This window comes from Archocentrus centrarchus, chromosome 1 (genome assembly GCF_007364275.1).
Source record: "Archocentrus centrarchus isolate MPI-CPG fArcCen1 chromosome 1, fArcCen1, whole genome shotgun sequence".
In the NCBI taxonomy this organism is placed as follows: domain Eukaryota; kingdom Metazoa; phylum Chordata; class Actinopteri; order Cichliformes; family Cichlidae; genus Archocentrus; species Archocentrus centrarchus.
Window position 1 is genome coordinate 34,154,780 of NC_044346.1, and position 72,089 is coordinate 34,226,868.

Sequence of the window (72,089 nt, forward strand, 5' to 3'; positions counted from 1 at the left end):
TTAGTCATAATGCTATAATAAGAAGGTGTTGTTGACATTTTCAAAACTGCCAACATGTTTGAAATCCAGTTTAACTACAAACTAATTTTAATACAGCTGAAAAAAAAAATGTGATGGACATGAAATCCAAAAAGACCTGTTTGGGTATGAAGTCAGGGTTGTTGATGTGTTTTATTTATTTATTTATTGTATTTTTTTTTTTTTTTTTTTTTTTGTAATTTCAGCAGGATCTGAGGTTTGATATTGTCCTCGTCATATTTTGTCAGATGCCTGAAGAAATTGGTATCTCCCAATAATTGCTTGACAGTAGGCCAGTCTGGTCTGTAAAGACAGAGGAATATTAGTGAGAGGTCAACAAATGAAGACTAAAAAATCCTAATGTTAATGCATGTGCATGTGTGCTGGAATTTATAGTGTTACATAATAAATCTGTTAAAATATTATATAAGCTGATTTTAATTTGTTACAAATTAAATTACAGCTGTCAAGATAATTCACACAGCCATGTGATAGTGTAAAATATATAAATAGTAACAAAGTAATGAGTTAATTAATTGCAAATATAGCAGTTAAATATAGAGCTTCAACTTTGAGATACATATTGTGTAGTGGTTAGAAGACAAATAATGCCGTTGTGGTATATAATCTATTAACAGCCTCAAGAGCCAAACTATTATATTCTTCTTCTTGTGCCACTGAAACAATTGCAGCTCTACAAGACTGTCTGAAAGGCCACTGAAAGTAGACACATTCCACACGTGCTTGAGGCCAGAACAACACACTGGACTTTTCTGAACAATGTGTGCAATGAGAATTATCCTGCTGGAAGTATTCAGTGCCTTCATAGTATTGCATTGAGATGTTCTGGTTTAACAATGTTAAGGCAGGTGACATATTTCAAATTGATATCTGCGTGGGTACATGCCTGTACCCAGAGTATTAAGATGTCCCACCAGCTTTCTTTCCACATCCAGAGGCCATCACTTCACCTGGTAAATGACACGCAAGTAAACTGTTCCATTCTTATGACGTTAAAGAAAGCAGGATGCTATGAAAATGCCGACATTTCTCCAAGGTGCAGTTCTAACCCCTGTTCCCCACTGAAGGCATTTTTACAGGTGGACGGGGTCTGCGTTGGTGAAATAACAGGTGTTGTATTACAGTCCTCACATAACTATCATTACATTTTTTCCCACATTTGTTCCACTGCAGCCTTTCTTTCAATTTCAGTTTGGAGGTTAGCTCTTATTTCTCTTGCACATTGTTACAATCAGCATTGTTTGCTTCACATGTGAGTGGTCACAAGGTTGTAGCTCATCAAGGACTTGATATATTAGACCTCCACATTCATTTAACTTTTCAAAGTACTGGCCTTCAGTGAAAATTTCACAGTGTCCTATGTGCAGAATAGTGGGTGACAAATGCTTCAAGTGGATATGATATATTGGCTAGGATACAGCAATCCAGCAGATTAGTGAAAGATGAAACTTAAGGGTTGACAGAGTGATCAGTGCCAAGTCGTGGGATGTCAGAGTAATCCTTGCTGAATGCTGACTGCAAAACAGGTAGGATTAAAAAAATAGTCCTGTGGAAATGATAAAGTGAATGAGTGAAAAAATGACAACATTATTGTGACTGTAATGATAAGTGAAATTATGATAATAGCAATTATGCAAAAGATATAATCTTTATCAATAATTATCTTTGATGAAGATGGATATGCTAATTGTGATTACAATCAAACATCATTATAATACCAGGGTGCCTGATGAATGGTTTTTGGTACAAAAACATGTCAGTATATTTTCCTGTTTGCTATTCTTGCTATATTTTGTTCATTCATTCTTTCACATAATTGACACTACAGATAACTATGTGCCCTTGCTGTTAAATGAAATAATGAAATCACTTATTAGCTCGCTTCTGATTTTATCACAACCCCCCCCCCCCCCCCCCCCAAAAAAAAACAAAAACAAAACAAAAAAAAACAAACATATAATCAATTTCACTCATTTCTTTATGAAATACACTTGTCATGTACCGCTGTGGCACGCAGGTTGAGGACTCCAATGCAGGACTTAGAACAAGACTGAACTTAAAACATCAGCTTTTAATGCTGGAAACTGAGAGCAAAACAAAACTGGATGGGAGCCAGCAGAGCAAAATACAAATTCCCTTGGAAACAAACACGGACGTACAGCGCACACAGCGAGAGGAAAACTATGACGAGGATGCAACAAGGAACAAAGGGAAATGCAGACAATATATATGCACACAGGGTAATCAAGGAGATTGGACACACCGGGGAAAACAGCTGAACAGAATTACACACTAACAAGACAGAGGAAGCAGACGAGACTGAAGTTAACAAAGAAAAACAGGGAATGACTAAATACAGAGGTGGGACTAAAAACTAAGACACTTGAACCAGACAGACAAAACCAGACAGAAACATCAGGGAGTCAGGCACACAGCGGGAACACAGGGAGACAGGAACTAAGTACAAAAACCAGAACAGAACAGAACTCAGATATAACTAAACTAAGAATCAAAACAGAAGTTGAATGTTCAAAAGAACCCCAAAACACTGGGTCTTAGTCTGGGTCACCTAAACTGATCATATATATTGTAAATAACAAATTATCAATAAGTACCAACTGACTATTTGTGCTTTGTGAGGGACTATCTGTGTAAGTGCACACTTTTAGAAACCTAATGCAATTATATCATATTAGAATGCTAATCATAGACATGGCCAAAAATGAAAATGAATATAGGGAAATAAATTTGGCTGGTTGAGTGTCTGGAACCTTTGTGATTATGGTCTTCTCATTCGCCCAAGCAATATGTCAACGTTCACACTCTGCTGAATGTATCAGGAGCAACTTGTTGCTCAGTATCTTGGCCAAGGATACTTTGGCATTTAGACTGCAGCAGCCAGGGATCGAACCGCCAACCTTCCAATTAGTAGATGACCCCACAGCCACGCCACATTTGAATTAAGCACACACACAAAAAAAGTAGCAATGACAAATACACTGTATTGTCTAAGCTTTTCACTCACCCATACAAGTAATTGAATTCAGGTGTCCCAATCACTTCCATGGTCAGTGTATAAAACCAAGCACCTAGGCATGCAGACTGCTTCTACAAAACTTTGTGAAAGAAAGGGTCGCTGTGAGGAGCTCAGTGATTTCCAGCGTGGTACCGTGATAGGATAGATAGGAGGTAGGTGTGATGAACTACAGGCATCTCAGCTCTAAGCCGAAGTGCTGAGCTGGTTCAGTGACACTCTGTTTGAGCTCCACACTGCCAAAGAAAAAGGCATCAAAGACAGAGACCACATATGCCACGTGGCGGTCCAGACGGCGCAGGTTCGAGTCCTGACCTTGTTGCCATTTACTGCATGTCTTCCCCCATCTCTCCTCACGCTTTCCCGTCTCTCTCCACTGCACGATCAAATAAAGCTGCAAAAGGCCAAAAAAACAAAAAAAATTGGTTCCATAGACAAGGACAGTGATATATATTAAATGATTCATATATATCAGAAAAACAAAGTTATCGCTGTGGTCAGACATTTACACTCATTGTGGGCATAAGTGCTGTGGTAATTTTGGACTTTTAATTATTTATTTGAACTGTTCTTTTTTGGTGGAGTGACTGTACAGCATACATCTTTAATGATTTGAAAAAAACAGGAACTGGGTGCACAAATTTTAGTTTTTTTCTCTAATCCACATATATATATATATATATATATATATATATATATATATATATATATAAAGGATTCTACAATCTCTTTTAACTGAACAATTAACTATTAATTTCTCATCAATTAAATCATATTAGTTTCTTAGCCAGCATACCAAGGATTAGTTTGACAGCACTTCAAATATTTAGAACAATGAGAAAGTCGAAGGAACTCAGTGAAGATCTAAGAAGGAGAACTGTAGATTTACACAAGTTGGGAAGGTCTCTTGGAGCCATTTTTGAGCTACAGACCCCAAGATCGTTAGTTCAAACAATTGCCTATAAGTACAAGTTATTCAGCTGTGTCACCAGTTCACCAAGATCTGGAAGAAGCCCCAAGCTGTCACCATCACATGAGAGAAAACTGGTTAGGATTCTCAGGAACAATTCAGGAACTCAAGCCTGAAAATAGAATACAATTTGGCCCCTTCACTTACTTTTTTTGACATTTTGCTTTATGCTCCAATTGGAGGGGAAAGTGAAATCTAAACAAACTAACTTATAGGGCCAAATTGTATTATATTTTTGACATCAATTTGAGAGCCGGAAGTAGGGGGCGGGGCCGGAAGTGGCCTGCCAGCCGTGAGTTTGACTCTGTGTGGATTAGAGAAAATTCAAAATAAATTCAAACTTGTGTTTCCAATTCTTGTCAGTAAAGATGCGACATATGCTGTACAATCATTCCACCCTGGAAGAACAGCTCACAAAATGACCATGACATTCATGCCCATGATTAGTGTATGTAAACTTCTGATCACAACTGTATATCGGTATACCTGCACAGACCAGCCAATGGTGCAGCAGTTAACCAGTAAAGTAAACATGCGACAGTGGGACCTAAAAGCATCACCCACGGGGCTCATTCACAGCACAATGTGTAGTTTTGTCCGCACACGGGAGATGAAATACTGGAACACCTAAAGGCACCACCACAGACACATAAAACACAAACACACACACACACACACATACACACACACAGAGGATCCCATAATTTCTGGAAGTCTAGTCTCGACAGGCAAATAACATCAAAACCAATGTGTTCTTTCCTTTCGCTTGGGGGCACTGATTTTAACTGACTGCTTTTTGCCCAGAGTCTATGGCTATTTTGGTCCATTGTGGGAAATTCAGATGTTATGCAAAGTCTTAATTATCTTCTTTAAACAATTCACGAAGGTCAGGCTTCATTTTTAATTTGGTTATATTAGAAAGCAATAAAACATTATATTTTATTCTAGATCTAGGCACTGTTAGTATCTTGCTATTAACTAAACACTTTAAGACACAAGGTGATTATATCTGATGGTGTTAACAGCACACGTTTTTTTGGTTTTTACATTTACATAGAGCCCTACATTCTGTTTATGTTGAGCTATGATTTACATGGACCATATAGAAAACTGAGTAGCATACTGACATTATATAACATTTCTTCCCCCACTTTCTCATCAAGAAAGCATATTTCCAAAAATGCCATTAAATGACAAATTCCCTACTTTTAAGAAAACCCATAGCCCATTAGAACATCTCCCAGGATATAGCTAGACATTCATGACTCCATGTTCTTCTCACTGCCTATTTTTACAAGGACACACTGCAAACCATGCTGAGATATGCCAAGTTTTCAGCTAATAGCTCTCTGGGAATCACCTTGTCACTGCAAGCACAATTTAACAAAATGCTAAAAAATACAATTTAAAATTGGTTCTTTGCTAAGCTGTCTGTTATGTGTAGACACAAGGCTGGTTCATCTCTTGAGTTAGGAGCCTTTTTCATGCTTGAAGAAATCAGTGTTAAGTGGCTTAAACAGACTGAAAATGGTCAGATATAAGGACTGGACAGAAAGTGAGTGAAAAAGCCACCAATGTTAAAAGCAAAACTTTGAAAGACCTTTAGAAAGCCTGGAGAACTGCGGCTCAAGACCACTTCAGAAATTACAAGAAAGTCTGGCTCCTTGGCAGAAGAATATAAAGAAATGAGCAGTGACAAAGATGTATTCTTATGTCGCACACAGTTGGAGAAGTTCTGGAGATTAAAAACATCGCGGGAACATAGCAAATCTACGCTCAAACTCAATCTACAGCTGCATCCAACATCTGTCCACCACAGTGGTTCACTGCCTGGGAAAACTCACTGAGGCAACTATTCGGTATAGCCTGGAAGAAGGGTGGGTATGAAAAGAGGTTGTAACAAGCGTGTGAGGGCATAAAGAGTGACATACTGAACGTTATACTGGAGTAGTAGGGTGAAATGGAGAAATTAAAAAGATGTAAAGTAAGAGCAAAATACCACAAAGTGAAGTTCATGTCTGTTTGCATACAGGCTGCATAATATTAATCCTTAACCTGTCATGACTTCTATGAAAAAACCTGAAATAATATTAAATAACAATGGACATGGTATCTAGGGAACTGTAACTGTCTAAAAATCAAATATGACGACTCACTGAAGGAAGTACTACTTTATATATTTTGTGAGTATTTTAAATGACTCCTGACTTTGAAGGTCTGTTTGAGGCTGTTTTCCGAGGGTGTTGGGCGGCACAACATGCTGAAGTGGAGAATCAATCTGGGCATCATAGGGTTGCGTCCCTGGAGCAGCAAATGCTGCTGTAATGGTCATTTCCTGAGAAGAAACAGAAAGATGGAGGGACTGTTGGTGAAACTAATAAAAGGCATCAAAACATAAAGTTCTCTCACATCAGAAAATTCCCAAGTAGTTAGCAGTAATAGTATCTCTGTTGCTTTGGAGCTTGACATTCCATTATCTGGAAAACCACATATAGGCTAGTAACTAGGCATTTCTACCAACTTCACCCCACCAGTGTCTTACTTTCTCCTGATGACTTGTCACCAGTGAAAATAATAAGATGTTCCATTTCAGAAGAGTTTGCTGGTATGGGGCTTCAAAATGTTCTAAGGAAGCATTACTCGTGTGTGTGTGTGTGTGTGTGTGTGTGTGTGTGTGTGTGTGTGTGCGTGCGTGCGTGCGCGTGCGTGCGTGCGCGTGTGTGTGTGTGTGTGTGTTAGTTAGGGCAGCAAACTTGTATTTTAAAAAAAAGCTAACGAGCAGCACACAAGATGAATGAGTTTCCTAAATAAATGGACAGTCTTCATTAAAAACACCAAACAGAACAAATAAGGTTCATGCTGACTGTGTAAAAACAGAAACAAAAGGGCGATATCTACACTTTTTTAAGTGAACAAAAAACAATTTTAAACAAATCTAAAGATGCCGATTGTAGAGAACCTGTGACATTAGGGGAGGACATCGATTTCCATTTCAACTCTCTGAGCTAAGTATAGTTTTTAGACAGCTTAGCCTTGCTCAAAAGTGGAAACAGGGAAGACATCCAGACTAGTTCTCTCTAGAGTGATTTCTTGCAGTTCTGAAATTTGTCTCCTTGTAAGGATTACTTTTTGGAACTATTATAGATATAGAAAATCAAAGGTGGAGATTTATGAGCAATTAATATATAGCTAGTCTAGCCAAGCTTTGTAAGACTTTCAAGGTCCTCTCAAGAATAGAATAGAAGAGAATGCCTTTATTGTCATTATACAGGATGTAGAATGAAATTCATGTAAAATATTTTTTGTTGCAAACAGAAATTTCCAATATTTAATTCTGTACTAATAACAATCCAAAAGATGGGACGATAGAATAATCACATGCAATGAAATTTTATATTCTTGGAACAAAGCTCAGCCTTTCATTTGATATACTTCTTTTTCAGTACATTTCTTGTATCCCACTGAAGGCATCACTAAAACATAGAATGTTGCTGCACTTTCCCAGTGTTTTCATTTTATATGAGTCCCATTATCATCCTCTTGTGGATTAGCTGCACTCCACTCTGGCAAGATGCAACCAGTGTAAAAATGTCTTTGATGTCATGTAACCTTCAGGCCTTTTAACAAATTTCATACTAAAAGCAACCAACACATTGGAAATGGATTTGACTCATTTGACTGGCAATACAGATGAGGGATAAAATATGTTTTAAGTGGCAGCACATTTGTGAAATAATTATTTGATGTTCTAGTGCATCTCAAAAAATACATATTCTACACATAAAGCAAAATATTTCAAGCCTTTTTTTTTTATTGTTGTTTGTTTTTGATGATAACTAGTGAATGAAAACCAGAAATCCAGTACCCATCCATCCATCCATCCATCCATCCATCCATCCATCCATCAAATTCTGAAAAGTTTGTTCATTTATGCTCTCAATAATTAGCCCTTCTTTACCATGAATTACTGCATCGATGTGATGTGGCATGGAGATGAACAACTGGTGACATTAGAGAACCTAGGTTACTTTGATAGCAGCCTTCAACTTGGCTTGGCCCCACTTTGGGTCAGTTGTTTCTTGTCTTCCCTATAGACTCTCTAAGGGGTTCAAGTCAGGTGAGTTGGCTGCCAGTCAAGCACATTAATAACATGGCCAGCAAACCATTTGCTACTAATTGTGGACATGTGGTAAAATCCTGCCATCTTCATAAAGTTTGTCAGGAAATGGAAACATCAAGTGCTCTACAGTCTCTTGGTTTCTGCCTTTTGCCTATCACACTATCCCTTCGGGTCAACATTACTTTAATATACTTCAATGTAGCAACTGTGAACAGTCATCCTTTTCAGCTATGACCTTTAGTGGCTTCTCTTCCTTGTAGAGGATATTGATAGTTGTCATCTTGATAACTGTACATCAGCAGTCTTCCCCAATTATTGTGGTTGCGTGTACTGAACTAGCCCAAGAGATAAATGGTATTTATACCGTTTGAAGAGTAATTTGATCAAACTTGAAATTTAAAATACTGGATTTCTGAAGGTCATGACCTACAATATATAAGCCTGTATAAGCCATAAGCATTAAAACTGAAACAAAAAGAGCTCAAAATATTTAACTTGATATGCAATGAATATATAATACATTAAAGTTTGACTAAAATGACCAACCCCCAACTTACTGTATAGTTACAGTATCTACACACTTACTAATGAAACCTTGTTAGTCTGTCATACTTAGACTACCTGATAGCTGCTTTTTCCCCGTTTCTTTCTTAATGCTTAACTAAGTTAACTGTTGAACTTTGAAGATTACTGAGATCTTCACATCTAACCTCTGCCAAAAAGAGAGAAGCAAATAAGCTTAGTTCATAAAATGCCTAACTATGTCTTAAGTAGATAAACACACTACTAGCTGGTGAAAGTCTGTCAGACAAGAAACAACAAATTAGAATAAATACATCATTATCCTCCAAGATCCAGCAAGAGAGTCCCCCAGTAAAAAACAGCTACAAGAAAATCAATACAAAATTCATTTGAGACGCTAATGAACTCTAACTACTCCACACACCTGATGATCAGTTACGCTACACAAAGCAGAATGCAATACTTAAACAAAGGAAACAAGTCACTCCCCAAAATAGGTTTATCAAAAACTGATTAAAGGGGCTGAAATACAAAGGTTGAGGAGATACACAAAAAACTGGACACCGTAAGAAAGAAAGAGAGAGTGTATGAGAGAGGGTTATTGATACTGATAGGAGAGACGGCCCATTGTTGCCGTGGAGTTAAGTCACAAAAGGCTCAGGGCTAATGCCGCCATAAACTTTGACGCAACGGGCTGTCATCAGAGTTTATGCTGATGCAGAATTTTTACTGCTTGCATTGCTTAACAGCCATATATGAGTCAATACACACAGAACAACACAATCACATCAAAACATCTCCACGTGTTTAGAGATTACCATGCACATAAACATACAGAAGTTAAAAATAAATAAATCTAACCACAAAAAAAAGAGAAAGAAAAGAAAGAAAGCAAGCAGCATACAAACTCTTACTTTTAAGACTTAATCTTTTACATCTTATCATCATGCAGTGTTTTCACTGATATATCTGAAAGTGGAAAACCTTAAGCAAGAAATAAAGAAACTAATTTCCGCTGCTCCCATATTCACAAGGGGTTGCCACAGTGGGTAGTTCCACATGCTTGATTTAGCTGAGTTGTTATGCTGGATGCCCTTCCTGACACAACCCCAAAGGGATTTGTGTCTGCTCTGGGGATTGCACCAGGGATTTTTCGCTTGTTAGATGAATGTGTAAACCACTACACTACGAAGCCACAGCACCCTTACAGTGTCAGACAGGCTTACCTAAACAGCACAGCATTATCAGTGAGGAACTTTGGCAGGTTGGAGTCTCTCTCAGTGCAATAATAAGAACCACATCCTCACTAAGGTGAGGATTAGCTCTCTTCAGTCACTGAAAAACAAACATTACTAATTGTATGTATTTCTTTGTGACCTTGCAATACCTCAACATCTTTTTCAAATTAATATTGCAGTCAATCCAAGTTTCCAAATAATTACTGTATGATGAAAATAGCTCTAAAACTTGTTTTGTTTTGTCTTTTGCTTCATGTTAGTGCAGAAAAAACCGCAATTTCAAATTTACATGTTATTCAATTAATAACTGCTTCACTTAGATGACCATATACACAAAAACTGATAAAAATATGAAAGCAAATCTGGTTATAAACAAAACAAACAAAGCATCTCTTCCAAAGTGGTTGCTGAATACATTTAAATATATTTAAATATAATATGGGGAAACTTAATGTTTTAATATTAAAACAACTTGGTGAAAAATACTCATTACAAATACAACCAATGCCCCCTCACAAATCAATATTGCACAAACTGATTTTTTTTAAACGTGCATAACTGAAATGTAAAAATATTAGCAACATTAGAGTACAAGATAATGAATGTATACTAAGTGTGCGACAAGCAGACTCAGAAGGGTCATCGCTAGGCAAAGACAGACAGACTTTCAAGCCAATGGCAGCTCTGATCATCCACTAATACTGATCAGAAAATACTTATTTTACTTCACATAGCAGTTCTACGTATGTAGTACCCAGGCATATCAGTGACAATGTTTTTGTTTTGTTTTTTTTACATTTTTAAGCATTTCTTCATCTCTTTATGTCTCACCACTCATTCATGGCATGCATCGGACTATGTAAATGAATTTCCCACAGATGCCACACAGTGAAAACCAGAGCTTAAATGAGGAAGTGCTTGGATGCTCTTAGCCTCTAATCTGAGTCATCACCAGTATAATTTCACTGTTCACTCATCCCAAAGTCACAGTGGTCCTGCTGGGACAGTTGCTCTGAGCTTGTACGTCTGGGTCATTCTCATTGCTCGGGTTTTACTGGACTCAAATCCCTCTGTGTGCAAAATCACCCGGATGGAGAATAAAGGAACAGTTACAGTAAGTTGCTAAAACAGAGCAAAGAAAAAAATAATTGCTAAATCATTTTGATGAGAAATATGTGACAATTTATATTAACACACTTAAACACACAAACTGCCAGTTACCAGTTAGTAAAAGGTAAACTTTATTATACTTTATATTCATTACACATGAAGCTTTGTTGTTTTAATTTTGATGATTACAGCATATAGCTTATGTTTCCTTTGATTACACAAACATGTAGGGGTAGGTAATGGATAATAGGTACTGATTTGTAAATAGCTGGGCATGAATAAGTGAGCTTATTATATAATATTATACTACAACATGTTTCTAACTAACTAAGCAGCTCATTCTGTTTCTCCTGATTACACTTTATTTAAAGATAAACGCATTTTGGGGTCAACTTGAAAGAAAGGCAGATGTGAAATGTAAACGTGAGGTCAAAGGTCAAATGTGACATGATATTTGGATGCAAACAATAATCTGATATTTAGAAACCCCATATAACAGTATCATCATTTCCTAAATGCTGCCAATACAAACAAAGGCAGTAGAATTTAAAGCATGGGTTTGGAGATAAAAAGACATTTTATGAACATTTGACCATATTTGACTTTGAAGAAGAGGTCAGAGGTCCAAAGTATGTCTATATGTTGTCAATAGAAGCAATGGCAGTAAGAAACATACACTATATTGCCAAAAATATTCACACATCTGCCTTCACATGCATATGAATTTGAGTGAAATCCCATTTTCAATCTATAGAATTTAATAAGTCATCAACTCACCCTTTGCAGTTAACAGCTTCATCTCTTCTGGGAAGGCTTTCCAAGTTCCATAAGTGCATTTGTGAGGTCAGACACCGACGTGGCTTACAGTCTCCACTCTCATTCATCCCAAAGGTGTTCTGCTGTGTTGAGGTCAGGACTCTATGCAGGCCAGTCAAGTTCTTCCACACCAAACTCGCTCATCCGTGTCTTTACAGTCCTGCTTTGTGCACTGGTGTGCAGTGATGTTGGAACAGGAAGGGGCCATCCCCAAACTGTTCCCACAAAATTGGGAGCATGAAATTATCCAAAATGTCTTGGTATGCTGAAGGATTAGGATCCACATGAAGTTTGGAGGTCTGCAGCGATTGACTCTGATTTCACGACTGGTGGCATCCTATCACAGGACCATGCTGGAATTCTCTGAGGTCCTGAAAGATTGTGAGCAAGGTGTGTGGATCAGCCCAAAACTACACGGGAGGAGCTTCTTAGTGATCTGAAGACAGTTGGGACCACAGTAACCAAGAAGCCAGGACACAATTGGTAACACACGACACTGTAATGGTTTGAAATCTTGCAGTGCCCGTAAGGTCCCCCCCGCTCAAGGAGGCACATGTACAGGCCTGTCTTAAGTTTGCCAGTGAACATGTAAATGATTCAGAGAAGGCCTGGGAGGAAGTTTTGTGGTCAGATGAAAACTGAGCAGTCTGGCATCAACTCGAACTGCCGTGTTTGGAGGAAGAAAAATGATGAGTATGACCAAACAAACACTATCCCCACAATCACGTGTGTGTGTGTGTGTGTGCGCGTGCGTGCACCTCAGCAGATTTGGCATTTCATATGATTACAACCTGCTGAACGACGACAGACAACACTTCAATGTCGATTCAGTTAAATTTGTCAAACCAACAGCAAGCTCGTGACTGAGCCAGCCCACTGAAGAACCGCCCCCATCGTCTGTATGAGATTATGCGATGATTAAAAACAGATCAGTCTGTGGAAAACTTAGACTAGAAAAATAGCAAGATGCTGAATTCTCAATACCCGCAATTCTATTGTTAATTGTAATATTTCAAAGACGATATTGTACATCTTTTATTATTGTACACAGAGCCTCAGTAAATTCCACATAAAACATTGTTCAGTCATTTGTATCTCATAGATTACAGATGGCCCTGTGTGTTGCTAAACCTTACAAGGAAGGTCTGAAGGAAAATGTGATTCCAGTCTGGCTAAATCCAAATGCCTGTTTAACTGTAATGTGCTTCAAGTGTTGTCTAGCAGTAACAAACTACAGAGGTCAGAGAGAATGGTTTCCCAGCTGCCAGGTCAGTTTGTACTTTCAGCTGTGATGACTCCAACCTATCTGAACAGCAAGGCAAAGACCGGAATAACACATGACATGGAAAACACAGTGGGTTTCAAAGGAAAAGTTTTGGAGATTTTAGAATACAAATATATTTGTCAGATATATCGATACACTCAATCAAAATGTTATAACAAACAAACAGGAAGTGGTTTCAAAGATATTTCCCTCACAAGTTTGAATCCCAAGTTTTGAATTTTGATTTCTTTAACCCTTTAACGTTCCGCGGCCCGATCAAGGGCCGTCGCGCAGAATTCTTAAATCTACAGTCAAATTTCTCGCTCCCTATGTTGTCAAAACACACATACGAAACATTAAAAGAAAGCCACGGTTCTCCTCTTTCTAACCATGTATGCCATTGCCATGTACAAAAATCACAGCATAACAGCGCAGGGTATTGTAAGCTGATAGCCGAAACTAGTAATTTGACTTTCCTACCTTCGACCGCTCGTCTGGACTCCAAATCTTCATAATTCTCCACAAATTTGGCATCATTCTGTCCGTAACAGTCCAGTGAATATAATCCAATACATCCATGAGGTCAAAAACACGAGTCGTATCCACAAGGGCACCAAAAACAGAGCCTAAACTTTTCTTGAAAAAACGTAAACACTGTTTGTTGCCTCCTGTTAGCTGTATAGCTGCCGATAGAGCCTCCATTTGCTCCAATCGGAAGTTCCGGGTCTTAGGGCTTTGATTGACACCTAACTTGACCAACTGGGACACTGTGACGGCTGTCTGTAGCAAGGAATAGCCAATGAGTGGTCACAGACTAGCACAAGCTCCTGCCCACATTCTGATGACAACAGATCCAACCTATCAGCTCACAGAATAAAAATAACGCTACAGACGCTTAGCCAATGAAATTCTGAACACGTGGATGTATAGTTTGAGGGGTCTATGTTCTTTCTGTAAAACAGAGCATCCTTCGAATGACAGATTTGTGGTTTCAGGATTTCTGTGCGTCAGTATAAAGAGTTTTATGTGTGCTATTGCTGTTTTGATGGGTTTTTTTTGTCAAAAACATGCCAAAACACAAAGAAAAGATTATAAAAGGCTATAGTGCCATGAAAAAACTCCAGTCAAGTGTGTACCATGCCTTTGTAAACCGTGATGACTGACACAGAGAAAAGAACATGTAAAATAATATGTGCCAGAGTATGTAAAATAGTTTTATTTAATATTTTATTTTAAATATAGTATGTATATAGTATATATAGTAATATTTGTGTGTTTATTAAATGTTTGTTGACTATAGCACTGGTTTGGACTACTGTTTATAATGCACACGTTTAGTGTACTCTTTATTGCTTTTTATGATAAAATATGAATTTCTAAAACAGGGAGAGTGGCTTTGGCTCTATATTCTAATTCCTCTAAGTGTAAGCTTTCATTAGAGCCCTCATGATGTCTGTAGGATGAAGCATTCAGAAGTATTGCATATTTCAGGGTTGTCCAAGTGTCTCCAAAAATGTCACTCTGAAAAACGCACAACCCATACCTTATGGAATATGCTGTAAAATGCTCAATTTTACAGCTATTGCTTTCAAATTTGAAATGGGAATAGCCAAGACCTTATTCTTTGCAATCATGATGTGTTTTTAAGTCCATAAGTACCAAATTCAACTGTCTAATCTCTTGTTTTTTTTGTTTTTTAATCTAGGCGAGAAAAAAATCTTCAAATTTGTCTGTTCAAAAGAGAATAACTTTCTGATAGTTACACTTAGAGGAAATCTTACTTTTGTATTAAAAAATATAGAATGTTACCTTTCCAAAATGCCAAGCTTTTTCACATAGTCCCAAGGGTTTAGGAAACAGCTTTAACTTAAAAATTTGAGTAAATTCTTAGGCGTTTTTGACACAAAACCCCCGGAATGTTAAAGGTGTTAAACAGAATTGCATTTTGGCTCCTGTACTAAATGTATCATGTAATTCATATGTAAATGACATATTTAATAATGTATGATATCTATGATACCTACAGTGGAAATTATACCACATGCAACTGATTTCTGTTACTGAAACAGCTGCTTAATCATGAGGTAAACAGACATTAGAGAACAATTACTTTAGTCAGAAAAGACAAACACTGTAGTTGTACACAGGTGTACAGGCACAAAGCAATAGTGCCATCTAATGGCATCACTTAGTATGTTCAGTCAGATTGTGACAGGAAGCCCTCTGAATGTGCTGTATTGTAAACACGTGCTTTTGACAAAGTTATTAAGAAGAGATACAAAGAAACAAAACAACAAAAAGCAAAAAAAGGGACATAGTTATACAATTCCTTGTAGCTGACCCTATAGTCAAGCCCATCCATCAAGGCTTCTTTGGTCAGATTAATTTTAACCACACAATGAAGAAAGTAGTAAAAGAATTTATACCATGATTTACTTCAAAGTTGGTGTCTTCAAATTGATGCAAGGCAGCAAAATGGTCTCCCTCCAGGTTCATCCACACCCTGACCGCATTGTCTGTGACATGGTCAGCACCACCTGGTGGACACAAAAACAAAATAAAATTCAAAATCTTTCATAAACAAAAACTAAGGATGAAGCATCAAAATGGGAAATAAATAAATAGAGAAACTTATGAAAGCTTTAGATATGACAGTAACACTCTTGGTTTATATAGTGCTCAAAGTTAATATACCTGCAAAGTGTATTTTATTAGTAACTATAAGAAAAAATGTCCTGAAATGATGGCAATGTGTGCCAATCTAATAAATATAAACTATAGACAGGCAGCATGCGCCTCTGTTTCTCAAAAGCTTTTTTTTTTTTTTTCTTTCTCCTCATTTTCTCTCTACCCTTTAGGAAGGACTGGAACAAGAAAAGAGAATAACACAGTCAGAGAATAATGACCCAAATGTGTGAAGGTTCTCAAAACCTGATCTTTTCTCCCTCAGCGGAGACCATATTCAGGAAGTCTTTGCCATATATGGTCTTCTGTTCTCCAGCACCCACCATGTCCAGAGGACCAGAAGGATCTTCAGGCAATAAAGCAAACTCTAGTCGTGTAATGGCATCAAAGCAAGTCCTGAGGTGAGGCTGCACTGCCTAAGGGTTACTTGACTGAGCCAGAATCTTCAGCAGCTCATCGATGGATTTTGCCACACATTTTCCAGATCATCAAACAAACTTTAATAATACACAAAGATAACCCAAATAAATACAATGTCGTTTTTTAATGCTGACTTCATTTATTAAGGGAAAAAAAGGCTATCCAAAGTTACCCGGGCCCTGTGTGAAAAAGTAATCGCCCCCTATTCCCAAAAAGTTCAACTTTTGTCTCGTCAGTCCACAGAATATTTTCCCCCAAATCTTGGGGATCATCAAGATGGTTTTTGGCAAATGTGAGACGAGGCTTTGTGTTCTTTTGGTCAGCAGTGTTTTCAGCAGCTAGGCTTGAATAACGTTTTTCCTTAAATGAATTCATCATTTAAAAAGCTGCATTTGTATTTACATGGGTTATTTTGTCTAATATGGAAATCTGTTTGATGATATCAAACATCTAAGTATCACAAATATGCAAAAAATAAATAAATAAAAATCTAGGAATCAGGAAAAGGGCAAATAGTTTTTCATGGTGCTGTCTACCTTTCAGCATTGATGTTGTCTTTCCAGATGTGCAAGCTGCAAATTCCATGCAGGCTTCTGAATAAGATGGATGGTTCTTCTGCTCTTTACAGTAAAGAGCAGAGGACTCTTACATCCTCTAGATTCTAGAGGGCGTAGAGTCCAATATTTCTGGATCATCTTCACGTATGTTTTTTTCTTTGCATCACAGAACTGTAATCTGCATTTGTAGATGGAACACAAACTGTGTTCACAATGATTTTTGGATATGTTCCTAAGTCCATGCTGTGATTTCCATGACAGAATAATGTCTGTTTGCAATACAGCTGAGGGCCTGATGATCATGGGCATTCGATACAGATATTTGCCCTTAACTCATGCATACAGAGATTTCTCCAGATCATTCAGCGGGTAATGAGATATTTAAAGTCTGCGTAATTTTATGTTGAGAACACTATTTTGAAATTATTCTGCAATTAGTAAATGCAGTATTTTTTAAAGACCAGTCAACCTTTGCCCATCTTTACTTCTGAAAAACTCTAAGATTTGCTTTTTTTTTTTTTTTTTTTTTTACACCGAATCACGTGACCTGTTGCCAATTTACCTAATCAGCTGCAAAATGGTTACACAACATATCAACTGATTGGAACTGGGTTTGTAAAAATTGTTGTAAAAATGTTTCAATGATTTAAAAAAAAAAAAAAAAGATGGGGTACAATATAAAGGTCTGCTTATCTCATATCTAAAAAAAAAAAAAAAAAAAAAAAATCATGTGTACGTAATACCTTAGAGAGATGACTCCTTTGAATCCAGTAAAGCTTTCAGACACTTCTGTATCTTATCCAAAAGTCTGTAAAGTAAAGTCTCCAACAGATCTGTTTGGGATCAAACAGGCTTGCATGCACTTTGTCAGTTATATTCACCTGCATGAGCGCATGTGTTTTCATGTAATTCTGCCTTTGTCTTTCAGCGTTAACAAGCCTACAATGCCTATTTTCCATGCATTCTGTTTGGTATGTTTGGTCACATACCAGACTGTGTGGCTGCTTTAAGGGCACCGGGCATCCTATTAACTTTAGCCTTGATCTCTTTCCAGGACTTGTCAACCTTAATAAACATGCCTGACTCAGCAGGCAGTTGCCTCTTGATGTCTGGAGCCAAGAAGATATTCTCTGGTATAACCGCTCCTTGTTATGTAGCCACTTATCTCAGAAATGAGGTAATCAAGTATGGAAATTAAGAAATATAAAGCAATGGGGAAAAAGTAGGCATTAAAATGTATATGAAGTCAATAAAAAAAGAACACCGTTCCCTCACATCACCTCTTGAACTAAGTGAACTTTGAAAAATCATTTTCAAGTATTTTGGTTTATTTTCTGTAGCCACTAGGGAGAGCTGCTGTTTAGCATTTAAGGCAAAGCCAATGTGAATGAAACCACATCTGCATTTAAGAAGTACACAAGCCTTTACTACCCCAAACAAGAATCACTTAGAGGCAAATTAAAGATCAATCTATGCTTTCTCTCTTTTTCTAAGCCTTGACCAGTGTTTGGTTAAAGAGGGTCAGCTGTTTTAGCAATTCACCACCTTCTGCTTGATGAGTGCTACAGTGCATGAAAATGCCCACTGCACTGGCACTGATAATGCTGTCATTCAGAGTACCTTCACACAAAACAAACACAGAGGGATGAAACTACACAATTAGAGATACTGAAACACTGCTGTTGTTTTACAATAGACTGCACAAGAGTGCTATACATTACAACCTGGAATCATGCCCTGCTCCCAAGATAAAGATATCTTTGGAGTCACACTGAGACGGCACAATAAACTGTGCTCTTCCACAGATCCTGCACCTGCAATACTTATTAGGAGTGCCACATCAACTATGGGGTATTCTTAAAAATCTTTTGTATGCATGTGTATTCTCACAACATGATTTCCAGGAGAGTAGATATCGGGTCTGCAGGAGTGCTGAATGTGACACCACAGCCAAGACGGCTTAGCTTAGGAGTAAGAATGCAGGGACGAAATGGGCAACCCTGCCTAAGTCTGATGGTAAACAATATATTTAACACATTTTATCTCGTTTTGTTAACTGGTTAAGTTAACCTAAGCTACCGTGTCCTTGCTTGTTTTACAATAAAAGCACCCCCCAAGCTCAAACAACATTTAAGCAGCTTTGGCTTATTTGTGGGTGTAAAAAAAGCACGACTGAATATTAAAACAGAGAGCATGTAAACTTCTACTGCAGTTTATCCAGTGAGCTAATAGCTGTATAAATCAATGACTGTATAAACAGCTTATTTTTTTTAGTTATTGGTATAAATATGGATATGTAGTTCACACACCTTGAGATAATTGCCTCCACTGATGCCTCTCCTGAAACCTAAAAGTTAAACATTGTGTTAGATTTTTATGTTGCTGAGAAGGAATTCGATTTACATTTGACTGGGAACAGTGCCTTATGGAGTTTGTTTAATCACTAACTTTAATGGGAGGAAAATGCAATTTATCCTTCACATTCTTAACACCAGGCCTGCAACCTGTATGTTTGTTCTTATATTAGATATATGGAAGATTTCAATCTACCTTTAACCATTAGTTACGTGCCCCACCTTTAGGTTTTTGGGATCTGGTCCCAGATCCAAATATCAACACTAATGCTGGTACTGGTATCGGCTGGATACTTGTTTGTTTCTCTCTAGTTCAGTTCATCAGAATGTAGACATGTCTGTGCAGTCACCCCTCCTCTCATGCAGGTACACTTTGCTCCGCCCCCTCCCCCTGCTCTGCTGTGTTTAGCTCTCCTGAGATCACGTGACTCAGCGACGCGATGCAGTGACTTGCAGGTTGCAGTAAGAAAGGCGAGCATCATGTATTTTACAGCTGTAAATGAAAACACTGATGTGTGTTGGAGGAATTCTTTACTATGGCAACACCAGCTTTGCTGTGAAATTTTCTCATAGCTTTCAATTCAGGATTTTTTAAAGTGCCGTCTCTAATGCTTTTAATGCGTCTCCCTCTAGTCAAGGCCTCAGATATAAAAGTTTGATACATGCGACCACAGCCATTTTATTAATACGCAAAAATATAACCATTATAACTTCAAACATACACACAATTAAAAAACAACAAAAACACAAATTCTAATTTGTGTTTATTTTGTTTTATAAAAGAGTGAAAAATACATCTTCCATATCGGTATTTTAAAAAAAAGATGAACTCATGACTGCAATTTTTCCTTGTACCACATTATACAGGCTCTGGAATCCACCATGGCTGTTTTTCTTCTGTGCTGTGATTGCAACCTATCAGCTATTTAAAGAAAAAGGAAAAAAAGTTAAATAAATGAGCATCACTACAAATATATCAGTATTCAATCAGTCAACAAAGTAACAGGAAAAATACACATTTCTCACTTGTAAGAATCTCACAATGTCAGCTCACCACAGAGATCAACACAACAGATTAGTCACCCATACCTGCTGTTGAAGCAGAAGCTGCCCTTTGTTCTGCTTGTGTCAGCCGTCTCTGAGACGACTCGCCTTCTCTTGATACTCTGCGAGCTGCTTCTCATACTGCCACAAACATGCATCAATTACACACGGAGTGAAACACAAACATCTCAGTGTTAAAACTTTTTTTTTTTTTTTTTTAACGTTCAGATGCAAGCTTTGCATTTTAAAATATGCAAAAATAAAAAAGCAAAAATCTGAGAATCTTGACAGCAGCAGTGCAGTTCATTGTTTCTGAACAAAATCCAAGTTGTTTCAGTTCATGGTTACATGGTTAAATGTTTCACTAAACACAAGACGCATTATTCTTATACGTGCATTATGTGAGAAAAACTGTCCTCAAACATCACTTGAGTTCATATGATGGAATCACCAAATCTTTAAAGACTGCTGACATTTGTCTTAGCTCGGCATCTGCAGAGGCCAACACCAGTTAAGGGCTTAAATAATATAGTATTCTGTCCCAGAGTAAAAAATATCCTTCATTTATAATACAAGAACTAGTTGAGAATGGTCACAGTTCCTTTTTTTTTTCCTCACAATAAATTCTAGTATGTGTGTGTTTGTGTGTGTGTGTGTGTGTGCACGTATGTGTGTGTTCCTCAAACCTCAGAAATTGTGTTATGGTCAGTCTGAAGCTGCACCTCCAGCTCATGTGAACGCTGCTTCTGCCGATTCAGCTCTGCTCTGAAACCAACAATAAAAGCATAAAAAAAAAGAACATGAGCGCAGCCATCTGTCAGAGAGATGACAAAAAACACCTGTAATAGTTTATCTTCAAGTGTTCCAACAAGTATTTACAATACAGAGCAGCACAGTACAGCTGTCAGTGAGTGCAAAACAACTTCAAGCGCCAAGTGAATTTTAGTTTCAGCTGTTATCAAAATCTTTGGTGCTGCTTAAACTTTGATTCAGTGTTGCAGATAAAACTGATACAATAAAGTCCTTAAGTGTAAGGTATCAGAGCGAGAATACTTCTTCACATTTAATTAAGAGTTTTTATTTCATTTAACAGATTGCTGTATTGATTTTTTTTCCCCAATGTCATCCTTTTTTCATTTTCTTAAAACACCACATTGCTTCACATTTTTCTACATCATAGGCACAGGGAGATAAAAGTAAAGCATGCTGTGTTAGGTGAAAGAGACAGCTGCACACTGATATTTTGAAACCAACTTTAGCTTAGTTATTGAGTTTCGACCTGCCCATTTGGCCCATTTATCAGCGTGGTCAATAGTGGCGCCAGCAATGACCTACAGCTCATGGAAGCAATTAAGGTACTCAAGCTCCCATCTGAGTCATAACTCACTCAATTCTGAAAACAGACTGGACACAATGTTTCAGATTCGGCTTGACTTACACCTCAGAGGATGTTATAGCCTGTGTTTGTCTCAGATAAATGCCAGTAAATCTGCTTAAAACCTTAGAAAAGAGACTCCTTACAAAGCAAATATCACAAACAAATTCACACTTAAATGTTCTTTAGTGACACAGTAAATAGATGTCAGTATATCTTTGGACATGTAGCAAAATAGAAGAATACCTTAGTAGAATTTTAACCATGCTAAATGTAAACAAATATAGGCAATATGCTTCCACTCCCTAAAAGATTACGGAAGCAGTCACTTCAGTTTTGTGTTAGGGAGTTGAGAGTGTTAGACAACCCCTGATCTGCACAAGCACATACTTGGTAATTACCCAGATGTCAGAGTTGAAAAGAGCTTGTAAGTTACAGTTATGTGATAAAGAAAGTTTTGGCAGGATTGCATAGTCTGAAAAGTATGAAAAACTAAAGTTCACAAATGATTTGGTAGCTTGCAAAGACACCAATAACACCAAGAACATGAAGTAATCTTTTTCTGTATGACTTTATCAGTCTCTCACATAATTGTGAAGGACTTTTGGCACAATGTTGCTTCAGTTCATTGACGTTTGTGGGCACTGGTTTATGTCACCCTTCCACAGCATTTCAGGACTTTGGGCCACTGTGACACCTTGATTCTTTTTGGCAATTCTGTTGTAAATTTGCTGGCGTGATTTGAGTTGCTGTCCTGTTGAATGACCCAGTTTTGAACAGGCTTTAGTTGTCAAACAAATGGGTCACATTTAACTGTATGATACTTTGGTCTACAGGGGAATTCAAGATTGACTAAGTTACCCCAAGGTGCCCAGATCCTGTGGCTACAAAAAAAAAAAAAGAGCCTAAATCACCACCCTTGTACAACTGTGGTTGACAGTTGGTGTTTGCACTGACATGCTTTGTTTTTATTTTTGCCAAACATGACACTGTGAATTGGCCAAACATCTCTGCTTTTCAAAGGACATTATTCCAGAAGTCTTTTGGTTTGTTCAGATGCAATTGTGCAAATCTAAGCCGTGGTGCCATGCTCTTTTTAGAGAGATAAGGCTTTCTTCTGGCAGCCATCACAAACAAGCCACACTTGTTCAGTCTTTTTCTAAATTTACTGTTCTGAACTTTAATGCCAGCTGGTGTCTGTACAGTTTGAAATGCAACTCTTTGGGTTTTGTACAATTTTTCTGATGACCTTGAGGTAAATTTGCTGGGACATCAACTCTAGTGGTGGCCACACTTGCTGATGATCAGCTTATCAAGTGTACTTGATTAGCAGTACCTGGTTGCTACTTACGCTGTTAATTCCTATGAATTAGTAAGAGGGGGGACTTAGAAAGTTTTCACAGTTCTCTATGCAGTCCTGAGAAAACTTTTTTATATGACTGTAAGTTACTTAATTAGATAATTAACTTGCAATCCTTTGGTCCAAAAGCGCATTTCCCTTTTGCACCTTCTGTTCAATTATTCGTATTATTAAAATATACTTTCAAAATTCTTACTTAAGAGTTGTAATTTTAGTCTCAAATGCATGGACCAGGTTCTTGGCCTCTTCCTTCCATCGCTGTGTACTTTTCTGCTGAGCTGTAAGAAGGCGCGTGAGATCAGCACTAGAACTTCTGCTGCTTTCCTCCAGCTCCCTCACCCGTGCATCCAATTCCTGCTCCTTTAAGCTGTACTCTTGCTCCATCTGAGAAACCTGGAGGAGGATGTAGCAGATGGAATGAGCTTGTAATGTCCCAAAATTTTTTTTTTTAAATGGACAAATAAGTAATCCTACATTACCAATCATTAACATTATTACTACATCAGTTGTGTGCAAACCCTGTTATATGCTGATGGGAACTGGCAGGCCAAGCGGAACACGGGTCGGGCAGTGGTTTAAGCAAAAACTCGGGTGTTGGAGGAGTTTGGTGAGGTCATGGAATATGACTTTTTGACTGCCTTAAAGCAACTCTGGCAAACTGTCAGGGAACACAGGAAGGGAAAGTGGTGCTCTACTCACATGGTGTATAGTGCAGGTGGGGCACTGCTAACTTCAACATAGGATATAGTCAAATGGTGGAAGGAATACTTCAAGGACCTCATTAATCCCAGTGACATGCAGAGGAATGGGGTGGATGAGATTCACCCCGAATTCCTAAAGGCTCTGGATGTTGTAGGCCTGTCGTGGCTGACACACGTCTTCAATGTAGCGTGGAGATCTGGGGCAGTGCCTCTGGATCTGCAGACTGGGGGGGGGAATTCCCATCTTACAGGCAGTTAACATGTCAATAGGAACCAGTGGGTGTGCTCCAGCTATTGGAGGATAACACTCCTCAGCCTCCCTGGAAGGTCTATGCCAGGGTGCTGGAAAAGAGTTCATCCATTACTCAAACCTCAGATTCAAGAGGAACAGTTGCAGTTGCTGTCCTGGTTGTGGACCACTGGACCAGCTTTTTATCCTTAGGATATTCAAGTGTGTGTGGGAGTTTGCCCGTCCAGTCTACATGTCTTTTGTGGACTTGGAGAAAGCATTTGACCCTCAGGGTATCCTGTGGGGGATGTTTTGGGAGTATGGGGTGTCTGGCCCGGTGTCACAGGGCCACTCAGTCCCTGTACAGCTTCAGCAAGAGTTTGGTCTGCATTGCTAGCAACAAGTAGACTCATTTCCAGTGGGTGTTGGACTCCGCCAGGGCTGCCCTTTGTCACGGATTGTTTATAATTTTTTATGGACAGAATTTCTTGGCATCGCCAAGTGGTGGAAGGATTCTGCCTTGGGGGCCTCAGAATCTCATCTGTTTTTTGCAGACCAGAAGAACAAGATCATGGATACAAGTAGCAGAAATGAGCTTCCTCCATAGGGTGGCTAGCCAGACAGGGTGAAGAGTGCAGTCATTTGAGAGGGGCTCAGAGTAGAGTCACTACTTCTCCACATCAAAAGGAGCCGCTGAGGTGGTTCGAGCATCTAACTAGAATGCCTACTGGGCACCTCCTGGGTGATGTTCATGTCCTTTCAGTAAGAGAGGACATGCCTGGGTAAACCTAGGACATGCTGGAGAGATTATGGGGGTGCCTCGATGAGGTTGCTGGGGAGATGGAAGTCAGGGTTTCTCTGCTTAGGCCACTGCCCCCATGACCTGGCCCCAAATAAGCGGAAGAAAATGGACGGATGGAATTTTACAATTTCTTATTAGAACGCATTATGGCAACTCCAAGACCCACAAGTTTTGAAAATTAACTTATACTGGACAATAATGAATATTCGTCTCTGCTTCTTAAATTTTGATCATTCTATTTTAAACCATCTCATGTAGTACTTCAATTTTTAATCAGAGTGCAGTGCTAAATTAGCCTGATAACAGGAATACCCAGATGATTCACATCCTTCCTATTAACCTGTTGCTTGGCCTTTCTCTGGACCAGCAGGGTGGCTTTGCGGAGCTCATCCATCTCCCTGCGGAGCTGCAAGTTCTCCTGCTGCAGCTGCAGCCGCTCCTCACTGACATCAATGCAGTCATTGCGAGCCGCAGCCAGAGAGCTCTGCAGCCGCCGCACTTCCTCCTGGGAACGTGACAACTCCTCGCTATACCTACGGGTGAATGTTTGGAAGTAGTAAGGAGTGAAGTAAAAGTAGAGCACTAAACTTGATGTGCAGAACACTTACAGATCAATCTAACAAACAGTAAGCCTATATTACACTTACTCCATCTCCATCTTTTTTAGTTTGTTCTGCGTGCTTTGCAGAGTGAGACTTATGTCTTCCTTCAGCCTCTCAGCATCTAGACACCTCTGATGAAGTGCATCAATCTTCCTGAACTCTGGCTCAGCCCTTCCCTCCTTATATAGCTAAAACAAAACAAATCAGACACTATTAAGAAGGATCAGCAGTACCTGACGTCATTCACAAAAACCATACAATCAAAGATCATCAGAACTCTGGAACAACTTTTAGAGGTGTTTTTCTTGTGTTTTCACTGATAATTTCACAGATACCTTCTCCAGTTCCTCCTCTACAGCTTATCTCTCTCGCAGGGACCTTTCAATCTGAGACTCTTTATCTGCACACTCCTAGACAGGGTTGGAAAAGAAGAGACGAGGAAAATGTTGGAAGGAGACAGAATAAGTGAAAAGGTAGAAAGTACAAGAGGATTTAGGTTGATTTTGAAATGAATTTGCCCTCTTAGTTGGACAGGTTCTTACCAGTTGCAGTGCAGACAGCTCCTCTGCCATACACTGAATTTGAACATTGCACTGTTTGCGAACATTTTCCACCTGTTAAAAGATAAAGGCACAAAGCTGAAATATGGGGAGTTTAGTGGCTTTGCTTTTCCTTCCCCTTAGACTGACTTATAACAGTCACAAAAAAACTTAACTTCTGAACCTAGCCATGTAAGTACAAATATAAGTAAGGAAAGCTTGTCTGCATTTAGAATTTTGCTTTTACGTACTTATTTAACTTTTTCCAAAGCGTATTCGGTAACTGATGGAGGAAATGGCAATGTGTGATGAACAATAAATTTATATAAAAGCAAAATGAAATCAAAGGAGAGAGTAAAATGCATGAAAATGAAATAAAGCTTAGAAAGTCAAGATGAAAATAAACATCCAGCAGCAACACTGGCGTGTATTTATTGATCTGATTTCTCCATTGATGTTAACTCTGATTTATGTATGAATGAGACAACAGATAACAGTGTGACAAAGGTCTTAAAATAAGCAGAAGAATAACTGTAGCAATATGAAATGGAGAAATCTCAGCAAAAATGATATTTTAGAGTGTTGGTAATGCTGCGCTTTCTTTGTAGTTCATTGAATACATGATAAATATTGAAGACATATTGCCTTGGGATCACACCAGCTACAAAGGCAGTGTAGTGAGTTCTTGGACTTCAGACACTTTTCAAAATATGTTTATATGCTAGATAAAGATGTCCTTGGCATTTCTCACTAGAGTAGATGCCTCGAGGATCACATTTTGCCATGATGACATACAAACACGTTACTGTGGCCGGTAAACCGAACATCAGTGACGCAGCAGCTCATCCAGCTCACGAGCCATTAATATCACAGGTTACTGCCTGTAAAATGTCAAATGTGACCTTGACTATGAGCACAATGGGGGGTGAAGACACATTAGGTGGTCACTGTGTGCAAGTTTCTCTAAAATCTAAACAGTACAGTTGTGGATGGGCAGACGGACACATCACCATATAATAAGCTCATTGGTCATTTGGCTGGATAATCTTTATTATATATATATATATAAAAAAAAAGGTCATCATTACCATACTCTTACTTCCTATCACTATAAGTATTAAAGGTAAATGTCATTCCTTAAAAAATGTTTACTGATAAAGTAAGTTGAAAAAATATCAAATATATCAAAAGCATTTCTTTGCTCATAACATTTAAAGAGACATTTATTGTTTATGTCTATGTTACTGCTTTTTTGTTGACATGATATCGATACTACATATTCAAGAATAGCTTAAAACTGTGGACACTACTTTGTGTCTCCTACATATACATACTTCCTAATGCAAGCATTAAATAAACGTGCATTAGAAATACTCACAAAACAATGCAACCACAGAGTATGTGCAAGCCAAATGTGAATACAGGAAAATTCTAAAGCCTTTTAACTCTGACAACCATTTCTGCAAATTCTTTCCCTCATATTTATCAGTCTGAGTGGCCCTCATGTCCTCAGGTAAGTCCAAGGTCTGACTACCAACTGTAAGCCGTCCGGGAATTAATTCTTCATTACACGGCCTATCTTAACACTAAATTGCCTTAAATGAGGATGAGTGACAGTGTAGATTAAGGTTAAAAAAAAAAACAAAAAAAAAACATAACACTTTTACTAAAATATTTAAACTCAACCTGTATTCATGATTAAAAATTACCTGGAAGATAGGTAATCAAAGGCATGATGAAGGCAAAGCCCCATGATTTAGGAAAAGTCTAAAAGCATCAACATTTAATCTTTAGAATATCATCCTACGTTGAGGGCCAGCAGGAGACTAAGATGACAGCTAGTGCTTTAGTCATACCATCCTGCATTAATAGGATTAACAGTTGAAGGCCTTGATGAAAAAGACCCATTAACAGAGCATTAATCACCATGTCTCCAACTGAGGTTACACAGGGTAAAAGAGCAAGGCTTTGCTTTCAGATTAGTGCCTCATATGTTTAAAAAAAAAGAAAAGGAAGGCAGAGTACGTGGTACAATTGGAGGCTGCACGTCCATGTGAAACTAATTATAATTCTAAAACTCTGTGGTTTCTGTAATTTTTCAGAATTGCCATTTTAAAAAGAAAGCATACAGAGTTGGCACCAAATACCCTGATGTCATCTACTGCTTTTAAGTAATGATGTGATTTGCTTCAAAGCAGACCTTAGTCACACATGAATCAAATTACATGGGTGTATTTTAGGAGAAACATTCATTTAGACATTGGTAACTGTGTACCTCTTTCCTGGTGCGGACTGTAGCATCATGGATCAACCGTTTGATTGCTTCCTTTGTCTTTTTCCAGCTCTTCTGTCTTCTGTTTCTTCTCTTCCCTCTAACAGGGCCCTGAAGTGAAAAGTAAAGGCAGATACAGAGACACATTTGAATGGGCAAAGTTTTAAAAAGCTAAAGTGATTTGTAAACTATGTAGGAGATGCAGCTGAATATGCAAAAAAAAAGAAGACTTGGCCATTTAAAGCAAATGGGACAAAAAAAAAACCAAAGAGCACAAAGTAACTGCTTTTAACCTGGTCTTTCTTTGCAATGTGGCCTCTTCAGCCACTTGAACACTCTCTCGAACTTTGGACAGGGCCTCATATTTCTCCTCTTCCAGGGTGGTGCAACGTCCCTGGAGTTCCCCCAGCTTTCTCTCCCACACAGTTTGTTCTCTGCGAACTGCCTCTTGCCTCCTGTGATGCAGCTTTTAAGCCTGCCATTGAAGAAAAGAAAGGATATCAAGCAGCAGAAAGACAGTCAGGGAACTGCTGCTTGACCCTATAACCACCAAAGCACTGATGTAAAATTCCATGACTTTCTATAAGATCAACACACGGGAAGTGCTTTTCCTAATCTCAAGCAGTCTTCCATCTTAGCCAATGAAAACCAACAGTTTAGCGTGTGCTGACCTGGTCTCCAGCTGGCTCAAGGCTGCCTGAAGCTGCTGGAGCCGTCTATCTGCTGCATGTTCTCGGCCCCGTGCTTCAGCCACGTCTTCCTCCTAAATACATACGTATACATTTAGGTCTAGAGGTTTAGGACAATGACATTTTGTTTGTAATTTTGTCTCTTACACCACTGTAGTGGTGTAACTCAAAACAAGATGCAACTGAACTGAACTGCAGGAAGGTAAGAACACTGAATTAACCATTCAGAAACTATTTTTTATGCTTATGTAAAGTAATTGGAAAGAGTAGCAATTTTAAATATAAGGACTAGATTGTTTTAATACTTAAAAGAAATAATTTGCAGTCAAAGACCGCCGCCTGGAGTCTTTGAAGTCTGTGACCATGGACATCATCAAATACTACATTTCCTCCCTTGAGATGCTCTGCCTGATTTAAATTGCTGCTTGTTTGTGGGTCTCTCTCCTTTCAGTTTTGTCTTCAGTAACCAAAAGCATGCTCTATTGGGTTGAGCTCAAGTGACTGAGTAGGCCATTGAAGAAGATTCCATTTCTTTGCTTTGAGAAACTCTTGGACTGCTTTCGCAGTATTCTTTGGTGCTTTGGGTCATTATCCACTTGCACAGTGAAGCGCCATCCAATCACTTTTGCAGCATTTGGCTGAAACTAAGCAAAGAGCATAGCCCTGTACACCATCAGCAATATCCACATCAATCAAAACTTGTGACCCAGTTCCATTGGCAGCCATACATACCTATGCGATAGCTTTGGCTCCAACATGCTTGACAGACTTTGACTCACAAGCTGTTTCTTTCCTTCGCCGTACTTTTCTCTTCCCATCATTATGGTACAAGTTAATCTTGGTTTCATCTGTCTAAATGTTTTTTCCAGAATGTGGCAGGCTCTTTTAGATGTTTTCTAAGTCTAATGTGACTTTCCTGTTCTTGAGTATAACCGGTGGTGTGCACGTTCTTGTAAACCCTCTGTATTTACACTCATGATTCATATCAGGTTCAAAGTGCTGTTACAGTAAAGTTGCAGAGATTTGAACTCAGAGATTTTTAGTAGATGTATGAATTGGAACATCCTAGGTAAGAGCGGTCGAGTTATCAAGTTCACCAGATTTTCAGAAAACATGAACTCTGACCCTTAACTTGAGGCCAAGGTCGCCGAAATTCAAACTCACATCGTTCTCGAGTTATGGCTAACTTTAAAGTTTTTGTGGAACTTGACCTCTGACCTTTACCTTCAAGTCAAGGGTCTGAGATTCAAACTTGTCTTTTGGACACATTTTTTGTTGTTTAAGGTCCATTACCATAAAATATTCAAGTTATAGTTATATGCTGAAAAACAGCATGAATTGTGGAACCCCAGCTTTGAAGAGTTAAGCTAAAATATTGCATTACTTGCTGAGTAATTACAGCCATATCTATGCAGAGGGATTTTCAGGGTATTAAACATAACTGAACAAATCAACAGCTATTTCATGGTATTGAAATAAGTAATATTCATTAATATTCATGAATTAAGCAAATATACAGTACCAGTCAAAGTTTGGACACATGGTGAGTGTGTCCAAACTTTTGACTGGTACTGTATGTATTTATGTTTTTGTCCTTGTCTAACCCGTCTCTGCATCTGTTCCTGAAGACTCTGCAACAACTTGGTCATCTCATCCACTTTGGCTGTGGCTGTCCTCAATTCAGCTTTGGTTTGCCTACGTAAGGACAGAGAAAGGAAAAAAAGACACAAAATAAAAGATTAACTGCGATCTAGAATTTATAAAGAAAATATAAAAAAAAATACAATATAAAAAATTATATTTAAACTTTAAGCCTTAAGAAACTAAGGAGTATAAATGGCATGTTGTGGAACACTTTGAGACTTTTACACTACACCGCTCGTTCTAAATTAATTTATAGTACCTTTATCTTTTATGCAACCAATTCCCATTCACACAGGCTACAGGACATGGGAGAAGCTCATTTTTAGCCCAGTGTAGCATGGTGTGTACCTAGTGTTACACAATAACAGAACATGACCTCTGACAGCAGCCAGTAGATTGTTACCTGAGCTGACTGTGTAGCTCCTCCATCTCGGTGCTCTGCTCTGTCACTGTCTTCAGGAACTGCTGGTTAGTCTGTGTGTGGCACGAAAGACAAGACTGCCATTTGTGTGGCATGACTGCGAACACAGCTCCAACTCTGAGAACATCCAAACCACCTTTGTCTCTAATAAAATTTTAAATGTCCTTTTACATTTAACCCTGATGAGCCTCTGTCAGTCAGTGCTACACTGACACCATGCAGTGAAAGAAAGAGGCTGTTTGCATGAACACTCAGAGGGGAAAGCCTAAAGCTTGCCTTCCCATTAAAAATGCATTAGAGGGATACAGTATTACTATACTATTTCTTCATACACTGTATTGTGACTGAGCACCTGGCATGTGTGTTCACGTATTTTTATGTGAATAAAAATATCCACAAATGTTGTACCCCTTAATCTCCAAGCAAGGTTAAGCCTAAGTACAGATCAGTTATCTCTCTAAATAAATGAATAATCTCTAGTGCTGAATTATCTGTGACTGCAGGTTAGAGAGAGGCAGACAGAGAGAGAGGATAGAGTACGACTAAAAAAAAAAAAAAATCTAGTTAGCGGATTACCAGGTGAGCTGACAGTCTATTAAACAACGTGACAGTTCTGGGTGACTACCAGAGTGATTTAGAAAACCAATTCACTTTAGTTAAAAGATTAATTATTAGAGCAGGGTTGATTTCGGAAAAGTGCACAGCATTTCGATCCTGTGGCTAATTGGGAGGAAGTAATTTTACACGCTTTTAATTAACCATTACTTACAGATTCCAGTTTCTGATTGGCTGTTTGGAGCTTGTAAGTGTGCTGCTGAAACTGAAAAAGCTGATCCTGTGATGAAAAAAGGGGCATTCATCTCAAGTTAACAAACAGTAATTACCGATTATTTCATACATTAACTAAGGCCAAACTGCTCTAATTAACCTGATTTCAATGATAATGGCTCCATCTAGTGGTGAAGGGTTATTGTTCTATTAATGTGCTGGCTTTGCATGTTAATTTGAGAATACTGAACCTTGAGCTGCTGCCTCTGAGCATCATGGATTTGTCCATCAGAGATTGTCTTCTGGTAGAGCTGCTGGAGGCGGTCCAGCTCCTGGGCTGCAGTCTGCCACAGTTCCGTGGCCTGCATCCTCTCCTGAACACATACAGCAGACAATATCCACCCACATTTTGGCACACACTTACTACGAGTTGCAAGAAGAATACCAAACATCTTTCTGCATTCGCTGGAGATCATTACTCCAGACCAAACTCTTCTCTCTCAAAGACAATTAATGGTTTCTAAATAATGTGTGTGGCATCGTGTTAGCAGGATAACAAATCACCACTGATTTAAAAAAAAAAAAAAAAAAAAATTGACCTGGATTTTGTTCAGAATTATTGCAAAAATGACAACTTCATTATAAGAATGTGCTTTCCATTAATACGCGTGAGCTCACTACTCTGAAACAATTATGTACTGTTTCCCAATGTTGTAAAACACAGAAGGTGCAGTGTTTAGCTGTCAGAAAGCAATCCTGACAAAGCTGGAGTGGCAGTTTCCTTGTGCTCTCCACTGAGTCCACAGAGATGAAAATAATATTGATCTTCTAATCTAACTTCCAGTCACGATGAATGTTCACAGTATCCCGCTACATTCCAGCTACACTTCAACTCAGCCAAGGCCTTGTTGTGGTTTCAGTGTCCATAGAAAATATCAGAAAATAAATATCTATTCTTCAATGTGCACACATGTTAATATATTTTAGGGTTGTTTCACAAATAAATCTTTATTTGACTGCTGCTCAAAAAAAAGAAAAAAAAAAGGACTCCAACTAACCACTGATTTCCTTATTAAATAATCAGCCATTTTTTTTTCTTCAGTGGATCGACTGAATATTTAGTTTAACCCCTGCCCAGGATGATGTATATGGTTTTTAACTGGTCAGTGAACGAACAGTCCAAACCCCTAATACAGTTAGGTTGCTGTCATAAATCATAGAAAGATAGCAAACCCTCATGCTAAAAAAGCACCAGCTAGAAAGTATCAAGCATTTTTTTTGATACTTATAAATTGGTGCAGATTAACTTCCCGTTTAGCATCTAATCAAATAATCAACTAATCATTACACTTCTAAAAATGTTTTTCTTTTGATCGTAGATTGGATTGGTCGGGGGGGGGGGGGAAGGGCACCAAAAACTTTTCAGGGATTAAGAAATGAGTTAACTTACAGACTTCCTGCCAAAATAAACTTAAATTAACCAATTAACCTTGCAAGCCCTCTGTCTACACAAGGGCAGTGCTGGACCAAACTATGTTACTACAACCTTATACGCATTATTAGGACTACACCCGACTGCAATAAGCAGGACTGTAAAATCCTATCAGAAAGGAGAGGAAAAGGCAAGCATCAAAGGAAGATAGATTATAGTCAGTCAGTCTATAGCAAGATAACAGCCTTAAAGCAAAGAACTACAAGGCAGCTTTCAGATGACAGAAGGCCGGTATGGTATCAGTTTTTCCTTTTTATAGAAAGAATTCTACAAATGTTCAAAATTTTTGATTACTGTATTTCACTTTACAGTTTAAGATGATTCCTTTTCCTAAGTTAATCATCAATTATTAATTCTCAAAAGGCTTAGACATATCAAATGTATTTATGCAGACCTGTTCAGACAGGTGGACCTGTTCTTGAAGGTTTTTGATGAGTGCATCCTCTTCCAGTGTGCTGCCCTCTACTCCTGAAGCCACGGGGAGGGCATGAAGCTGCTTCTCAACAGACTCTCTCAGCTCTGCATGAAGTCTGGAAAAGGTGGCGGTGTTTGATACTCTCAAAATGTTATTGATGAGTGCTGAACAAACCACAACAATCTTAATTGGGTTAATTATTTAGCTGGGATGTAAATGGTCAAGATGCCAAAATACTAATCAAAGATCTAATTACTAGACAAATGAACACACTAATTACAGCAAACTCATTTGTGGTAGGTCATAGAAAAACAATCAGCCACTGAATGTAAAATAATTCAAGTAACAAATCTGTATATGATACTGAATAATGCCATCTCTCATGACAGGTTTAACTTATTAACAACATTTGTACATTTGTCATTATGTTCTGTTGCACAACTGACTTCCTTATATCCTGACGAGCGGATCCCAATTTTTTTTTTTACCTTTCATTTTCCTTGACAACCCTCTCCAACTTCACTTTGACATCTGTCATCTGCGCCTGTTGATTTACGTAAGTACGTGAACACTGAGTGTCATCAATAACATCCTGTCACATTTAATGCCCCTGATGACCAAGAAATCTCAAGATTAAGGTATTTATTTCCCAGCTATGTCTATTAGTGTAGCATGGTGTATAATCAGTTTAATAGATTTCAAGGACTTAAATGTATAAATCACACCACTTCAGCATGCACCTATCTATTTGTGTGTTTGAACATTTCACGTGAAGACTCTTTCATTATTTCAGTGTGTTTTGTTGATTTTACCTGATATCTCTGCAGCTGTTCAGTCATTTCTTCGTTCCTCATTTCTTCCATGTGCCGATCATACTCAGCTATCAGAGGAGCCATTATGCTGTAACACAGATGAATGATGTTGTCAGTTGTTGGGGGAAACTCATTTTTTCTCCTTACTTTATTTGTATTCGCCTTAACTTTGTCTTGCTCAATCTCTAGTGAAAATGTGTTTCTCAAACGTGTCTATGAAGTGGTATGAAACTGACGAACCAACCCTCTGTCTGAGATCCAGGGCACGGAGACCCTACCCGTCTTTCCTCCCTCAACCTACCAAAAAAAGAGGCATCCAAGTGTTGAAATATTTGGTATAACTACTGCTAATGTAGTTAATTATACCAAATACTTCACTTTCCTTAATTAACAAAACAGTAAAGATGGAAAGGTGCCAGAGTCCAATTATTAAATTTGCCATTGATATACTGATTAATTTCCACACAAAGCCTAAAAAGTTATCCATAAATTGTTTAATCGAGATACCAAACACCAAACCTGAATAACTTTAGACAATCTAAATGTGCACCAGTTTTTAGGCTTAAGATGAGGTCTTTGTACCTGAGAAGATGTGGACTGAGCGTGGTGCCCATATTGATATTGACTGAGAGCGGAATTTAACCTGTGGACTGTAAACACAAAAAAAAGACAATATTCATAACTGTCGAGGTGTCACTTTCCTAAAACAAACCAATCAACCAACCAACAAACAAACCTTTCTAGTGATTATCATAACAAAAACTGTAAACATCCCAAAAATTCACACCAACGCTTTCCCAGCGTTTATTTAAACAGGGATCATGCATATATGACTTATTAAAGAATGGCGGAGAAGACTGACAGATGGAGTAACGGAAAAATATGCATGTATCCTCCAACTTCCTCTTACCTTGATCACGCAAAAACTCAAGCTCTGCCTCCATCCTTATTGTGTCGTTTAAAGAGAAGCAAAACAGTGTGCGCTGGGCAGCTTAAAACCATTACCAAAACTAAAGATAACATTTAAAGCCTGTCAAACCTGTCCCCACTAATCACAGACGCTCTTTTCAAGGCAACTTTTCAGAGTTGGAAAAATTGCCTCTTAAGAATACATTAATTCAGCTTACGATGGCACAAAGCCGCTGCAAACGCTCACTATACTAGCTTGTTATCGTTACCTGTAGTAAACCGGTGCAGCTAGCGTTAGCTGAGACAGCTAGTCAATCTCGGCTAAGCTCATCGTAACAACCCAGCGTTTTGATCTCTTTAACAAACCGTCAAACACATTTTCCGAGACAAAGTGCGCTTCCAAATCATGTGAATGTGTCACATTAGCCGTGTTAGTTAAAAATACAAAAATCATAATAGAGACGTTTTTGCTTCCGTCCTCGTTTCCTCCTTCTCCTCCTCCCTCCGCTCTCGTTTCAGCAAAGCAAACAAACGCAGCAACAATGGAAAAGAAGATGTGTACCGCTAAAATTGTTCCGTCGGTACAAGAACGAGAAATGACGTTCCTCCTCTTCTTCTTATCAGGAAGCAGTAGAATACATGGAAGGCGATGAACAGTCCTGCACATATAAACAGTTTGTTTTTGGGGTTTGTTTGTTTGTTTTAAGTAACTTGTGAAGAGATTATGTTTTCTAGTTTATCAGAAAGCAAGACAATAGTGTTAAAAATTCACTAGACAGTTCTTGCTGAGTAATTTCCATTTCGCAATGCAGCTCTACCAGATTTTGGTGTAAGGTAAGTATATAGAGTTGGAATACAACGTCTTGGTGCGTTTTTTGGTTGATTTGTACGACATTCAGATCCGTTTTAATTAATCTAAACCTTATCAAGTAAGTTTGATAGTTCAACTTACTTGATAAGGTTTACAGTCTTGATAAGGTTTACAGTCTTGTTACTAAGTAACAGAATTCTTTTTGACGTTAACCTAATTAGATAACAAACTGCTTAAAGAGTCAGATACGCAGAGTATATAAAGAAATGACAAGCTCACATGGAGCACTCTTCTCCTATAGCCAGTGAAAAAACTTTGGACAACATGGGGGTGGCTCGTGGACTGCAGTTTATAACAGTTATCCACTTTCTGCTTTGCTGTGAATCTCTGTAAGTTTTGTAGCTTGTTTGTTCCCTGTGTCACTGCTCGCACAGCAGATTTTAAACCTCAGTGATTTAATTTTTTTTTTCAGTCCTCGCATGCAAATGCAGTTTGACATCAAACACACCTGGGACAGCGATCCTGTGAATCATGACCCTATCAGGATCACCTTCTCTCCTGGGCAAGGAGGCCTGAGGATGGAGGCGTCTGGTCCATTCTTCAATGATCCCGCTGCTCCTGCAGGGCCCCCGGGCCATGCCTTCCCTGAACTCTGGAATTATGAAGGTGGGTAAGAAGGTTGGTGTGTTGCCACTGTAGCTATGCAACTTTTTTGTAACAAGAGCTTTTAGGGATTTAGTTCATGATAAATGGTTGCAAAAAAACCCCCAAAAAAACAACAACAAAAAAACAATCCCTTACACACTTGATTATGTATTGATAAGTAGTCCCACAACTGATTAAAGTAAAATTTAATCCCTTAATTGGGGTTTAAATAATTTCATGTTTTTTTTTCCCATTTGTGGTGGAGGGGGTTTGTGAGTCCCAGGAATCCCAGGGTCTATGTTGTAGGGTCTCCCAAGGCAAATTGGTCCTGGGTGATGGGGCCAGACAAAGAGCGATTTAGACGGCCCTTATGAGAGGAAGGTCAAGGGAACAGATTACCCTGCCTGGGATAGGGTTACCGAGTTCCCACCCTGGAGCCAGGCCTGGGGAGGGTGCTTGTGTAGGCCCACCACCCGCAGGAGGCGCTGTAGGGTTGGGTGTAGTGTACATCATGTGGCGGCCAAGGACCACGGCCCTTGTGGACTCATTCCCAGCTATCGAGGCTGGCGATTGGGACATGGAGCGTCACCTCTCTGTTGGGGAAGGAGCCTGAGCTAGTGTGTGAGGTTGAGAGATACTGGCTAGATATAGTTCTCATCTATAGTTCTCAGTTCTCATCTCATCTTCTTTTTGTGGATCATGTGGTGGTGGCCTCCAGTTGCACTGGAGCTTTAAGCGGCAGGCATGAGACCTCCAAGCACCTCCAAGTTTGAGATGAATGTTCTCAGCCAGAAAAGGGTGGAATGCCCACTCCAGGTCATGGACTAGTTGTTGCATTAGTGGAGGAGTTTAAGTATACCAGGGTCTTGTTCACGAGTTATGGAAGAGGGGAGCGGGAAATTGACAGACAGGTTGGGGATGTGACTTCAGTGATGTGGACGCTGTACCAGTCTGTTGTGGTGGAGAGTTGAGCCTAAGCTGTCAATTTACTAGTAGATCTACATTCCTACTCTCACCTATGGTCACGAGTTTTGGGCAGTGACCAAAAGAACAAGACTGTGGATACAAACGGTGGAAATGAGCTTCCTCCGAAGGGTGGCTGGCCTCTTCCTTAGAGATAGGGTGAAGACTGCAGTCATCTGAGAGGGGCTCAGAGTAGAGCCACTACTCCCCAACATCGAATGGAGCCAGTTGCGGTGCTGACTAGGATGCCTCCTGGGTGCGTCGTGGGTAAGGTGTTCCGGGCATATTCTACTGGGAGGAGGCTCCGAGGCAGACCCAGGACACACTAGAGAGATTCTAAATCTCGGTTGGCCTGAGAACACCGCGATGTTCCCCCAGATAAGCTAGAGGAGGTGGCTGGTGAAAGGGAGGTCTGGGTTTCTCCGCTTAGGCTGCTGCCACCAGGACCCGGCCCCGGATAAGTGGGAAAAAAATGGATGGATGGATGGATCATCTGTTTTACAGTCTGTTCTATATACACACAGTATGCTTATTCATATTACATTAAATGAGAACAGTGAAACCAGTTTTATATCTGTATATGCAACCTAAAGCTACAGCCATGAAACTGCCATAAAACCTACTGTCTTACCTCAGCTCAGGAAAAAAAAATGCACACTAGCACTTCTAAAACTCATAAATTAACATGTTATGTATTATTGTTTAATGTGTTCCTATTTGCCCTTCTCCATACCAAACTACTAATCAACTGTTAGCTAAAGCTCAATATTTAATGGACAATTCCCTAATTGTAAAACTATTTTTTTAAATGCTTATAATTAACCAATAAGAAACAGTAATTATTTAACCGACAGGCTCCGGACTCCATAAGGCTGATTCAAACTGAAATTTATTATCTTTATAAAGGTCACATTTATTGCCTATTGTAATAGATTGCAGTATTGTACACGTGTTGCGTTTATGGTTCCCATGCTCCTTAGTGGCTGTACCTCTGGAAACATCATTATTCCAGTTATGATTATATAATTTAGTTCCTATGATGCAATTTTAGGCCCTTTTGCAAGCTGAAATAATATGAATAAAGCCTACTGTGGCTGAAGAGACTAGGGACTGCCTGTTTATGGGATCATTATAGTAACTGCATTATCATTATTATGGCGACACAGCAATTAAACCTCACAATGAGGTTGAGTAATAACAATCGGTTCTAATTGACCTCAAGTAAGTTCGATTTCCGTTTAATGAGCCCCACATATTTGGTCTCATTAATGTTACTTAATAGATTGGAAACCAACCCCATTATGATCTAGGTAGATAATGATTATGCTTCTAGGTTAGTGAGCGTGCTCCTCACATTATTGTATTTGAAAGTTTATGTAGTTGTTATTTTTACATGTTATTATTAAACTCTAACTTAAAATGAATGACCTGAATAATTTAATTATTACTTTGCCTTTTTTTTCTGGAATGAGTGCTGATAAGGTTAATAACACCTTTAAAGAAGTTTATTAATGTGGGATTAAAAGGCTTATCTTCATTTTTCTTTATCTCATCAGTTGTAGAGTCCTTCTTCCTTGATAGTACTACAGAAAATTACCTGGAGGTGGAGCTTTGCCCGTAAGTACCACGCTGCGCTCTTATTCTGTCCATGTCTATGGCTGTATACTTATGGAAAGTTAAATAATGACACATCTCTTTTTTTGTACTTTAGACATGGACAACATCTAATATTACTGTTGTCAGGAGTCGGCCAAGCATTCCTGGTAGACTGTACACTGACATCATGGAAGTATCAGTGGGCTTTTTAGGGGATATTTCTTACATTTCTTTTTAAATTTCTTTCTCCAGCAACAGCTGCCCATGGTATTTAATACCAAGATCACAGGAGATAGGTGGACAGGTGAGGCACTCATCCCCTGGACATACTTCCCTCCCAATGTCAACAAGATGAACTCCTACGCTATCCACGGCTCAGGAGAGAATCGTATATATGAGGCTCTTTATCCCATCCCCAAGGAGGAGCTAGAGGAGGGCCAAAAGCCTAACTTGTGAGTATGCTGACGTCTACAAGTAAAGTTGTGATGTGACATAGGTCATGTGCAAACACATTTTGTGTTGAAGTGGTACTGCCATGAGATATTGAGACATTTTGCAGCTGAGTAAAAAGGACTTCATGTGGAAAATCTGTTTCCCATTATGTCTTTCTTCCCCGCCTCTTCACCTGCCTCCTCCATCACTTCTCTCTCTCCCACCTCATCCTCTTCCTCCTGACTTCAGTTCAGGAGATGAACTGAACACATTAAACATGCATAAACATGCTTATTTATTACCGATATCGTCACTGGCACTTATTGTCAACAGATTAGATATGCGACCATCCTGTCTCTGGACAGCTGATAATGACACAGCTAAGCAATACCAACAGCTGGTTACAAGCTAACATTATACCAGCCAATGTCAGGTTTGAGTATCCTAAAACTCACACTTTCCCTCTAATAAACAGTTCTATTACATTCTCACATGGTATGAGAGTTTATTCACTAAGTGTCCGAGTCCAACAATGTTAGATCCACTTCAAAGAAATTTCCTTAATGCCGGCTAAACAGCAGGAAAAACAGCATGATGTTTCTACTACTGAACACATTGGCCGGCTGCAGCCGTTATGGGGAAATGGAAAACGGCCACCCGTGGCCATTAGGGGGGCAGTCTAAATTTAATATATTTAATCTCTCTTGGCTAACTAAAATATGTTTGTCATACAGCGGCCACCATAGCTAGGATTATGCACCTGAATTGGGAGGGGTAAAAAAACATAATTCTGTTGACTGTAATCTGCCGCCATCTAGTGTTAAGATTTTACACGCTGCACCTTTAAGTTTTAAAATATGCGCATATTAAAAGGTACTCTCGGTCCTATCTATCTACGGTTTCTACGGTTTAGATCAATATTAGCTTCGTCATTTAAAATAAGATGTATTTTACTATTTTATGCACAATATATTATATTTTGCCTTTCTGTCTCCTAGCCACCGGCTGGAGTATTTCAAAGATTTTCGCCTGCAGAACATCATGGGAGAGGGCTGGGTCCAGCCAGAATCTGATCTGTGGATTGGAAAGCCTTAAGCTTCTCAAAAACACTCCTCCTCTTCCTCTGTTTCTCTGTTGCAGACACAGATGCACAAAACTCACCAAAACAGCAGCAGGGCAATAGCACAAACACTCTCTGACAGGGAACAAAGGGCAATCAATCTTTATTAGTTAATGATGTCAAACGATATGACATGAAATATGTTATCAGCTTGTCAGAGTGTGTTAGCCTTCACACACATCTGTGCAAGCGCACAAACCCACGCATTTCAAGATATTGGACGTCACCGCAAATTGCCTTAGCAGAGCGTGACCTACAGCACTTGTACAGTGCTTGGTGGCAAGGGAAGCACATTTTGACATATATCTTCTCTAGTAGCATAAATGTTGCACTTCAGTGAGATAATGCCTTGTAGTTCCTTGTGATTCTTAGCCCTAAATGTTGATACACTGATCTGGGAAAAAAAGAAATTGTTCAAATATACATGCTTTTGTGTTTGTGCTTATTATAATTAGGTCTTGCAGTCATTCCACTACTTTAATCAATGTCTTTTACAATTAAAGGTTTTTACATACTAATTACATATTGCTGGTGTCCTTTTTTTCTCTGACTGACATATTTGATGTTTTTGTTTCAGTACCATGTCTATATATTAAAGTAATTATCTGATATTTTGGGCAATACACTTTTTCACTTTCTTCCTGAGAGTTAGCTAAAAAGATAAAAATACTGTTCTCATGTTTAGATGCCATTTATGTGGCTACTTAGCTTAGCTTAATTTCTTACTTCTTCCCAAAATTAAAGACTATTCCAGTAACTTGACTGATATGTAACAGTACCCTTTAAACGTCAAACTTCATAAAATCAGAATTTACTTTTGTTTAGGGTTGCATTAGAGTTTACAGCTGTACCTAATAAAGTGTCATGAGTATATATCAAAGACCCCCCCCCCCCCCCCCCCCCCCCAACTCACGTTTCCACCCACTTTCAGAAGTGGAGATCATAGACCTTAAGATCTCCAACATACACTGACACACACAAACGATGACTTGGACTTACAAATCTGTGTTCTCTCCATGACCCCCAAGTCAATTCCTCTTGCCCCCACTACGGCTCCTTATAGAGCTTGCATATTTATCAAAGGCTCCTTTCAGATGACTGACTGGCTAACCTCTTCTCCTAACCCAGAGACGGGAAGGGGGGGGGGGGATTGATTTTCATGTTGGCAGCCCAAAAGCCTATATTGAGCCCTATCAGTTTTAATTGGCATCCTCGTCTTTGAAATGGGTGCAGTGATTAGGCCTGGAGAGCCCACCTCTTAAGCCTCATCCTTATCATCGCCTGCGGTGCTTTGCCACCACACTGAAGAATATTCAAAAGCACACACATACACACAGAACGGTCACACTGCACGAGCATGTCTTTCACTAAAAAAAAAAAAAAAATTTGACCTAAAATATGTTTTTTGATGCATTTAGACAAAAACAGGATCTTCATGAAAAGCTTTGATGAATACACATGACTACGTGCACTCACCTGTGTGCAGGCCAAGGAGTGTCCCCACTAAGATTTAATACCAGTTCTCTCTAATTAGTGTGAAGAGATGAGAGGGGAGAGCAAAAGAGGTAGCTGCCTTTCCTCTACCTCCAAAGCCCCGGCAGACAAGCAGACACAAGAGCTGTCTTATCCCCCTCAGAATAAGAGACCAGCTTGCTCTAAAACATTCAACACCAGCTTAAGGGTGATTCTTCGTGTCAAAAACTTTCTGGTGATCACCCCAGACCTACTTCCTTTTTTTTTTTCCTCTCTCTCTCTCTCTAGGAGACGTGGGTCTCATTTCCTCAAGTTTAAAGAGTGTTTGAGGGTATGAATGAGGATAAAGTTGTGATGAAAAAGAATGTGAGGGATAAAGAAGTGATCTCAGAACATGAAAAGAGCGAGAGATTGAAAAAGTATAAACGGTAATGACTTTGCCTAGTTTTAGGAATTCTGTGATAAAGGTCCAAAAGAAAGATTCATACTGTAGCTAATAAGATACTGTGACAATTTGTAGTCTTTGCGAGCCAATGCCACAAACAGTATCAGATTGTACAAAGCGATAGAACTTATCAACACGATGCAGTACACAGTTCTTTTATGGCTGGCTTCCAGTATAGCACATCACACAAAGAAAAGCAAACTTTGATCAGTGTTCATGAGGGACTTTATCTTACCTAATCACCAAAGTGCTATTTGGTAGGCAACCCTTTCTGCATTTTTCCACAACAACCAATGATAAATCTGTCGTAAAATAAGATAATACCACACTGATGCTGCATAATGTCAGTCTTCCATTCAGTTTAAAGTAGCTATGCCTATAATAAAGCCTTAATGGAAGGGAACATCGCATCCTAGTGTTTTACTGGACCAGCTGAATGCTTATTAACTCAGTCTAATTATTGTCCAACAAGTCCATCATTACTGAGAGGTCTGCAGGGGTAAAGGATGGAAAGGGTGAAATGGCACAAAAATATCTCGACCTAAATGCTTCGACAGTGTGTGTGTGCTTGCGAGTGTGTGATGACATAAGTACTAATTGCAGCTGAAGCCTGCTAGTGTTGTGGCTACAAGGATGGCATGGCTAGAATGTGGGATGAAGCTGTAAGAGGCTGGGGAGAGAGATGCAGAGCCAAGCGAATGCCAAGGACATTAATGAGGGCCAGACAAGTTCTACTTCTCAAGAACACTGCAGCGTGCAGGGATAAGAGAGGGAGAGAATGAGGGGAATAGAAAATAGAAAGAGAAACAGAGGGGTTTCATTACAGAAGAATGCTATTTGCAATCTTGAGCAAGCAAGGATCTTTTTTTTTTTTTCCTCCATTACAGATCCATTGATGAGTCATGTCAACATGATGACAAAGTACACACAGAAAGAAAGAAACCACACGGGGAATTCATAGTCTGCTCCAGCCAGACACACCTAGAAATTCTCTTCATGTTTATAAGTCCATGCTGATACGTGCATTTCCGCTTTACAGTCTGTATTAAGCATTAACAGCCACACACTGTTTTATCTGGTCTCAGATGTATTTTACATGCCCATAGTGTTGACACAGAGAAATAGAAATACAAACACTAATGCTCAATTTTTCATAAAAAGGGAGAAGGATTTATATGTTATCATCATAAACATCAAAAAATAAATGATAGCAGCACGAAGACAAAAGAAATTAAATTAAGCTTTCTTTGTTATCAACACAGAATATAAATCATGACTGTTTGCCTAATTGATTCCATTACATTCCCACCTGCCTGCTGACTCTCTCATCCATCCACATATTGTTTATCTTCATTTTTAGCTAGATGGATGAAAAAGTTTGTTATTGGGTGTGAAGCCTGCCGAATTTCATCCTCTTTTTTTTTTTCTTTTTAGCAAACATAGTAATTGCCAATTAGAAGTAGCGCACAATTATTAGGGAATAGTCTCTGTACAATAAACTCACGTAAAAAAGCAAACTCTCGATACAGAAGTTTGCTCGTTTAGAGGATGCAAGATAGTCCTATTGCTTTGTTTTAATAGCAAATAGACTGCATTGAAGGTAATTTATGTGCAGCGATATAAGTGGTTGTAAGCGAGCAAGTTCACTAACTCTTAATTGGGAAATAAATCACAGTGTTGCCATAGCAACAAACACTTAAAAGTGGTCATTGTAAAATGAGAGCTTGTTGAGGTAATGTGTATCTGTGTGTGCAGGGAGTGGGTGTGTCCACTCATGCATGTGTGTTTTCACCTCCTCAAGCTCATTACCATAGAGCCTTGTTAGTAGAGTTTCTGCTAGGTGCTGTACATGGCATCCAGTTTCATTTCATTAGGCCTTGTTTTGTCCATATTGCTATTAAAGAAGCGGTGAGCTTGCTCATTTACAACGGTGGCAAATGTTGAAATAAGAACGTAGTTAATTGCATATAGTGAGAAAAATTATCTTACATCATTATGTGTCAAAGTCTACCCATACATTTTTCCAAGTATGTGATTCCTTTCTCCTTCTATTATGCTTTTGTTCACATCTCTGTTATTGGTATTATCATTTAGTCCCATTTTTTCTCCCCTAACTTTGCAGTTTTCCTTTAGTCCCTATACTCATCACCTCTGTTCTTCTCCTGGGACCTGTCCTCCTCTCTCCTCGCCCCCCTTTTCTTTCATGAAATGGATGGCATAAAAAACCATTAGCACAGATGAATGGATAGACTGGCCTAACGCAATCTGGCCCACTTCAGCTGACAGTTTAATATGGACTCTCCCACAGTGTGGTTACCCCAGCAGGATGCTGCACTAAATCTCACTTTGACTTGCCGTGATTGATACAGATTTGACACATCAAAACCATGTGTGCATGCATGTGTTTGTGTAGGCATGATGGATATGACAGACAATCGGCAGACGGGTGAGCGGTGAGAGGCAGAACTGATAATTATAGTATTTATCTGGGTTAGGTGTCATGGCTGCCTCTGCTGCATTACAAAAAGATAAAATGCTGAAATGTCTTTCGGTGCATTCCATCAATTCAGCACCTGCACCTCACCTCTTAAATGAAATGCACCATAGAAGAAAGCAATGAAGTTTATAATTTAAATGACTGTCTTCAAATACAAAGTGCAGAGGGGAGGCCTTTACTATTTGAAATGCCACTTTCACTTCTTTCTGCTGTTCAACCACTGAAAGCTCTTCACCGTACTACATTTTAATTTTAACCTTCATGGGCACTTAAACTTTCTTTAGAAATATCCACCTTTTCTAATTGTCTCATTATATTAGTATTTATACCTTTACCAAGCAGGCAGTGTTTCTAGGAATGGATAGAAAACTGCAAAACATAAACAAATGTGTTGAGCCAATATTATCAAGTTCAGGTTTTATTTTGAAACATTTCACATCACACGTTATATACTTATTTCATCAGAGAGAAGGCAATAATTTATCAGAGACACATGCAACAGAACAAACATCTTGCTTTAATACCTTTTGTTTTATTTTAAATATACACACATTTAAAAATCATTATCTAGGCTGCTTTTTATAGCAAACATTTGACTACTCACATCTAAATCCAATGGTTTCCCAGTACGCTATCAAATCCTGTTCTCTCACTGTTCCCGTCACATCAAGCTTTATATACACCATAGTGTTGTTGCTCCATAAAACAGAACCTTCTCACAACAAAAAAAAGTAACACAAAGTGGCTTAGGTCTGAATAACCATTGCCAGCAATAGCGTCTTATAAACCAAGATAAGGGACAAATCAATGGTTTGAAAGTCACTGGATGGTCAGCGCAGAGCCATTTATCTCCACTGACTCAATTAATTCTACCACTATCATTAGGCAGATCAGTCAACACAAGAAAGTAGATTTCTTAGCGACAACTTTACTAAGATGCCCTAATTGCCTCTTACTACACTGGAATTAGCTTCATTTCAAGAACCCCCAAAAAAGGCTGACGCACATACACAGTCAGCAGACGAGAAGCATAACAACTGTGTTTCACTGCGACCCAAGATATTAATTTGTAATACATTTTTCTGAGCATTAACTTGCTTTTGAGCTGTGAATAGCTGAGGCATCAGCGACATACCATGAACCTAAAAGACAGAGAATTTTAACACATAATCTAAATTCAGAAGGAACAGCAAAGTCTAAACAAACTCTGCTGATAAGGCTGTGTACAATGCAAAATGCAATGAAATGTTTTGCTTGTTATTTCTGATATTAAATCCATGGACTCTTGCCATGCAAAACATTTCAAAGGTTTAAGATAATTCTACTTGCTTCTTTAAAATAATACCATTTATTGCACAAAGACATTCCAGCAACATTCATCCCGCATCTGTGTTCCCTGAAAGTCAATTGCAAGCTTGTGGTTATCCCATACTGACTCTATAATGTTGAGATGAGGGATCTGTGAGGGACCCTACCATCTGTTGCAGGGCTTTTTCTTCTTATTGAGCTAAAGAGGGGTTTTTATGACCTCTGCCTGTATGTTTTGGTTTTGTTGTCATGCTGCAGAACAAACACAGGACAGATCAAATGTCTCGTCCAACTTTATATGAACTATAAAGTCTAGGAATACTGTAGGAAAAGTTCCTACAGTATTCACACTTGCTGTTGGGAGCCCCCTCCCCTGTGAAATATCTGTGAAATAGTTTAATCATAATGCACAAATACGTTTTTTGTTTTGATTTTTGCAGAGTTTTATTACCCAACCAAAGCATCAAGACTGGCTCAGTGCAAAGATGATAACATCCATCTTTCAGAACCTCCGATGCTCACAAGAGAAAAGCAAATCTGTGATGATTTTCTGAATCACTTCCAGCTTTCATGAGCTCAAAATTTGTGCCATTAACTGTAAGTTCACAACAGTGCTGACCATTAATGGAACAGAAAACATGTTCATGAATGCAGATGCCAGATGTTGGACTCAATACTGAAAGAATGTTTAATTATGTCTTTCTGTGTCTGCGGCATAAAGTGACAGTAATGCATAATATGTGATGTGCTACGTGTCAGCAACAAAATGGTGATGTGGGGAATTTTCCTCCTAGTTTCTATGAGCTGCATAATAATTATTGTAAGCTGGTTGGAATGTTGACCAGGCTGACGGCTCAGTAGTCCTGAGCGAGCTGATGGCACTGCTGACATGACATCCAGAATCTGGACAAAGGATAATTTTAGGTTTATCTTGGATAGTTAAGATTGTGAGATCTAGTATCACAGGAAGCACACTGAATGACAACAGAAGACAGTAACTCAACACTTTGCATACTTTGTGGAGCTGCAGCCTTGACAGCTTTAAACATACTATCAGAAGGCAGATGGTTTAAACTACTGATATGTTTATATTGAAATTACATTAATGAAATCAACATGTGGCAGCACGGTGGTGCAGTGGTTAGCACTGCTGCCTCACAGTTAGAATACCATCTGGAAGGCCTGGGTTCGATTCCACCTTGGCCCAGGCCTCTCCCTCTCTCTGTGTGGAGTTTGCATGTTCTCCCCGTGCTTGCGTGGGTTTTCCTCCGGGTACTCCGGTTTCCTCCCACATTCCAAAGACATGCACTTACTGGGGTTAGGTTAATTGGCTAATCTAAATTGCCCATAGGTGTGAATGTGAGTGTGTGAAAGGTCGTCTGTCCCTCTGTGTTGGCCCTGCAACAGGCTGGCGGACCTGTTTAGGGTGTACCCTGCCTCTCGCCCTATGACAGCTGGGATAGGCTCCAGCCCCCCCGCGACCCTTAACAGGATGTGCGGAAGTGAATGGATGGATGGATGGAAATCAACATGTAAGTACTTGCATATAACACTCTTGTATCCAGAGATACAGCAGAATGAATATATGTAATATATAAAGTAATATGGAACATGCTGAAACACATCATGTTAACACTCTACTTTTCACTATAAGAAATCATCTGTTGACCTAATGTGGAAATAGTGAATTTGGGCTTTCTGCTCTGAAGCGTGTAGTTGATACACTAAGAACAGTAAGTACATTCCAACTAGGAAAACTGACAAAGAAGTGTTGTGTAAGAAGAAGGTCAATAATGTGGAATGTTAATATTCAGCCTTGGCTTTACAGCTTTGAAAGGATTATAAGCAAGTTTCATCACATGAAAGCAGTGCCTCCTGGAGGGTTGGCATCTTTGATATAAAGATGTGATCAGAATTTGATTGGAGTACTACAAGCTGAAGTGCAGCAAAGGGAGAGAGGATATACAAAGAGGTGGTACAGAATAACCTAAAGTAAGAGAGTTGAAAGGGGAAAAGCATAAACAGCACAGAAAAAAAATGGGAAAGAGATGAAAGGAACACAAAACTCATCTAAGACAAAGAAATTGTGCGGGAGGAGAAATAGAGGGCAAACTTAGTGAGAAAGAGTGAAGATAAGATATAAATGCTAAAAGTCAAGTTTGCTGCTTTGTTCTACGGGGAATGTGAAGAAGAGAGGAGGTTTGTAAAGGGAACTAAATGAATATGGGAGAGGCCAATAGAGAGGTTTTATTTTTAACTTTATTATTGTTATACTTTTAATCATTGCTGATGTTTGCTTGCTGGCAAGCAGTCAAACTGCTGTGGTGATCTGAAGCAGCGTGTTGATGAGTGAATTCAGAGATAAAACTTTTCCAGTTGTGCAGATAAGACAAAATTTGAATTTCTTTTATTTTTCTTTCTTCGCTGTCCCTTTTTTTTGGGTTTCATCTCCTTTCCCCTTGACTTCTCTTATTTCCTTTATCCCTCCCTTTTTCTTCTTCTTCCCTTTCATCACTTGCGGTCTCTCACTTCTTCCTGTTTCCGCACCCTCTTCTCACTTTTATCTTACTGATAAGGCTTCTGTCTGGCTGCAACTCTGATGCCAGAGCAGACACTGATAATGCTCTGACATCTCCTGCAACTGCAATTAACTGTGTTTTTTCTCACACCAAAAAAAAAAATCACTGCATTTCTGTCATCCCCTTTTCCCTCACTTTCACCCACCTCGTGAATAAGTGATCAGAGTGTTAGCACGTCTATAAGAAGCAGGAGCAACCAGCTTTCCTCATCTGCTCTGTGCTGTTTCTACGGTGTTTCTGTCTGTCTCAAGTCAGACTTGTGTAGTTTCGCTAATCTCATTTCCAAAAGTGTGTGCATTTAATTTTGTTAGTGAGTGTGTGTGCACAGCGCTCAGTAAGTGAGTGAGTGAATGAGTAGAAACTGTCACAGCTGCTTGTGCTCCTTTTCCAGCATTACATGGGTAATGTGTCAATGACAACTAATAGCTCATTCGTTGCTCCAAATTAAAACACAATCACCTAATAGGAGTACAGGGAGGGAGGCGGGATCTAACTGGATTTATGAGAAAATGAAAAGTGATTGCATGTGAAGTTTGAATTAGAGGAAAGCAGTATGGTGTCAGACTCTATGAAGGTGACTGACTGGACTGGTGAGCGGCCGCCTCTCAGTAGACCAAATCCCATCCAAAACCTGTCTGTCAAATTACTGTGATAGGTAGGCCCTCCCAACAGTTAGGCTAGGAAGCAACTTGTCAGCTATTAATATGTTACGGTTTCAATAGCCTTTCATGCCCTCTTATGCTCCACATGTTGATGGAAAACTTCTGTTCTTCTGCATGACTTTGCATTTATCCTCAAATTTAACACACACTCTTTGTGTTAAAGTAAAACAATATGAATAAAGAAACAGTTTTTCTTTTACAAGTCAATAGGCAGAAAGATTGGCAGAAAAGTATAAATACTGTGTTACTGTACTATTGTAGAATTTTCAAGTCCTTTACTTGAGTATTTCTTTTTCTTTTTACTTTTTACTCCCTACATTTTACACAAATATCAATACTTGGTACTCCTTACCTTTTCAAAACAGACTCGTTACTTTAGGTTTAACACATCTGAGAGATGTTTTTATTTCCAGTCACTGCGCGCCACATCAAACCGATATGAGCCTAAATGGAGGAACAATAACACATGAAAGCCAATCCTGTTGGAGTATAGCTCCATTACAGGGCTTATCGCATGCATTGAAATGATGAAAGAGGCAACACCATATAATGTATGCATCATTTATAATGCTGTGCTCTGGGGTTAGCCGGACCGAGTACAGATGTCTGGAAGTTGTGTCGCGGTATTTCAGCATCTAGCTAGTGCTACAGAAGAAGAGCCAGCGTACAGGGAGTAACATTTATTAAGTGGAAGGTAATTTCAAATGCAGTGTTTCTATCTGCTCAACAGATATCAGAAAACACACAAACTGTTTGCATTTTGTCACACAGTGTGTGCAAGCTAAAGGTCCAGCTGCTGTATTTCCCAGAGAGAGAGAAGTTCATTCAGAGAGGGAGAAAGAGGAGAGGAAGAAGAGAGGGTATATTTAAAGGGCTGCTCAGTGGTGTTTGATAAACTGGAAGTTTAAAGCTCATATATAATGTCCTCATTTTTAAATATCTGAATATGATGGGAAGTTTTGTTTTCATATTTTGAAACGTCCTGTAAAACAAACTGAGGTACACTAACTTTGTGTTATTCAAAGGCTGCATGAAAATACTGCAGTTTAGTGCAGGATAAACAGGTTAGTTTGCTCTACTGTGGTGAATTTACAGTAAAGCTCAGTGTTGGACTGACTGTGGACGGTAACTGTGGTGTTCACAGTCACAGTTTGGTTGCATCAAGCGTAGCAAAAATGAATCTGAATTTAAGCTGATGATGCTTAGCTTTATTCACTGAATTCAACCTTTGTACCAACTTCATGCTCAGTATAAAGCGAGTATAAACAGTATACTGTCAGCATAGGGATGGAATCAGATAGCTCCTTACTTCTTCTCCTCTGGCAGAGACGCACAACCTCACGTTAGCAAATTCTTGATGGTTGGTAATTTGTTACCAAGTCAGTTTGCTGACCTCATGTGCTCGCCTAAGTTTAAGCTGATCACAGAATTAAGCAACACATTTAAATAAACACATTATGCAGAAGGTTACAGCATATTTGTTTCAAGTTTTTTTTTTTACCCATTCCAGTTCCTCTCAGTATGTCAACATGTCTTTAAAGCAATTGAGACACTTGGGAATATTATTTTTTGACATAATAAGTAAGTAATTGATTGATTGAGTGATAGGTTAAAATGTAACATTTTGTTTTAAGCTGTATTTTGATTTTGCTGCTTAATTTGTAAGGGACCAGGTACAATATTAAAACATAACAGCCTGGTTTTAGATATATGATTCATATTGTTTAGTTATTCAAACAGATATAGTATCATGGTGGATATTCCTGATTGGTGAGGACAGATGAACATTTAAAACACTGTAGTAGGGATTAAAAACAGACCCAAGACAGAAAAATGCTACCAAGCATAGAATAAATTATTGATTAATTTCAGGAAGATTATTATATTATTATTATTATTATTATTATTTATTATTATTATTATTATTATTGCATTAGGTAAATGCTTTCCTGATTGCTGGATAAGGGAAACTTTATGATAATTCATCCTATCAGGCTTTGATATTATAGAATTTGCCAACATATCAAAAACATGATGCATAAATATATTTTTTTTGTTGTCAAAAGGAAGAAAGGAAAGCTTTCATCCTTATTTCTTCACAGTTTGTTTGGATCCACTGCTGAGAATGTTTTTTTCCTGTTGCTGTAGGGGGAAATGTTCAGTTGCACAAAAACGTCACAATAATGTGTGCAATGTAAAGCAGGTCTACTTTGACAGTTATGCAGCACATATTTTATACCATAAGCAGATGTTTGAGGCACAGCAATGTTGTTACTCAGAGCGGCATGTACAGCTGTGTGCCATGGATGCTTTATGTTAGTTGTGATCTTTCTCATTCTGTTAAAGGCTTGAAACAGGAAGTCTTGTCTAGAAACATAAAATAGTTTATGCAGTGAAGTGTGCATAATAATCAAAATCTTTTACCTTTATTTTTGCTTTTTTTTGTTTCCTATATCAATTTTTTCAACTCCAAGTGGCCAGAAGTCCGATGTAATATTACTAATGTGTTTCGAGGAGGTACATTTAAATAAAAGGAATCTCAAAACTCTTTCACAAGGCCAAAAAATCGACACATTTTGTATTGCAACCTTCACTGGACACTGACAGCTGGGAATAGACTGCATTGCTTTTATTTCTTTAAACATGACATTTCTGGCCTTAAAAGAGCCATCACAGAAGTGATGAAGACTAATGATCATGAGTTATTCAGATATTCAGTCAGTTTTTTTTTCACAGACCTATCTTCTCTGCTATTTATACTCTGAAGAAAAGACACTTTTTTCATTTCTACCAAAAAGTGATTCCTGTCTACCTTCTTCACAAAGCCGTCAATTATCCTGCCATACATCTTCATCTATCAGTGGGGCTCTAAGACACTATTACTGCTAATCACTCACACTGCCCTAGTTGAGGCAACAACAGTGCTGAACACAAATATGACTCGTAACTTCTATAGTAGGAACAATAAGAGCATCTCTTGGCTCTTTTACATATGCTCGCATAACCTCTTTGCCTTACTCTATTCTTATGTCCACAACCCCCCCCCCCAATACTTCTTTTCTGAAAGCTGCAATTAATTAAAGACTAGAGAGCATAATGACTTAGCCATCACTGGTAACCAGGTAGGATTGCCTACTTGGTAAAGAGCACTCCATTGCAAGATAAAAAGCTTTTATATCCTCTCCAACCCCCAATAAAACCTTCCCCTGTCTTCGTACCTCTCAGCCTGTTCTTTTCCTCTGTCACTCTCAACACTGTGTTTCCCTTAGGAATGTCTCTTCTCTGTCTCTTTCTGTCTTTTTTTTTTTTTAAAAAAAAAAGGGTGGCTTATGTTGAGATCTTCTCCCTCTGTCCCCGAATGTTTCCCTGCCCATTATTTCTTTCGTTGCTGTCCCCTTAAGTGTAATTACTGTGGTGGATGCCATCGGGTAAGAAGGGGAGTAAGTAAATATATATTGCAGTGGAGAAGAAATGGGGAAAAACTGGAGGCAGGAGAAGGAGGGAAGAGTATTAGAACAGAGGAAGATAAGGAGAAGTGGCAGCAAAGAGGAATAAGAGGAGAAATGAGAGAGGGGTAATGTAATCTTACTGTGGGAAGTGTGGTAATATATCACATGCCACAGTTAATAAAATGTCTAAACGCTATGGCTTTAGACAGGAAAGAAAGGTTAACTGCTTCTTATAATGTACTTCACCAAACACAGGTGGATGAGATTAAGACTCTGTGCACACACGCACATACTGTAAGCAGCAATACAAGTTTACAGACGATTCATGCAGGTCCACAGACACCGCTTACAAACGTATGTGCATGTGTGTAGGCAGCAACAAAATGTGCACATTTTTGAACACACATTCACGGCTCTGTCTGTACATACAGTGTATGCACAATCAATCACCAGGACCCTTTGATGATAGGATGTAATCATATGTGGTGGAAAATCTCATTTTCATAAAGTGAGGTGCATTCCCACCATCTCTCGTTTCTCTTCCTACTTTTTTCTCTTTTTTTTTACTCTTCTTCTCTTTTTTTTGGCCATTCTCTTCCTTATCGTCTCCCTCTGCTCGTCCATCACGTTTCTTTCTTCTCTCTCCCCTCCATGCAGATCTACTCTCTTCATTTTCAACCTCCCTCTCACCCTCACCCTCACCTCCTCTCCTCCCTGTGGTCGGCTCATCCCTCTCTCCTACTCCTTCTTTTGCCCCAAGGATATCTCCCCTCCTACACTGCCTCGTCTCTTCCCTCTCTTTCTCTCTCCATTTATTTATATCAATGAGCAAAAGTCATCCTTTCATCTTCCTCCAGATGAACAGACCCTGCTTGTGGAAGAGGACAGAAGAAAAGATGAGCCAAACACAAAGGAAAACAGTCTCTCAGTCCATAAATTCAACTGTACCAACCAATGGGAATATTATATAAACTCACCCTTGTACAAGGAGATAATTCAATGTGTTTTGGCTGGCTGGTAAATGGATTGTTTCACCGCAAACACTCTAAACACATATTAATGCTGAATTGAAGAAATCAAGACTGTATTTCAGCATTTACACAAAGACTATTGTGAACAAAAAACATTTTAGAGAGTCAAGTTCACCCCAGGCTCAGAGTTTGGCCTCAAATCCACCAACAATACAAAAAGACAGAAAAGAAATAATCTTCTGTGCACCTGTGTACAGACTAAAAGGAAAGCTCAAAGCAATATGATGTTTTGAAATATTGTTTGTTGGAGGATTGGTTTCGAGCTTCTGATTTTAAATGTTTAAAGATCAGAGCCTGCACATTCTTATTATTTTTGGAATTATGATGTCCTCATAAAGAAATTATGAGACACATTAACAGAGGAACAATGCAGTAATTTTGGGAAGTCATACCTAGTATTTAGGATGGGCTTGTATTTTATAACAATCTATTTCTTGAATAGCATGAGACACAGAGGGGAGATAGAGGGAGATAGAGAGAGATATAGAGAGAGAGAGAGAGACAGAGAGAGAGAGACAGAGAGACAAGAGAGAGACCAAGAGAGACAGACAGAGACAGAGAGAACAGACAGAGACAGAGGACATAGAGAGACAGAGACAGAGAGAGAGACAGAGACAGAGAGACAGAAGAGAGAGACAGAGACAGAGAGAGAGACAGAGACAGAGAAGAGAGACAGAGAGAGAGAGACAGAGACAGAGAGACAGAGACAGAGAGAGAGACAGACAGAGAGAGAACAGGGAGAGAGAGAGAGAGAGAGACAGACAGAGAGAGAGGACAGAGAGAGAGATATAGAGAGAGAGAGGAGAGAGAGAGAGAGAGATATATAATATAGATATAGATAGATGTATAGATATAGTAAGTATATTATATATATATATAATATATATATATATATATATATATATATATATATATATATATATATATATATGTGTGTGTGTGTGTGTGTGTGTGTGTGTGTGTGTGTGTGTGTGTGTGTGTGTGAAACAAAGATAAAAGAGGTATGTAATGCTACTTACTAAAAGGCAAATGCTTAAATAATTAATAAATCATCATCCGCGGGGGTGGGCATTTCATTACTAGTCAGTTTTCATGCAGCATATTCAGGCTGTGAGTCGATGTGACCGTACCCAGTGTCAATCTGGAACTGACCCACTTTTTAAATGAAGACTTCCATAAACCTTTGAAGTGATGGACAGCTTATGTCCGTGTATAAAAAGGTTACTTGAAATAGGTCCGGGATCAATGACTGATATACCCACTGCAGCTGCTCTAATTCCTGACTTGCTCTAATTGGTACTGTATGACACACCTTACATGAGATGGGGGGAATCATACCATATTTTAGAATTCAAACATGTACCTTATGCAGGTATGTATATGCCTATATGCGGTTATCGACATAACTACAGTACAATGTAATTACAATATAATACAGAGTGCATGCATTTATTCTGCTGAAGAAGTATGTGTGCAGTAACTTATTTCTTTTATTTCAGGCAGTTTAATACTAACTTTAACCCTCACTTTAATCTTTATATGCAGAAATGTAGACAGAGAGATTTAAGGTGGATACTGGAGAAATGGCAGTCATGTTGGGATGTACGGGCAGATTGTTCACTTCAAGTTTGGTCACCTTTGTAAAGTTCTAGTTCTTTTTGAAAATGTATTATTAATGGTCTCTTTGTCCCAAGCATCTTAGCTAGTGGATAATTTAAGAAAATATTGTGCCAAGTTTAGACTTCTGAAATATGGGAGGGACCTGGTACATGGACAGGTTCTGACCTGAAAAAGGTATAAAATAAAATGACAGAATGCTGATGCCCAAGCTAAATCCAAGCACTTTCTGCCCCCAAACCTATACACTACAGCTTGTCTGATACCAGTAACTAACTATAGAAGATGCTGACATGACAGTTTATAGCTGTTCTGCTGGTGTGCACTTCCAGAAGTATTATTTAATGTTTAACCGAATTGCAGGTGTGTAGGTTCAGGTTTCTGGAAAACAATACAGTCCGGACTGTATTTGGATCGGATTTTTAACCAAATAGTTGCAGTCAATCTGATTTTAGATGTGTTCAGATTTTCATATGGTTATTCCAGCTTTTTTAATTGGATTTTTCTTGTTGTGTAAGAAGTAACGCTGCAAATGAACCTCTCCTTTCTCACTTCAGAACTAAGAAATTCAGAAGGAAACAGGCGCCGTATATTTTTACAGCTGCACAAACTATATGTAGCTTTAGGGATAAATGACATCGACTACTTTAAAGTGGCATAATGCATAATGGTGCCCAATTTGTTACATAAATGATCCTCAGCAATATTGCAGAATTTGTGCAACGTTTTGTAATATTTGCTTAGTCCTACTTTAGTAAGTTAATGTGATTAATTCTTAAACTGCTCCTAAGCATATAATTGCTCTAGCCCATTAGTGCTATTAGGACCATATTATTACACTGTATTAACACTGTTTTAATAATTCAATTTAAGTCCTTTGGGACAATATAGCTATATTATTTGACTCCACAATTATTTTTTACACACCATATTCAATATTACAACATAACCATGCTGAAATTTCTCTCCTGTACTCAAGTCTGTGCGAAAGGCACAAGAAGTCATGACAGCTTTTATGCTGTTACTCATTACCAGTGAAAGATAGCATGTCTTTAAATATGTTGGCACTTTCAAGTAATCATATGATGTAGTAACAAAATTAATGTAGTGTATGAACAAGTATATCTAACATTAGACGGTTCTCCTTGAGTGTCAGGGACTAGTTTGTGTGAAGAAACAAACCATATTTACCATGTCTAAGGTGTTATTTTGCTCTTGAATGGTTTACTACCTTATACATTTCATGTCCTGTGTTATTATTTGCCTTTGGCTATCATTATCCAAATTTCAATTAAAATAAACGCCACTGGGGGAAGAGAAAAAAAACCCCAAAACATCTCAGAAGTGCCTTATTTTTGGTACCTTCCTTTTTTTATTAGCTAAAATGTTCATGAACTTTAATCAACCCTCACTGAGAGGCCTTTCCACCCATTAAGTGCCTCCAATTAAGCTTCATGTTTGACTGTTTATCCATTTGTGTCATTCTTTGTGGGTGCAGCGCAGGGTAAATTCACCTCGTCAAAACCATTTACCCTGTTAATAAGTAAATAAGTAAAACAAATCTGAGAGTGAGGTGGGAGTATTTCCTCTTTTTTTAATTCAAATACAAAAGCTGCCGCAGGAATTGTTTTTCCGAGAGCTGTTTTATTCCACCTTGTTAAAAGTTACGTGTCTTGCATTCTTTAGAAGTTGCATTCGGAATGAGAGGAATTATGGCAAAAAAAAAAAAATGAGAATGACAGAAAATTATGATTTTGTAATTCCTAACTGTCACCTTTGCAAGTATTTTAAATGTTTTTCCTCCCGACGTGTATATAGTTGAATTGTTTTAAAGCTATTCCTCCGCTGTCGACATGTGTCGGCAGTTCCTCTAAAGTGAAATCTTTTAGGTTTATTTCATTGCACTTAAGGGGTTGCCTGAGGGACTGTGTATGAGACTCTTGGTCAGGAGAGCTGATTTCTGACACGTGTCTTTCCAATCAGCTCTATTGCCTTGACTGACTCATCCTTTGTGACTCAGATGGTAAAAAATCTCACACAGTGACACCTGATGGCTTTGTTCTCAAATAAAAAGCACTTCTGGGACTTGTAAGGGAATCATGCACGCATCCACGGACACACACACCAGTGATAATGGAATAACGAGCTCCGTTTGGAGAGTTACTGCGCTAGACTCAGATGAACGTGGAATGAGCCAGAACACCTTTAGTTTTCCATTAAAGGGGAAGCAGTGGGGGAGGGGAAGCTGCCTGGACTCAATGGTCTGTGTCCAGGGAAAACTGCAGAGCTGGATGGAGGAAATGATACAGAGGGTGAGAAATAGGATGATGATGTTATTGGTTAACTGCTGGGACTGTGATTAAATCCTCTTCACTCAGATAAGTCTCTCTGTCAGTTTCCCTTTCGATTTCAAGACGTACAATTCAGCTAGCTCATTCTGAGTCAGTCTCTCCACATACACAGTCCCATCTCTCCTTTGTCTCTGTATCCTACAAGCTGTCTCAACATATATTTAACCTCCCTCTTCTTGCTTTTGCTCCCTCTCTCCACCCTTCTTTGTTTCATTGTCTTTGCAGCTGAATCGCAGTCATATTATCTCCTGAGAATTAAATCAAAGCTTTGTTGCAGCACCCTACGAAATTCTACCCAAACCCCATGCAACTGCTAACTCTGTCAGCTACCTACCTCCTGTGTTTATGTTTCTCTGTATGTCAAGCATGATCTAAAGCCTTGAGTAAAGATTAGACAGTTATGTCTTTACTGAAGAAAGCGATGTGCAGAAGCCTTACATAAAGAATAGCTCTGATTTAAAAAAAAAAAAAAAAGGCTTTTCGAACAGAGAAAATCAATAGTTAGGGATGATTATCGTTAGTCTCTTCAAGAGCAAGCACAGAACTGTTTAGATTCAATATTCTGTCAAATCATGTAGAAAGAAAATTATTCATAATGTCATGAGGAAGAAATTATTAAAGATCTCAAATGCGTCAGTTTTTGAATAAATGGAAAAGAGAGTGGGGGCACATGCTTGATTGACTGCACAGAAATCTCTTGCATGGGAGTTTCACTTAGCAGGGCAATATAGCTCCTCTTCCTCTCATCCCTCTTCTGCACCAGTTTCTCCAGTTTGTCACTGGCTCCATATTACAGCTTGCTCTCTGAGGGGATGCAATCAGAATGTGAATTAAATGTTGCGTTTGCTTTCACACATATGCAGCTGGTAACTGTTATGAATGTTTGTTGAATATTTAAAATGCACATGATTATGAGTGTGTGTTAGCCACATCCAAAAAAAAACCCAGACCTTTCTTGGCAATGTGTTGAAATGTTGAAAGACTGTGGTCTACCACCTTGAGAGTGGTGGTTAAAAAAAAATATGTGAATTGGAAACACTTTTGTGTAAAACATATGGCATATGTAACGGACTAATTATATTTCTTTATTGTGAAAATAGAGAGAGAAACCCACTTGGATACTCTACTAATCTGAGAACATCAGAGCGTGGTTACTGTGAGGGTCATAATGCTAATCCGAGATTATTAGACAAACATATATTGGACCACATGATACTGCAGTTTTTTTCACTTGCCCTACCACCACGGGATGCTGAATGCTCCAAGTGAGAGCAAGTGTCTGGAACTCTATAGGCAATCTCTACAGATGGTGGTGTAGAATAAGGTGTCAGACAATTATGTTTTCATTTAATCCATGATGTCTTCTCCCAGACTTTACTGTAAGGCACCATCCTCCGCATGGATCTAATAAACCTGGTTCCAACATGTGACAACAGTGACATATTTAGTGTGAGAGCACCTACTGAATCATAGACCAGGTATGGAGCTACAATTCCTCCACTATTTCTTTCATGGTTATGTCCAGTGCAGTCACGTTAACAATTTGATGACATGTCATACAAATAAGTTGTATACTGCCACCACTAAACTAAATTTTATCGTCTGTTGGGAACTAAATGCATGGTTTTCCTCAGTCTACTTTGTTCATGCTTGTTTTGTTCTTGACAAAGTGTCATTTCATTCTGTATTCATATTAGTAGTAGAGATAGTGTTAATGGCATGGGGTTCTTTTCATAAACTCCTCCCAACAGAAGAACTAAAGAATGCAGGCATCGTCAGAAGATGCTTGGAAGATGTAATTTATTCTGACCAGCCCCCCCCAAAGTGCACAAAAGGGCTATTTACAAGAAATATAAAACAAAAATACTCTATATATAAATTCAAAGTGACTGAACTGTGTTCCTCCATAACTCAGCCATCTTAGAGTCTATTGTGACAGGACTGACCACGAGTTACCCTCACCATAACCATCAGTACATGACCGCCACCACAACCTCCCTTTAAACAAACTGCCCCTCCCACTAGGCATCATGGTTACCCATCGGAGATATCTTTTTCTACTAGACAGCAGGTCTCCTTGCTCATTAACCCAAACAATATTTTACATATTAATTAGCATATTTCCATTAACATTTTCTCATAAATTAAACAGGCTAGTTAAAAAAAATGCAGTTCATTTTTACTCCAAACGCATGCGCAAACCCACTATTTAACAGGAAACTACGTGCCTCGTTTTGCCAATCCGACTCCCCAGTCAGAGATAGTGGGAAAACTGCATGTAATGCTTCAGTGAAAGGTAAGTGAAAATATAATCTGACAACTTCTAGTATGCTGAAAAGGAAAGCCAAGGTATTGAAGGCTTTTTCACATTCCCTTGTCCATGTTACCAGGTTTCTTTGGTCCTTGCTCATCAGAACTGTGAGAGGGGTTGCAGTAATTGCAAACCAGGGCAAAAATCATCTATACTAGCCAAACAGTACTAGAAAGCATCATACCTCCAGTTTTGGTGTGATGCTGAAGGCATTTTTGGATAGCTTCAACCTTATCCACCTGTGGCCGCACCTCACCATCATGTATGGTTGAGATGACTCTTCCAGTTGCACTTGCCAGTATCCCTTACATAAATCCAGAGTGCTGATGTACCTGGCAGTTCTGATCTACTCCAGGAATCCTCATTCCTAGGCATGGGGTAAGCATCAAACTCCAAAATAAATTGAGTTCCTAAATCAATACATATTCACATGGAACCATCCTTAAAGATGATGACCCGACTCTGAGCAGGAAGGCTAAATCACAGTTCCAATGTCTTCTCCACCTCCTGATGCAGTTTGAATCTCATATGCCACTGGCCCCACCCTGTGAGTAACTGTGTATGGCCCTTGACATTTTGCCAGAGGTTTACTGTTAGCAAAGGGAGGAGTAACAGAACCATTTGACTGAGCTCAAACTCACAATGCTGAGCCTGCTGGTCATACCAGGTCTTCTGGCCTTCTGGTGCCTTTCTGGTGCCTCATGCAGGTTGACCTCAGCCTCCTCATGTATCTTGTCAGGCGAGCTTTCATTTCGAGCACAAACTGCACCAACCCTTTATCACTTTGAATAGAGGAAGAAGCCTCCCAAAACGAGCTCTCCCCGGAATACACCTGACAGGGGAGAGACGTGATACTGACTAGACTTCACTCGACTTGACCTAACACGACTAGACATACATGAAGGACAGCGGACAACAATCAATGACACGACAACAGGCATAGAAAACACAAGACTTATATACACAGGAGATAATGGACAAATGGGAAACAGCTGGGATGGAAACACAGGAAACAAAACTAAACCAAAGCACACAGACCAAAGACCTACCCAAATAAAACAGGAAGAAACCTAACATTGTACACACAGACTAAACACCTATGGATAAACAATAGCACAGGGAGACAGAAACCACAATAACACAGAACTATACAACAGGAACACAAAACACTGGGCCACCGGCCCAGGACCATGACAGAGCCAGTTGAAGCTTGGGGAACTTCTCTGTATGCAAACAGCAGAAAGGGCAGCCACTGGTCCCAATCTTTGCCTGTGTCTGACACAAACGTCTGCAACATCCTCTTCAGAGTCTGGTTGAACCTTTCCACCAGTGGGTGCAGAGGTAGCACACAGAGAGAAATCTCTTGAAAGCAGGTTGCATAGTCACACACAACCAAGATGTACTGATAACCCTACTGGCTTTTCACCAGAGGTCCCAAAATGTCCATGGCTCTCCTGCGGAATAGAGTGGAGATGACAGTAAGTGGCTGCACGAGGCCCCAGTCTGAAGCCCCCAGTCTGACTTGGGGCAGGAAATGGTTTCTGGCATGTAGGGTATGTTTCCGTATGTCTGTATAGTTCAAGGCCAAAAGAAATGTGAACTAACCCGCCTGTAGGCTTTTTTGGCGGCCAAGATGCGGCGGCCCAGGGGAGAGTGTGTGCTAGGTACACGACAAGGGTCACTCCATCACAGTTAGTGAAAAAAACATTGTCAGGTGGTCATCCTTAACTTTCTGGCAGGATTTCCTTTCATTTCATTGACTGTCATTGACAGGATTTTCTTTGGTTGCTAGACTGTGCCCGGTTTCTTGACTGGATGATTCTTTCATGTTGGGCATCGTTCATCTGGGACAGCCCAAAACTGAACAGTGTATATTATTTTGTATCACCCATAACCTTAAACCAGACTGCTAGGTACTAGGGGGAGACAAATCTCCAGAAATAGACAATATGTGCTGAAAAGTGATATTCAGAATGAAAATTAACAACACTGCATCAAATCATAGTGCAAGTCGGGGAGAGTTGAAGTCACTGTATATTTGCTTACCAAGAAACTACTGTAGACTGGCTCGAGATGATATTCTTGTGGGTATTATCATAGAGCTGTGCAAGAGAACATTTAAAAACTAAGGTTTAAATTAATATTATTAATATTGTAATATTATTGTAAAAGTATTTCTAAAATCTCTCCATGTATCAAAGTTTTATTGACCCAGATACGAGTCAGATATGAGTTTGAGGTTTGTGACCACCAACCCACAGTGGGATTAGCGAGGGAATGAGCATTGGGCTGTTATTGTTGAATAAATGCCAGATGATTCAATGAGAGCAGCAGTCACGATTTCGTCTCATGATTGTGCAAAGTATGAGACCTAAAAATTAATGCTTTATTATTTGTTCTTTTCTCCTTCCATCTGATCATTCAGACGTATTCAAAGAAAGATACCTTTGCAAAATGTTGAAAATTGAAACAGAGTTGATGAATGCAATGAAATTAATTGAAAGAAGTATTGAGGATTAAAACTAGCAGTAGTGATTCTCAATAGGAAAATACTGGCTGATTTTGAGCATAACTGTTCCAGTGCATCTTAAAGCTGCACTAATCAATATGTTTTAATACAATCTGTTAAATGGGAGCGGATAATTTGAAAGGTGTTGCAGGTACTGACAAATCAAGTAAAATCACTTAACTCTGCAGATCGCCTCAGCTTTCTGAAGCCTTTTACTAATGTTCAGCTTACTGTTTTGGTTTTACAGCCAATGCATTCGACTGTTTTGGTGCAATCTTACATCTGATGATTTAGTCTATTAACAAGCCAAATTGAATTTTGGAACTACAATTAGAAAACACAGTCTCAAAATAAATGTTTTTCTTCCATTGTGGCTAATTGTGTTACTAGCCAATGTTTGCAAACATATTTGTCGCAGTGATTTTATAGGGTCATACTGTAATATTTCAAGCTTGTGCTGGTTCAAATGGCCAAAAATCCAAAAATGGATTGAAGCTACTTTAAATGAAAAAAGTGAGAAGACTATTTGAATCTGGTATCAAAATTGCTCATTTCAAGCAAAATTACAGTATATCATCCAGGTTGGCTCTTAAATTGCCTAATTGGAGCTAACACCTTGTATCTGTGATTGACTTTTGAGTCTTTGATAGTAAACGCACACAAACATGCAAACACAGATGTGCACAGAGTATACGAATGGATCTGATAATCACTGAAAAAATGATCAAAGAGCACTACTCTTCACACAGAAGCGTTTTAATCATGCCTGTTTGAAACGACAAGTACACTGAGGCAAGGTGATAACAGGATCTGGGGAGGAAAGTGACAACATCAGAGAATGTCTGCTGCTTTCCAGTGCCACCGATTCCACCTGCCAATGAGAGAACGTGGAAATTAGAGAGATTAAGAAATGACAAGCATTCTCTTAAAAGGGAATACGTTGCTTTTGCCTTTTGCAGAGTGATTCTGAGCTGCGCTGTGAAACCATTCTGTCACCTTCTGATAATGACTGAGAGAAGTAGAGGGAAAGGAGCAAAGAGACAAGGAAAACAACAAAAGAGTAGAGATAGGTATGAGAATAACAGAGAAGATGAGAGGAGGAAGAAAAAAGGAGGAAGTGACTGGATTGGCGGCCACTGCTCAATGTTTTCAAGCATGTGAAAGGACTGCTAAAACTGTCACCACTGAAATGGACCTCTAGATAGTGTTTGATCAACCTTTTACTCCTAGATTCACACAGCTTGTGCATAATCTCTGCTGTTCTAATGCCCACCCCACATTTAAAGCCTTCAAGCACTTTAGACAATACACACTATTTCTCCTCTGTATGAAAAAGTTGTCTAACCTTTCAGCATCGTTCCCAGCTTATTAATATCCTCATCGCTAAAAGGCAGAAGGGAAATGTCTCATTTAAATTTGGAACAGCTATGAGATGGATGTGGGATTCCTTAAAGTGCCTCTCTCTTTTATGATAACACACAAGTGCACCTCTGCCTCAATACGTACACACCTTGGCAGAGTTCCACACAGTACTGCAAGAGTCAGTGATTAAGAGAATGGTGGCGAGAACTCAATCTGAGCACGTTTTTCCCAAGCCTGACATTTCAACTTCTTGCTCTGCTCTAATCCTTTGTCTATAACACAGTGCTAAGTGGCTAGCAGAATAGCTTAGTTTCTTTTTCTCTTATTTCCTCTTAAGCCAGCTACAGTGCCATTCCAGCTTTAACTTTAAAGATCTTCTTACCTTATCTCCCTTTAAGTAATTCACTTTTGAAACTGCTGTTTCCTGCCATACTTTTGTTTAATCTACACAAGAGTATAGTTCTTATTTGTGGCAGCAATATCTTCAGAGCTTCTACATTTCTGGTCATTTAAAACATTCAATAACCCTCTACTTGCTGCACCCACCGTGCCATAAACCTGCAAATAATAATGAAATAAACTATAATTCAAGTCATTGTTACAGAAATGTTCAATATACATAGTTAAAGATAATAGATACAGAACATGCTAATTAATTATGCAGGTCTGCACTAAAAAAAACCCAAGCAAACAATGACCCAGCTGCCTGGTGGTTGTCATGTTTTTGAAAAGATATTTGTAGCAAATTTCAGATTAAGCAAACAAAAAACAACAACCCTTCCCTTTGTTACCGATTACCACATCTTGTTACAGAGCAATGCATTTTATTTCATAGAACAATACTGACTGTGTATTGCAGCAGTTGGGTTGTATCACAGCTGTTTCTCCACCAGCCTGCAGAGAGTGCACAAACTAACAGCACAGTTTTCATTTTTAGCTGTCATTAAGTTCAGTAAGAGGTACATTAGTAAGATCTGACATGACCTGCTGTTTGTCATTCTAACCAGCTACAGGGATTATCTGCAGTGGCTTAAAGTCACTGCCTGCATTTTGGATGCAGCAAGCTTCTCTAATAACGGTGGGGGAATGGCAAAGAGCTATTGCACTGGTGCACAAAAAATAATTATTCACATTCTAGAGTTCACTTTCATTTCTTAAGTGAATGCTTTGTAGAACACAAGGGTATGCTAAACAATGTACTACCATACACACATGAACCACATGCACTTTAAAATGAAAATAGACCTTTAGAGAAGCCATATTATTGCATAGTGAATATTGGGACCTATACTTTTGATATGGGTCAAGAAAATTCCTGGTAGGATTGCAGAAAATTGGTGCTTCATGAACCAGACCATTCTGGGCTTTGAGCTGGCTGACCTGCCTCTGAAGCTTTGTAAACACGCACACACACCTGTGACCAGGTAGACTTGTAGCACTATGACAAAACAAATAAAAAAGATGTTTTCAATGTTTTGTAAATTTTTGATGGAAAAATTAAGGACGGAAGAAAGTGAAGACTTTAAAGGTCAAGAATCGAAGCTGGAACAGAGTATTGCTCTGTTAGCTGTTTTCATTACAGGCGTGCTAAGAATGATCTGTCTGTTGATTTTTAAACAGTCACAAAAATGGAGCGAAATCAGGGTCTTGCCAGTTTTGTGCCACCATGAAAACAGCAAAGGTAAACCTTATACTCCCACTTATCATGTTGGTGCTTGTGTGTTCTGCTCGCAAGCTAACATTCTGTTAAATGGTGCCAGAGAGCTGCATTGCTTGACATAGGAAAGAAGAAATTATTTGTTATCCCTAATCTATGAAGTCTTTCTGTTGCTATATGATTATTTTATGAATCAGTGCCAGGTATATGTAGTACCCACTTTAAAAGCAATGTCTCTCAGAAGGCCTTGGCTCGGCCTCGTGCCTAACAAAGCCCCTTAGCTATTCTAAAACCACTATTAACCATGGCCTTGTGGGACTTATTGCTTTATGAAGACTCTGGTTGGGAAGAAATCCTTGTGAAAATTAACTTGTGCTAATGTGAGTGTAGTTTATGTTTCTTAAAAGAATCTGCTTACCAGCTTGAATTTCTCTCTACTGGCCTATTATTTTCACCCTTACCAAGCTCTGCCAAACCTATTGCTTTTCTTGTGAATTTTTTGTGCCCCTAATGTACGATAATAGTCTATAACCCCACATTTGTAAGTGTACACGCTGCACCAGGAGGTCTCAGACCTTCTAGCTAATGCTCTGGATAAATGGCTCTGTGGGCAAAGATCTCAATCACTGCTGTGGACAGTCAGCAGGTTAAAGCTTTTATAACCAGACCAGTGTCTTGGAGAGTCTTACATTCTTCAGCAGCACATGTAAATCTGAGGGTCGCTAATAATCCCATGATGCATGCTAATCCTGGTGAGTGCATTGCATTAGTGCTAGTTGAGTAAGTGACTACATTCAAACAACTAACCATGGCATCCTTTCTTGGCATTTTTTTCCCCCATTGCACGGGAACAGCTGTTGTTGTTTGGTAGATATTCAGTCCTCATTAAGTCTTAGTTTTAACATGCTTTTCTTGGCAAGTTAGATGTAGTTGGGCATAAGGATTAGTTCAGAATAAGTTTTGTCTTGCCTGCTGGCTCAGTATAAATGAGAGTATTGAATTCCTGGTCAGTTTCTCTTTCTGAGACTTTGAAGTAACTAAAATTTCTGTTTTATCCTGGTTGATCTCTAAAAAGATTTATGACATACTGGCACTAATACCTAAAAGAGCCTCAGCTGGTTTCTGAGTCATCAGGAGACACAGCCACAAGTGGGAACTGGATAATGAGGGAAGTTGAGGCACACTTTCAGTTTTCAGAGAAGAAATTCTACTGAAACATGTAAAACAATTATACATTTCAAAATATGAATAACATAAAACAGCTCACTCCTTCCCTTGCACCTTGTAGGCATGTCAGCAGAGTTAAAAAAAATTGTGAAAGCTTACTTGAGTGAGGAGCACCGGTCAAATGAGTGGATATGTACAGTTTCAACTTTTGGCACGTAGTTGACCTGAAACCACCACCTAGTTTGGTGCCTAACATTTTATAGAGGATGCAGTTCTCTGCACCACCGACAATCCTGCTTTCACTGATAGCATAGACATTTTTCACAGACAGTATGTCAACACACACTCTATTGCACATTCACAGTTAATTCTGTATTTATGACACTTGATCTGCTGAGCCACTGCTGACTGCTGTTTGTTATGAGCATAAATAGTTATGAAGTGTGTTGCTTTGTCATCTTAACACAAAGCAGGGGTAATGAAATAAATTTAAAAAGGAGAGAGACCCCAAAAAGCAACCTTACTGTTGAGGTTTGTGCAAGAGACTCATAAAAGAGATTTTAATGAACACGTTCAGGTAACAACAAGTAAACATTTGCAAGTACTTCAGGGAAGTATTGAGATCATTATTCAAGCAGAAGATTTCAACTCTCTTAACCCACCAGACCAAGTCCAATTATCACAATGTTCAAAGGCAGGTGAGTGTTTTCCATTTTCTCAGGTTTGCAGGCTCAGGTAAGTCTTCATTGCTTTTCATAGACACAGATTAAGGTAAGAATTCTGTTTCTCTGCAGGCTTGAGTTTAGGTAAGTGCGCTCTGATTTCATAGGTTTGAACTTGGGTGAGTATTCTTCCATTGGGCGAGAATGTGACAGGCAAGTTTATTCAGAAGCTAGGCAGGCAGGCAGGCACACAGGACAGAATCTGTGACAAAGGAGGACAGGAAAGGTAAAGACAGAGCAAAGCTTAGCAGGTAAGTAACAAAGCATCAGATTGACTAAGAGGCCCACGTATTACTAACACACTGTGTAGCTTTGCAATCCAACAAGGATTGGAGAGGAAGACCGAGGTTACATTCTGCTGGTAAGTGTAGATGGAAAACTGGTGTGTCAGTGGAATCTGAGGTGTCTGCACCCACTTCTGGGAAGACGTAGAGTTAATTCACTCACACCTCCACACACACAAAACTGAGAGAGAAAGATAGAGGAGAAACAGAGAAGGTAGGACAGCACCTGAGAGGGTAAGGAGGACTATGACACCTACAACTTATTTCAGAGAGCTTAGCATTGCTAACTTTACACTAGAAACAGGCGAGCCAGTGAAACGTAGAGTAACATGTGTCAGAAGGAATGCTCATCAAAATTCAGTGTGTATTGGCATATATATATATATATATATATATATATATATATATATATATATATATATATATATATATATATACAGATGTTAATAATCACTGTATGTGTGACAATGTTTGTGCAAAGAACTTCAAGGTATAAATATCAGTATGATTAGATTAGATTCAACTCCTTGTCATTGTGTGCACAAGGCACACAACGAAATGATCGTTCCAGATCACTCATCCAGAGACGAGCATCTGCGGTCATGCTGCCAGAGACCGGTGCTACCGTTAGGCAATGTGGTTTAAGTGTCTTGCCTAAGGACACAATGCAGGGCAGGGACAGGGGCTCAAACCTGCAACCTTTCAGCTGCAAGGCAAGCACCTAGAATACTTAGAATAGATATTTTCTAGTAATATTATATCTAATAGAACAGTGATCTTGTGTGTGAGGGCTAATTGAGCATTGAGCTTTAATAGTCTGCTAAAAGCACATAGATGCTTTAATCTAACAGTCTAAAAGTCTGTAGTAACAAAAAAAAGGGAGGGGGGGGCTTTATGGATTTAAAAATAATTTCATGATTGAAGCCATTCTTATTCTTCTAATAATTTCTTGGGAATATATTTAATGAATGCATGAATCTTACCATAATAATCATGTCTGTATGTACCCTTTGCTTCTTTAACGGGCGGCCAATCTGATCAAACCTTTGCACAAACATTGTCACACATACAGTGATTATTAACATCTGTATGTTTTTGAAAAAGATTTATTATAAATCCCAATTTTTTTTTAAATTTTCATCCCTCACAATGTGATGGTACGGTCTCCATTTTCATGTGTCATGATCAACGTATGCTGCCTAAATATAGCTTAGTGGTTACCAAAATTAGTATCTGTGCCAGAATTTTGTTTGACTCACCACTAAATACGGAATGAAGAATTTGTAAAAGAGCCATTTCCTTTCTGTTTCTGTGTGGAAGTCTGGATGGACTTAGAGCTGAACCACTGGAAAAAAAAAAAGTAATGATTTTAAGGTATGACAGAATTATATTTCTTGTAATTCTTGTATGAATAGGATTTAGTTTCCTCTCCTGACATGCATGTATGCTCGGTTGCGCTCACACAAAAACATACACAGTGACATACGCAGACCCCAGGCTGTCATTTTTGACATAGCAGCTGTCATCACTTTTTGGCTGCCTGTCCCAGACTCTTTTGCAATGTCCCTCACACCTTGTCATGTTTTCTGTTCTTTTCATACACACCCACCCGTGCTCCCTTTATCTGTCGCTTTCTCTCACCTTTCAGAGTGTGAGCCAGGATTCGAAATTCCTTTAGTGTGTTGTTTGTTGACATCACCGGCGTCCTAGTAGTGTAAATGTCACACCCACGCAGCTCTGTGAATGAGATCTGGTCTGTTGTCAGCTAAAAAAAAAAAAAAGGAAAAAGTTTTTACTTCCTGATTCTGAGCTGTCACAGCTCCACCCAAGAAGTCGACGAACAATCATTTACTACTGCATTGATGATACAACAATAGAACAATATATAACTTCTGAGCTGAGCACATAAGCCAGACGCTGTCTTCACTGATAACAGTGCAGAGTAAGGCTGATCAGGAGATACTGTATATAGGTACTGTCGCAAAATTCAGCAGCGCAACAGAACAACAGAAGTCCTTGGTCCTGCTTAGCAGATAAACCCCCCCCCCCCTTATTTGTCACAGAGCCACAAGTTCTGGGCAGGCAGTTCTCATAACATCCACGCCATCCCCTGCTTCACTGCACATTAGTTTTGCCTTTTTACTCAGAAGTTACAACCATTTACATCTTCATTACTGGCACTAGAGATGTCAATTTGTGGACTGTACACACACATATACACACATGCACAAAAAGAAAGAAAGAAGAGAAAGATAAGATGCAGCTGTTGAATTGATATAAAGGAGAACAGATTAACTGAAATCACACAGTTAGCAATCACGATGCTGTTTGTCTTTAATGCGTAAACATGAGGTAAGAAGAATTTAAAGCCAGCTTTTCCCACTGCTCTGCTGCAATTAGCTTTTAATGCTGACAGTGTTACCACATCAGATCTGCTTTGTGTGATATAAATAAATACAGAGAGTTTTGCTATATTTGTTTGAATGCAGTGAAACTGGTTTTATTATTAATATCTTCCTTTTATCTTAAAATATTCCTTGTTTGAAAATGATCCAGAATTCCCGCACATTCAGCAGCATGGCTTTCCGTAATGTCTGTTTATGACATATATTACATCAAATTTATAGCAAACTTAGCGCTAGCTCTGAAGGCATGCTCACTAGAGGCGTTTCACTGGACATTTGAGTTTGTGGTTGGGTGGATCTATTCAGGGTATTACATCATGCCTCTAGCTCCTACATCCTTAGATAAATGAGAAATGTTCTGGATTAACAGGTACAACAAAAGAAATACAAAAAAAAGAAAAACATATTGAGCACAGCTTCTGTCTAAGGATGGCTTCTGGCACGAGGAATGATTTGAGTGTGAATTCAGCATGCTTCAAAAAAAAACTGCAGATAAGACAACAAACCTTTTAATACTTTTTACTTCAAGAGCACCAATGCTTTTTTTTTTTTTTTTTTGCTAAAGAATGATGAAATACACAACACAAAGACACAAAGTTAATTTAATAACTGAGTATGATTTATTTAGAACAAAGGCAAGCCAGGAAACTCGGTCAAAAAGGTGTAACAACTTTAATCTATTTTTTATATATAGAATAAAATTATATAAAATTGCACAGATAAAAATGATGTTCATATATTTACAGTAAGCATTTGCAATGGAATTCCTTTGTTTTTGTAGACTTGAGCATTCTGTGTAATCTCTTTCTGTCCGGTTGCTTGTTAAATAGTGTTGTGTAAAACTTGTAAAAATCCAGCAAATCCACAGAGCTGGTAAATTGCTGTGTGAACTGTGTGAATTAAATTGTCAGAAAGTTTTTAAAAAATGAGGGTCCACAAGTTTCCAGCATGAGTTCAAAAACTGTAGGGAAGGTGAAACAGGTCTGAAACTTTAAACCAAAGAGGGCAGCGAAACACTGCTTGTTAGCCCGGTGTCAAGGTTACCCGGTTACCTGCTCTCAAGTGGGTTTCCTTCCACAGTCCAAATATAAGAAAATTAGGTTTGCTGGAGAGTCTGCTTTTGTCTGTTTTCCTGTCAAATGCTGTTTTCTGTCTGAGTGAGAACAAAACCAATGAGTCCCTGTGTTTGAGAAATCCCCCAATAATAAACCAGTAGTGGGCATTATAATGCCAAAGAGTTAGAGGCATTATATAATTTACAAATGTGAAATCTTTTCCTATATTGAATGAAATACATGCTGGTAATAGAGCATTGTAATAGAGAAAGTTATGTACTGAAAATGAGTCAATAAATAGGTGAAGGGTCTTTCCTCGCACCTATAGGATTTTTACTTTCTGTTAGTATTTTTTACATGCCCACCTCCTCTATGTGAGCTACCAAACTTTACCTTGACTTTTTGATACACAAAACACATCCCTTTATTTGTTTG

The 72,089-nt window shown here is 38.8% G+C and overlaps 2 protein-coding genes across 2 annotated transcripts; one reads left to right on the forward strand and one right to left on the reverse strand.

The window, feature by feature from the left end:
- Nucleotides 1–19,894: 19,894 nt before the first annotated feature.
- Nucleotides 19,895–35,692, reverse strand: LOC115789326 (sodium channel and clathrin linker 1-like). Its single transcript, XM_030742736.1, is given in 23 exon segments — nucleotides 19,895–20,051; nucleotides 20,219–20,272; nucleotides 20,275–20,314; nucleotides 20,860–20,938; nucleotides 23,105–23,301; nucleotides 24,981–25,173; nucleotides 25,288–25,430; nucleotides 25,578–25,652; nucleotides 25,785–25,856; nucleotides 28,057–28,116; nucleotides 28,118–28,144; nucleotides 28,337–28,508; nucleotides 28,707–28,816; nucleotides 30,347–30,437; nucleotides 30,790–30,860; nucleotides 31,577–31,642; nucleotides 31,827–31,949; nucleotides 33,462–33,597; nucleotides 33,971–34,026; nucleotides 34,295–34,382; nucleotides 34,539–34,591; nucleotides 34,877–34,944; nucleotides 35,205–35,692. Coding segments are annotated over 23 exon segments (2,100 nt in total). The 5' UTR covers nucleotides 35,239–35,692; the 3' UTR covers nucleotides 19,895–19,959.
- Nucleotides 35,693–36,486: 794 nt separating this feature from the next.
- Nucleotides 36,487–41,262, forward strand: c1h4orf33 (chromosome 1 C4orf33 homolog). Its single transcript, XM_030738003.1, has 5 exons — nucleotides 36,487–36,680; nucleotides 39,179–39,239; nucleotides 39,334–39,385; nucleotides 39,471–39,670; nucleotides 40,649–41,262. Exons 1-5 carry the CDS (start codon nucleotides 36,494–36,496, stop codon nucleotides 40,743–40,745), a joined length of 597 nt encoding a protein of 198 aa, XP_030593863.1. The 5' UTR covers nucleotides 36,487–36,493; the 3' UTR covers nucleotides 40,746–41,262.
- Nucleotides 41,263–72,089: the final 30,827 nt, after the last annotated feature.

What these genes read in the sequence shown, in the direction of transcription:
- c1h4orf33 (XM_030738003.1), top strand. Translation starts at nt 36,494, where the DNA reads ATGCAAATGCAGTTTGACATCAAACACACCTGGGACAGCGATCCTGTG. An exon ending in GAGTCGGCCAAGCATTCCTG is followed by an intron (nt 39,386 to 39,470) that starts GTAGACTGTACA and finishes TTCTTTCTCCAG; the next exon opens with CAACAGCTGCCCATGGTATT. An exon ending in GAGGGCCAAAAGCCTAACTT is followed by an intron (nt 39,671 to 40,648) that starts GTGAGTATGCTG and finishes TCTGTCTCCTAG; the next exon opens with CCACCGGCTGGAGTATTTCA.